Source organism: Lissotriton helveticus, chromosome 1_1 (genome assembly GCF_964261635.1).
Source record: "Lissotriton helveticus chromosome 1_1, aLisHel1.1, whole genome shotgun sequence".
NCBI lineage: Eukaryota > Metazoa > Chordata > Amphibia > Caudata > Salamandridae > Lissotriton > Lissotriton helveticus.
In genome coordinates this window covers 1,916,618,325-1,916,690,413 of record NC_136057.1, presented here as the reverse complement: position 1 = coordinate 1,916,690,413, position 72,089 = coordinate 1,916,618,325, and the positions used below count along the sequence as shown (strand labels likewise).

General features: G+C 46.6%; 1 long non-coding RNA gene and 1 pseudogene across 1 annotated transcript; one reads left to right on the top strand and one right to left on the bottom strand.

Moving 5' to 3' along the window:
• Positions 1-34,454: 34,454 nt before the first annotated feature.
• Positions 34,455-43,156, top strand: LOC144775688 (uncharacterized). Its single transcript, XR_013600560.1, has 5 exons — positions 34,455-34,569; positions 41,358-41,479; positions 41,611-41,695; positions 41,975-42,054; positions 42,816-43,156. It is a non-coding gene; the product is annotated as an uncharacterized LOC144775688 (long non-coding RNA).
• A 7,769-nt stretch (positions 43,157-50,925) lies between these two features.
• On the bottom strand, positions 50,926-70,019 carry LOC144765921 (uncharacterized; annotated as a pseudogene).
• Between the last annotated feature and the right edge of the window lie 2,070 nt (positions 70,020-72,089).

The window sequence follows — 72,089 nt, the reverse complement described above, 5'->3', positions numbered from 1 at the left end:
CTCTCAGCAAGGCCATGATTTCCACAGGAGAGATCGGTGGGAGGTGTGCTAATTGCTGAGAAACAGCGAAAAAGAACAAGTATTTCGCCTAGTGGGCCCAGTGCAACACTCACAGATGAATTGCAAGCATGTAGTAAAGACGTGCAGCGTCACCTGCTGAAGGTGAAGGAGCGCCGCGTTTATTTCGAATGTTCCATATTTGAAATACAGGCCAGTGAGCAAGTTGATATGCAGTCCAGCAATCAATGGTGACACGCAGTGGTGCAGGCGAAGTGGGAGAATGCACACTGTAATTATCTTAGCACCGCCTGTGGTGCTAATCTGACCCGGAAGCAACACAATGTATATCCTCTGGCCAGGCGTGTCCAGAGGCTATATAATAAAGGGGATAAGACCCCACTGGCTTTTCAGCGCATAACATATTCACCAGTGTGTATGTCCCTTTTGTTCCGAGCCCACTGCAACATGGCCCTGATGCACCAGTTCCCATGGCGATGAGGGTGAGGGCCTTTTTAACCCCACCTACCAAGCCTGGCTGCATTGGTTACTACCCTCAAGACTGGCCCAATGCAACACTGGCCTCACCTGCTTCCTACGTGCTGGGGTGTGTCTCCTGGCCGCTGGGCCATCATCATAGTGGCATCAGTGCAGACCTCTCTGCCAACGCTGCCCGGGGAGCCCGTAGGGGACCCTCCGAAAGGGCGGCCGCCTTAGTGCCACAGGAAGGCACAGAAGTTGGCTGCCCAGCTTTCGTATTCGCAGGCAGTCTGACATGAGGTAGAATAGCACAAATGAGGATATTAGGAACTATACAGGTCCTGAAAAGAAATCATACGATGCCTACATATCCCCAGCATAAACCGCTCCTTTGGGCAGCCAACGATGACAAATTCTGTATAATATGTTCACCACTGGGTTATTATGGGATAGACTGTTGGTCAACTTGTGGGGTTGTCCAAAATCCAGAGCTTAGCTCGCGTTGGATGTCCGTACATAGGTGGGTAGCGAAGAATATCCCGAATGAGAGTCCCAAAAAAGATTAGTAATCTCAGTAACCAGGGCCCCAAGTAATTCAAGGGGCCTGCATTGCCAGAGATGGTTCAGAAGCCAGGAGGGAGATGTCTCAGCTGGCGCTGCGTGTGAGCCTGAAGAGGTGGCTGCAGGCAGGTCTGCAGATGTTGTGCGGAATTTCCTTTGAGGGCCAATGACAGTCTTACTTTGTTGAGGCCTAAATCTCAGCACACACTCTTACATCTATCACACTGCAGTTCTGGTTGGTGTGGGACCAAAATCTGCAAACTAAATTTGAATGCAATCTCAACTGCAGCTCCTGCAGGTTGTGCTCGATTTGAGCCCGGCCCAGTGGTTGCTGCCACACTTACCCACATGCAGATTTTTACTCGGAGTTTATTAAGGCACACTGCAGTCACAATGTGAGCTGCTGGGTGGGGGAGGCTCTAAAAACTCAGATCCCGCTCTATAGTAGCTGGCAACATGCAACTGGTTCCCCATGCTTGTGCTAACGCGGGATTTCTGGATACTAGTTACCTTACCAGATCCCAAACTAAGTCGACTGAATCGTTGGTACCTGTCATTGAGTAAAAGGTAATCTAACAATAAGTCAATCAATTTAAGAACTTACACCACTCTAAATGACCACTGACCAAATTTAAGTTTCAAAGATTTAATATAAAGTCAAAGATAACTGAAGATACAAACTTCTCAAAATGAGATTCAGAAGATAAATTGGTATCACTATGAACATAAACCTTTTGAATAGTCTGAGTCTGAAAAACAGAATAATGAGTACAATTTCAAAAAGCATGAGCGTTGCCAAAATGGATACAAGTTGCAACCTCAAAGTCATTACAGAAAAGAAAAATTCAGGTTAGTCTGTCCCTACACTATACTAAGTGACATCCCTACTTAACAAGATCTTTACCCCTCTAGGTGTCAGCTGTGGTGACTTCCTAAGAAGATCACGCACTTTTCTTTGTCTCTTCTCTGATAATGGGTCTCTCCTGATCAGCCTATCTGCCTACCCATCCGCTTCCTTAGGCTCCCAAAATCATCTGCTCTACTCTCCTCCCGGGTCGCTTTCCCTAATACCAAATCACATTTCCAATAGAAACGCCCCTTGGGACGCCCCTCACGTGGTACATCTTTGCGCGGTAAACTCCATGATGGTACTCTTCAAGACCCTCGTTATAGTTGACGTTGGTTCCCGGGCTTCTTCTCCAGTGCGCTGATACCCCCTGAAATTCCTGGAAACTCCTACAGGCCTGCGCCAAGCGCCACTGAACAAAGCCCCTTTCATTCTAGCTGATTAGGACCCTCGCACCTGCATACAGTCCGTCCTGCAGTGGGCCTCAAATTCCAGACTCCACCATATCTATAGGTCATAAAGCACACTCGAAGCTCTGTGCTGGACACCTCTCGACTTCTCCTCTAACTAGCACATGGCACATCAAAGGAGATGACATTATCAGTACAGGCCTCCTTGATTTACATGAAGCGAGTCCCTGCACTCTAAACATTAACTTGATTTAAACAACATTCTTAACTAGCATACGTTTCTAAAACAACACATCTATAAAGCATATATTTCAAACTTAGTTCGATAATACATTTTTTGGAAGAACCATGTTAACCCCATCTCACATTATTTTAGCAGCACGTTTAGATTTGCTGTGAATTGCCCTAAGGCCTACACAATATACTGGATTTTCAGAGTTCTATTCAACTCTAACATGATTCCTTTAACATGAGAACATGAGGTTTTCATTTTCATTCCAACATTTCTACATTAATCTCACACAGTTATGATTATTGTTACTCTACTTAAACATTCTATGCATTTCACCACTGAATATAAGACACTCTGTGTATTTCACTTCTAAATATAAAACACTCGTGTTCAGTGCATGTATAAACTAACTACGTGCTTGTAAATATGGTGCACTCATACATTTTTCAGACTTGTGCTCTCTCAATCCCCCCTTTGATGACCTTCAGGGGTCATCACCATCAGGACACCATCACAAAATGTAGAACCCTTCAAAGTGAAGTCGTGGCAGTGCCACCTCTTTTCATTGTCTCTAATGCCTTTAGACTCCTGTATTGGGTGTCCTGCATCGCTGTCAACTTTTCCTCCTGTTTCCTCATAGTTCTCTGCAACCTATTTGCTCTATACCACTGATACAAACGCACCAATCCCCACAAAGTGACTACACAAATCACAATTATGATGATGGGTTTCAATATGTACCAAACGATACCCTTTCCTAAGTTGGCAAACCAACCTCCAACTTTACCCATTCCATGACCTACTTTTTCCCGCACGTTTATCTTTGTCAGATCCTCAATTTCGTAGTGTATGGCAGTGATGTTTCGTATATACTTCTCTAGAGGTTTTGAATTGTCTGGAATGTAAGTGCAACATTCCTGAACCTTCAAAGCCTTACAGACTCCTCCCTCTTTAGCTAACAGAACATCTAAAGCAAATCGGTTCTGAAGAACCATTGCCCTAATCGATTGCATCTCACCTTCCACCAGCATCAATGATCTAGCAGTACTGGCAGATAGCCTATCTACGACTGTAGCTAACCTCCTAATCTTAATGTCATTCAGTATCACTCCTAGGATAGGGAATGCAGCACCGAATACATCTCCAATTACTTCTGCTGCACCCAGCCCTCTCTTCCCTCTAGTTGGTATTTCTTTCTTCGTCGTTTCTAAATTCTCAACATGATATATTTTAGGGAAGACAATAGCCAGATAGCATGATCCGTACCAATTATCTGGTAGCTTTACATAGGCATTTCTTCCACATACAAAATATACATTTGGAATTGCTTGCATCTCTTTCAGAAAATCCTTAGAGTAATACTCCAGTTGAAAGGCATGTTCACAATTGACTTGACCTACATACAAATTCTCATAATAGGAGTAACTCCTGTGAATGCACAGTTTCCCCCATTTCTCGTTGTCTAAAGCAATTGGACCAAAGCTACCCTTTCTCTGATGTATCCTTTCCTCCTTGGTCCAATCTGTTTCCCATTGTCCTGAGGCCTTTAGAATCTTCTGCCTCCTGTATCTAGTATCTACTTGCCCTATAAACTTTTTCTCAATTTCTGACACTTGACAAGTCAGATTGTTTCTTCGAGCATGTGAAGTATCTAACGTTTTCCATGGAATAAACCATTTGTGTAATCTGTCTTCGCTTTTGTAATAATCCCACTTATTCAAATGCTTGTAATTTGGGACCTCTGGCAATGTCGAGTCGAAATTCGAGAAATAATACTCAAATCCTTCTCGTCCATAAAATATGCTCAACAACAAACTGCATGTGATTCCATATGTCAATGGAAGATGATGGTATCTGATACCCTCCTCTACCGAAGCTGGTAATTGCATACAAACGTAGCAATTCTTCGCCTCCATGACATCAATGTACTCATAAAGCAATTTAGCATAAGCATTTGACCTGAAATTTCCCTGTGACTCATCTGTGTGTAACCTTTTTATTTCAGCATCTAACAACGCTTTGTCTTTATCATTGATGTTTCCCTTATCATTAACAATAGTGGTTCTCGGTGTTGACACTCCCTTGACCTCCTTGACTGCAGCTGCATCTCTCTCATGTCCCACTATGTATGAAACAGTAACCACTAAAACTATCAGGGAAATCACCACTCCCAATAATGTGCCAACTATACATTTTGCCCTGCGGTTCGGGTTGCCAGCCTCCATGTTCTCAAACAGTGTACTTCTTGACTTTCTTCCAGCATTCGCTTCTTCTTCTTTCTGAGCAAAAAGTCTTTCTTTCTCGCAATGTCTCTCTTTTGAACACTTGGAAGCTTGACAATTTATTTCCGCAAAACAGTTCAAAGTTCGGTAGAAACAGACAACCCTAGCCCTTCTCCGTCCGCTAAAAGGAAACCCCTACCACTTTTCTTCTTCCACTCGGCGCTAGGTTATCTTGCAGTAATTTTACAAAGTCTTTTCAAGAGTCTTATATCCGTCTGAAGTTATGTATGGCTCAAGGAGTGACACTACGTCTTCATAAATGTCCATCCGAAGAAACATTCCCTCAAGTTCTGGGCAATTCTTGCAACAACATGGAAAGTCAACTGTTTCTAGGATTATTCTCCGTATTTCGCTCTGGACAAGTGGACGGACGAAATTGAGGGTTAACGTTTTTTCAATTTCTACTCCTGGTACTATCAGTTCTACATCCACGGTTACAAAGGGGTCCGTTCTAATCAGGATCACTTTCTTCACCTTTCCAGTTCTGCGCCCCTTTGAAGACATTCGCAATGTGGTGTTAGTCCAACACAATGAGCATATCAAGAGCTTCCACTACTCGCTCAAGCATTTCTAACCGAAGGAGAGTTCCCTCCAACACTGGATATCGTGAACAGCAAACTGGAAATTCAACTGTTTCTAAAATCAATTTTCTTATTCCGCTTAGGAGAGGAGGATAGACGATGTTGAGTGTCAGCAACCTTTCAGTCTCCGCCCCCGGTAGCAGGAACAGAATTTGTACAGTGATGATTGGGTCAGTTCTGATCAGGTTCACTTCCCTGACCCTCCCGGTTCTGTGCCCCACCGACATCTGCAACGAGGTAGGTCCAATCAGGAGTAGAGTATCTTCTACTAGGCACTCGTACCCTCCTTGATCTTCTAGGGCCCTCCTCAGTTCCCTCCTGGGTATCTTCCTCCTGATCCGAGTCTTCGGATATAGGAACAAGTGTTTCTTCCTGGGCCGACCTCAAACTTAGCCTCCTGTCTCTTCCCGGCCAAGTGGCAGCCTCACACCTTGTTCTCCTATATCTCGTCCTCACACTCGGTTCTTGATCACTCTGGTACTGATCTGTGTCTGTTTCGTATTCACTGCTGCTCTCTCCTTCAGTTGCGTCTTCAGTCTCACTGCCGTCCTGCCTTCGCTCTTCTTCTGAATCCGATGCGTTCCCAACTTCTTCCGACACCCCCTCAGCTGCTTCGGTCCCTTCTTGCGACTCTTCTTCCACTTCCGGGTTTTCGTCTGGGATAGGAGCTGTTTCTTCTAGAGGTGCTGGAACTCTTCGAGTATGGGATGCATGGATCCAATTTGGTAGCCCCCCGCACTTCACCGCGGTATTCGTGATCAGGATTACCTGAAAGGGCCCACGCCAGCGAACATCTAGGCAGTTCTTCCGGACGTGCTTTTTAACCAACACCCAGTCCCCTGGGTTCAGGTCATGACACAGGTTCCTCGATGCTGGAACTTCAGCCGCATGCACCTGAAGGGACACAGAATGGATGGCGTCAGACAGTCCTTTACAATAATCCAAGATCAGATCATCTGTAATATTCAATAAGGCAGCAGTTGGAACTGTGGGAAGTCTCATGGACCTCCCCATCAGAATCTCGTGTGGAGAGAGACCTGTCCTCCTGTCAGGGGTGCTGCGCATGCTCATGAGCACTAAAGGAAGAGCATCTGGCCAACTCAAAGATGTGGATGCCACTACTTTAGCCAATCTATTCTTCAGAGTGCCGTTCACTTGTTCCACAATTCCTGAAGCTTCTGGTCGATAACTACAATGCAGTTTTTGATCGATATTCAGTGTGGAGCACAACATCTTCACTATTTCGCTGTTAAAATGTTTTCCTCTGTCCGATTCCAGAGAGGCCGGCACCCCGAAGCGCGGTATCAACTCCCTGAGCAACAATTTTGCCACTGTGAGTGTATCGCACCTACGTGTAGGGTACGCTTCAACCCATCTGGAAAATACGCATACTATCACCAACACATACCGAAGGCGATTAACTCTTGGCATTTCGATGAAATCTAGTTGCATTCTATTGAAAGGCCCCCCCGACCTCCCAATGTGACTCAGTGTGACTGGTGTTCGTTTGCCTACGTTCGGTTGTTGGCAGGTAACACATCGCTTACATACTGATTCTGCTGCTATTCTAAATTTAGGGCAATACCAAGTTTGCCTAAACACTCTCATCATAGCATCCCTTCCTAGATGTACTGGACCATGTATTTCTCTCGCCATGGGATTTGCTAATTCTTCAGGTAACACAGCCCTCCCATCTGCTGAAACCCAAAAATCCATTTCGCTTCGCACGCAACCTGCTATTTCCCATGCCTTTTTCTCTGTTTCAGGTGCGTTCTCCTGCATCATTCTTAAATCCTCCCAAGTGTCTACAGTTTCTAACATCATACTTAATTCTGTCTTTTCTTCAGCACCATCTATTTCCACTTTTGAAAAAGAATAATCTTGTTCCGCACAATAACGTGCGACTTCATCAGCGTATCTGTTGCCTTGTGACACAAAATCTGTATTTTTAGTATGCGCTACACACTTTACTATTGCGATGTCAACTGGACCTTGTAATGCTTCTAACAACAATCTCACAAATTCCCCATTTCGAATGGGCGAACCAGAGGAGGTCATGTAACCTCTCTGAGACCACAACTGCCCGAAATCATGAACCACACCGAAACCATATTGGCTGTCAGTGTATATGGTGACTCTCTTTCCATTTCCTGCTATGCAGGCACGAGTTAGGGCAATGATTTCTGCTACCTGTGCGGAATGTACTCCTTCCAGGCAAGCGGCTTCCACAACTCCAGTAATGGTACAAACAGCATAAGCTGCTCTCAATCGACCAGTATTGTCTCTTAAACATGAGCCATCAACAAAATAAATTTCATCGGGGTCAGACAACGGCTCATCCACAATATCTGGTCTGGGTTTCGTGCATAATTCAGTCACATCAAGGCAATCGTGGTCTTCACATCCTTCGCCTTCTATTACAGTAGGTAATGGCATTAAAGTAGCAGGATTCAAGACAGAGCATCTCCTGAGAGTCACGTTCTCCGCGGCAAGAATAACTTGCTCGTAGCGCGTGAGCCTACTATTGGTCAGATGCTGCGTCTTCGTCCTGGTCATTAGCAATTCAACTGAATGTGGTACATACACCACCACTGGATGTCCCATCACAATACTCTCGCTCCTTTCAATGCTGACACCCGTTGCAGCAACGGATTTGAGACATCCGGGCAACGCTGCGGCTACTGGATCTAATGTAGCCGAAAAATATGCAACTGGTCTACGGGCATTTCCGTGGGTCTGTGCCAAGACTGACAAAGCACATCCCTCTCTCTCACAGCAATAGAGTGAAAATGATTTCTCGTAATCGGGCATTCCCAGAGCCGGAGCACGACATAAATCGTCCCTCAGCTGCAAGAACGCCACCAAGCATTCTTCGTCCCATGGTACCGGATCACTCACCTCCTTGTGCGTCAGTTTCTGTAAGGGCTTTGCTTTCAGTGAAAAGTTAACTATCCACTGTCGGCAGTAACCCACCATTCCTAGGAACATTCTAACTTCCCTCTGTGTTGTAGGCGCATTCATCTTCATTATCGCCTCAATCCTCTCTGGTGACACCTTACGTTTTCCTTTCTCTAACCGGTGCCCTAAATACTGTACTTCTGTCAGACAATACTGCAACTTGCTCGGAGATACCTTATGTCCATTTTCGGCTAAATGATTCAGTAAGGCAATTGAATCTGCTTTACAGGCTTCCTCTGTCTCTGACGCAACAAGTAGGTCATCTATGTACTGTACCAGAACCGAGTTCTGCGGCAGTACTAGATTTTCGAGATTCTTCTTCAACAACTGGTTGAAGATGGATGGACTGTCTGTGAATCCTTGTGGGATTCGACACCATGTTAAAACGCGATCTTCCATTTTAAAAGCAAAAAGATACCTGCTGTCTTCATCCAATGGGATTGAAAAGAAGGCCTGGCAAAGATCTATCACTGTGAACCATTCTGCTTGACATGGTATTTGAAACAGTATCACTGAAGGATTCGGTACCACGGGACAACATGAAACGACTATGTTGTTAATTTTTCGTAAATCCTGCACTATCCTGAATTTCCCGCTAGGTTTCTGCAAACCCATAATCGGGGAGTTACAAGGACTACCCACGATTTCTTTCAGTATTCCCTGTTGTATCATTGACTCGATCACAGGTTTTATCCCCGCAATCGTTTCCTGGGACAATTTGTATTGAGGCGTTCTTGGAAACTCGGCATTTGGTTTTACTAGTATTTTTACCGGTTCTACCCCTTTAATCAATCCTATTTCTTCTCCTGTGAAATCCCATACCTCTGACGCCACTGCATCTCGTAAGTCTTGGGGCAGATCTTCTACTGTCAGAGTAGGATATAGTTCTACACAGGATTTTGAATTGGCCACCTTAAAGGTAGCATCATCGTCAGTAGTCTGTACCTCCACTCCTTGCGGGGTGCAGTATATGGTGCAGTTCAATTTGCACAACAAATCCCTTCCTAACAGACATACCGGACTCGAGTCACAAACCACAAACTGATGCTCGTTCATATGGTTTCCTATCTTCACAGACACTGGTTCTGTCAAGGGACTAGTCAGCCTTTTGTTCGCGACTCCTACCACCTGAATTGTTTCCCCTGACATCGGCAAGCCTGGAACCACCGCCGATCTCAGTGTTGATCGGGTAGCCCCAGTATCCACTAAGAACGTAGTGGGACACCCTGCCACCTCTGCCTCAACAAATGGCCCTCTCTGATCCACCTCTAGGACTGCCCCGAGGGTACAGTCCTCTTCACTGCTCACACGTTGTCCTGTCAATGGATCAATGTAATAACACTTTTCTTCCTCGATGAAGAGAGGCATCTGTTTAAAGACCTTTCCCCCTGTCGCTACCTTCGGTGGCTGTGGGAACTGGGCCCGTGGGGCCGAAGTCCCCCCTTTGGCCACCTTGCCTCCTGGAACTGTCACCTTTGGAGTTGGGACTTCTTGAACCTGCTCTTCTACTTCTAGCTCTCCATTTTCAGGGTTAAAGGGACACTCGCGTCGCCAATGCCTCACCTGGTGACACTGATGGCACTTTGTCGTTTTCTTTAAAGTGGCAAAGTCTATCCTAGGTCTCTGCCCTTCTTCATTATCTTTGTTCTGACCGTTTGGTTTTCGTCCCATCCCCTGCTTCTGCTGGCCACCCTTCCCAGCGGACTGCATTTGCACCACCATCAATTTCTCCTTTAGATTCTTGGCTTTAGAATCTATCTCGTCACTACAGTATCTCGCATAACGTAAAATCTCATCTAGTGGTTTGTTCTGCCAACAGATTAAATGTTGCTGTATCATCAAACAAATATCAGGTCTCAACCCCAAGACAAACTTTGACACAAACTGCCCTATATCTTTGGGATCCATTACATCTAGTCCACTGTATTGCTTGAATGTTTTCAATAATCTTTCATAAAACTCGTGAACTGTCTCTTTGGGTTCCTGCCTCGTTCGGTCTATTTTCACCCAATCTATATCCTGTGGTGGTACCTTATCTTTCAACCAAGCTATTACCCTTTCATACTTTCGCATGACAATCTCGGACGGTCCATTAGTCCGAGCATCCCTCACTGGTTCAGTATTTGGCCATTCAACACTAGTCTTGCACGGGGTCCACAAATCAGATGGGACCACGATGTCAAACAACGTGTTCAAATCAATCCACAATACTTTCGAGATCTTGACAAACCTTTCTACCTGCTTATACCACTCAACTGGATTGTCCCTTAACTTCGGAAATGTGTTGGTAAATGCAGCTAAGTCTCCTCTACTCCAGGGCACATGTACATAATTTCCGTTTGATATTTCTCGCAAAGGGAATGCCTCCATATGCATTACCCTTCCCTCGGGGGTCATCACATGTGCACTTCGTCTAACTGTGCCCTTTTTCGACCACCTTTCTTCCCATTTGTCCAATTCTCTCCACACTCTTATCCCTGATACCAGCTCTCTTATGTGTGTTTTTAGTCCAGTAGTTCTCTTCTCATCTAGATCTTGGTCTGCGTACTATAATCTGTGGTTACTCTGCAATGCCCTTGTCCTAGACAAATCCACGGCATACCTATCTGCCAAATCAGTCAGTTTCTCATGACACGCTCTAGCTTTCCTAGTAATATCCTTTGCCATGAACAATAACTCATCCTGTTCATACAATTCTATCCTTTCCAGAGGCAATGTTCCATCTATTATCTCATCAACATCTGATTTTAAACTAGTAACATCGAGCCTCTTTGCCTTAATTTCAGCTTTCAAGACACTAAATTTAGCTCCTCCATCCGCATCTCTCCCATCCCAGCTCCGAGATCTACGTTTAGGTACTGGTGAGTTATAGGGAGTCCTCCCCTGTTCCCATCTCTCTAGGTCCCATGCCTTTCCATCTTCTCGGGGTGGGTGGTGAAACACTCCTTCACGCCTCATAGCCCCTCTCTCCCCATCCTGGCTAGTTTCACGGGATGCAGGGTAAGATGTTCCATTACTCCCTCTTTCTTCACTACTTCCCTGTGATTCCTGATTATTCGAGGCGTGGCGGGACCTATCGCTGTTCTCCTTTCTCCAATGTTGAACATCTTCTCCGAGTACATGATGAAGGCACCTAAATCTATTCTGAAAAGCCTGTACCATTTGGTCTCCTCCTTTCTCCCAGAGACGGGACATCTCCTCACACTCTACACTCCTACTATTTTGCTCCTGCTGTTCCCTCTCCTCCGTAGGACGTGTAACTCCTCTATTCTCCTGACTTTGGCCTTCCCGCCCCTGACTACTTTCGCTGGCCCCACAATGAGATACAGTCCCGTTACCTCTACTTTCCCATTCTGGTTCTGTTCTTGACCTATTACTCGGGGTTACTGCGGACCCATCCCATTCCCTCAAATCAGCTCTTAATTCTGTATAGGACTTTGGCCGCGGTCCCCGTAGGTCCATCGGTCCTCTCAGACCTCCCTGTCCTGTGTTGGGACCCACAGATGTATCTAATGGGGTGTTCCACGTTACCGAACCTGGCAATTGCTTCCATGCATTTGTCACGTTATTCCTCCTTTCCATCTCGATCCTTTCTCTATCCAATTGCCTCTGTTCTTCCTCTCTATCTCTCTCTGGGTTATAGATCGATACTATAGGTCCTATGGTAACAGGCACTTGAAGAGCATCTGGCAATCCTAAGGACTCAACCCTTTCGGTGGCTGGCGTTTTCTGCACCACAAACCTTCCCACTACACTCTGTACTGTGCTAGGTTGAGGTGTCTCCCCACCTTTGGTAGGTGTCCAGTCCGACATAGGGAGTGGTGTATACCCCTCAATGGCATTCCCATCTTCCCTTGCGAGCCCCCTATCTTCTATCACCCCCACTCTCGGAGGTGGTCTATCCATTAACAATCTGTTTATCAGATTGTCTTCCGACTCGCTTTCCTCGTCTTCTTCCATGAGGTTTCCTCCTCCTCCTGCCACCTCCCTCATCGGATACATTTTTTCCACCTCAATAACCTGTACCCTCCACCGCTTTGCTTCCTCATCCCATTTAGAATCTCGCACTGCTCTTACCGATCGCGTCAGTCTTTGTTGACGCCTGTTCAAATTTCTGTCGTGTGCAGCCCTAATCCATGCGTTAAGGGCCTCAAACTGTGTTGGTCTGGGCGAGGGTTTCAATGAGGACATGGTTGCTTTTAGCCGATGTAACACCTCTAACTTAAACGTCCCGTACCTCGGGAACTGCATTTCCTCATTCCCTTCCGTAAGCTTATTCCAAGCCCCAATCCATAATATGGTATGCAACCCCACATTCGTTGCCATATAATGAGCTGGTGTACCCTCCGGCGGAGCCTCTTCCCCATAATAATGTTCACTTCGTTTTCGTTTAAAAATCCCTTTTAAACACTTGAAAACCCTTCATGATTTCGCTCTTTCTCCGCGGTTGTTTACTTCCTGATGATATTCCACCAATCTCAGCCCCGTTCTCACTAACTGGCCTATCCGTACGCGGCTTTCCTCCGACGTCACTCTAGCCGCCCAACCAGAGCGCGGCTCTAGCTAACGTCACACCAACCGCTCAATCACAGCGCGGCTCTAGCCGACGTCACCCGTCCCCCTTCGCAGCAGTTCCCCTCCTTTCTCAGCTCGTCTCCTCGGTCATGCACGCGTCCCATTCATACTCTGAAAAAAATGATTACTTCCGTCCAAGCGATCACCTTTCTTGACTGTACGCCCACAGTCTTTCTGTAGTTGTCACCTTAACTTGGCGAAATGTCTTTCCGTTTACTTCCAGACAATCGCCTTCTCCGATAGGTTACTCACACGCAGTAACTTTCGACCAGCGTCCGTTACTCATACACTCACTCTTACACTCCCCCTATCTTGGATCCACGGCGGTCAATGGTACCTCGTGACCTCCGTACTATGGTCGACAACTACCCTGGATGTTCGATACACCCAAAACCACTTAAGCTCTGGCCTGAACTTAAGATTTCACCAGTTCACCCGTTTACCAGGTAACCAGCTTACCAGGTTGCGCGCGCTCACAACCTTCTCTCATTCACACTACAGGCATTCAACTCCGCAAGACATTACGATACAAATACAACACAAAACACCGCAATCTGTTCACGCATGACCCTTTTTATACTCACTCTCCTCCGATACTGCTGCTTTTCTCGCACCGTCTGCACCTTTCGGCACACGATTCTTCCGCTGCTCGTCTCTCGACGTCTAGGGGCCTTGGGGTAAACTAACCTCTCTAGATTACCTTCCTCAAGAAGATAACCATCCTCACTCTGCTACCAACTGCTAACGCGGGATTTCTGGATACTAGTTACCTTACCAGATCCCAAACTAAGTCGACTGAATCGTTGGTACCTGTCATTGAGTAAAAGGTAATCTAACAATAAGTCAATCAATTTAAGAACTTACACCACTCTAAATGACCACTGACCAAATTTAAGTTTCAAAGATTTAATATAAAGTCAAAGATAACTGAAGATACAAACTTCTCAAAATGAGATTCAGAAGATAAATTGGTATCACTATGAACATAAACCTTTTGAATAGTCTGAGTCTGAAAAACAGAATAATGAGTACAATTTCAAAAAGCATGAGCGTTGCCAAAATGGATACAAGTTGCAACCTCAAAGTCATTACAGAAAAGAAAAATTCAGGTTAGTCTGTCCCTACACTATACTAAGTGACATCCCTACTTAACAAGATCTTTACCCCTCTAGGTGTCAGCCGTGGTGACTTCCTAAGAAGATCACGCACTTTTCTTTGTCTCTTCTCTGATAATGGGTCTCTCCTGATCAGCCTATCTGTCTACCCATCCGCTTCCTTAGGCTCCCAAAATCATCTGCTCTACTCTCCTCCCGGGTCGCTTTCCCTAATACCAAATCACATTTCCAATAGAAACGCCCCTTGGGACGCCCCTCACGTGGTACATCTTTGCGCGGTAAACTCCATGATGGTACTCTTCAAGACCCTCGTTATAGTTGACGTTGGTTCCCGGGCTTCTTCTCCAGTGCGCTGATACCCCCTGAAATTCCTGGAAACTCCTACAGGCCTGCGCCAAGCGCCACTGAACAAAGCCCCTTTCATTCTAGCTGATTAGGACCCTCGCACCTGCATACAGTCCGTCCTGCAGTGGGCCTCAAATTCCAGACTCCACCATATCTATAGGTCATAAAGCACACTCGTAGCTCTGTGCTGGACACCTCTCGACTTCTCCTCTAACGAGCACATGGCACATCAAAGGAGATGACATTATCAGTACAGGCCTCCTTGATTTACATGAAGCGAGTCCCTGCACTCTAAACATTAACTTGATTTAAACAACATTCTTAACTAGCATACGTTTCTAAAACAACACATCTATAAAGCATATATTTCAAACTTAGTTCGATAATACATTTTTTGGAAGAACCATGTTAACCCCATCTCACATTATTTTAGCAGCACGTTTAGATTTGCTGTGAATTGCCCTAAGGCCTACACAATATACTGGATTTTCAGAGTTCTATTCAACTCTAACATGATTCCTTTAACATGAGAACATGAGGTTTTCATTTTCATTCCAACATTTCTACATTAATCTTACACAGTTATGATTATTGTTACTCTACTTAAACATTCTATGCATTTCACCACTGAATATAAGATACTCTGTGTATTTCACTTCTAAATATAAAACACTCGTGTTCAGTGCATGTATAAACTAACTACGTGCTTGTAAATATGGTGCACTCATACATTTTTCAGACTTGTGCTCTCTCACTTGGTTTGCGAGCATTGCACTTTCCGGGAACTTCCATGGATCATGGCCACCTATCATACTTTATGAAATTGAACCTTCTGCCATTTTTTGGGCACAATTAGATTAATTCATTGAGGCACAGTGAGTAACCCAGGAGCACATTGTCTTAAGGTCTGTCTCCTAAGAGTTCTTTAGTAACGAATAGGACAGTCAATTCTAGGTCCGTAATGACATTAATGGAATGTTGGAATTCTGCCCACTGCCAACCCAGCGGTCTGGCACATGCACACATGAGGGACTTTACTTTGTGCCAATTAATTATAATGGGGGAGGCGGCCGTACCTCGCACTATCAGGTGCCAACAGCAGTGGTAAGGCAGCTCCTCACAGCCAAGTCACTGGTACCATGCAATGCCACACCTCATGGCCTATTCCCATGGACCTGCTGTTAATACGTCATCTCCAAGGCAAGTTACGTGAATTGCAATAAAGTCATAGATGTTGTTGCTCAATCAGGCAACAGCCTATAAATAACGACAGGATGGAAGGCCTACGGCGAGGTGCACTGGTAATATTTTGTTCCCTTATACAGTATTTATTTGATGGTTGAACAGGTACTAAGGTGGAGATACCTTTTGCTGTATTTCCAGGTCTGAACGTGCATAGAGGTGAGGTATTAGTGTCCCAAGTTGCGCAACATGAGATACTTTTGTATAGGAAGTTTGTTAAAAGCTTCAGTTGATATAACAGTAACATTCTAACAGGGACCACTTGGACAAGAAACAAACATGAGGGGTTATGCAATAATGTTGGTTAGAAGGGATGTTGACAAGAGCAGAACGCAAACTAATTAGCCTTGAACACATTATATCAATGATTTAAGCGACATGCACATAAGCTGTAAATATGGTGCTATAAGGATGGCATGCCAAGGGAGATATATTCCATAATTCACTGGGTCCCCGCAATACAACAGGCCTAAAGTAAACGGAGGATGCCTGATGGATCTGTTAGACCTGTTATTAGTTCTATTGAACCTACCAGGTATTATGAAGTAATGAAACTTGTACTCAAATCATAGGTACTGCTAGGACACATGTTTTCCAATACATACACCTCTAGACAGGAATGCCGCCCCCCTTGAGCAAAAGAAAGTAAACCACGTTATGGGTTGGCATGCTTTGCAGACGCTGGTGGCTAGCTCGCACAGGTGGGTGTTCCACTGAGTTTGGGGGCAGGTTAGCATGCTTCATCTTATCATCATGTAAGGAGACCTAGGCACACACATCAGGCAGTGGTGCCCAGTGGAAGCATGAGGGGGATTGCACAGAACAGGACACGGCACAGGTTAGATGCCGGCGAACTGTGGCTGCGCCACTGCACATGACAAAGTAAACCCGGTCTGAGGCACAGGTGGGTGTAGTAATGGTGGTCCCTACCTCATTTCACAGGTTCACTCCCTGCTGGGTCTACCTAACGATCATCTCAATTGGGCTACACACGAATAGGCACTTTCTGTCAGCTGGGGTGTAAGTGTGTCAGTCCCAAGAGGGTGCAGGTTGCCTGGTTAGGGCTGATATGGATGGGAGGGAGCACTAATACAGACAACCACAAGAGCACATTCTGCAGTTATTGTTAAGGTTAAATTGATTAATTGATGGCATGTTGCCAGTTGCTTCAGTTAAGCGAATTTTCCTTGGGAGTGGTCAGCGAACATCACACTGCATTGTTGGCAGTTAAGCAGTTGTCAGGCCTTTTAGATAAGGGTTTTTAGCTCAGGCATGTCCAATTATGGGTTAAAGTGCCTGAAGCCTGCCTTAAGAATAGCGTCTCATATCTTTTTACAACGCCACGGACTCAGAACTACGGACCTTTGCTGTTTCTTCCCTGTTGGCCGCTGCTGCTCGCCGGACCCGCTGCGCGGGTCCCGCTTCGCGGTCTGCAGCGTGTGGAACATTGCTTGGGGCTGTTGTGACACCGGCAGGGCTGCGAGGGTAGAGCGGGTGGACTCTGTGTTCCAGGAGTCCCCGCGCGCCCCTGTCAGCTGGGCTCCTCTCCCTGCCGGCCGCGCCCTCAACCACACCGGTATTTAATTACCATCAGCGTTCACACCAGCGGGAGCGTCTCATATCTTTTTACAACGCCACGGACTCAGAACTACGGACCTTTGCTGTTTCTTCCCTGTTGGCCGCTGCTGCTCGCCGGACCCGCTGCGCGGGTCCCGCTTCGCGGTCTGCAGCGTGTGGAACATTGCTTGGGGCTGTTGTGACACCGGTAGGGCTGCGAGGGTAGAGCGGGTGGACTCTGTGTTCCAGGAGTCCCCGCGCGCCCCTGTCAGCTGGGCTCCTCTCCCTGCCGGCCGCGCCCTCAACCACACCGGTATTTAATTACCATCAGCGTTCACACCAGCGGGAGCGTCTCATATCTTTTTACAACGCCACGGACTCAGAACTACGGACCTTTGCTGTTTCTTCCCTGTTGGCCGCTGCTGCTCGCCGGACCCGCTGCGCGGGTCCCGCTTCGCGGTCTGCAGCGTGTGGAACATTGCTTGGGGCTGTTGTGACACCGGCAGGGCTGCGAGGGTAGAGCGGGTGGACTCTGTGTTCCAGGAGTCCCCGCGCGCCCCTGTCAGCTGGGCTCCTCTCCCTGCCGGCCGCGCCCTCAACCACACCGGTATTTAATTACCATCAGCGTTCACACCAGCGGGAGCGTCTCATATCTTTTTACAACGCCACGGACTCAGAACTACGGACCTTTGCTGTTTCTTCCCTGTTGGCCGCTGCTGCTCGCCGGACCCGCTGCGCGGGTCCCGCTTCGCGGTCTGCAGCGTGTGGAACATTGCTTGGGGCTGTTGTGACACCGGCAGGGCTGCGAGGGTAGAGCGGGTGGACTCTGTGTTCCAGGAGTCCCCGCGCGCCCCTGTCAGCTGGGCTCCTCTCCCTGCCGGCCGCGCCCTCAACCACACCGGTATTTAATTACCATCAGCGTTCACACCAGCGGGAGCGTCTCATATCTTTTTACAACGCCACGGACTCAGAACTACGGACCTTTGCTGTTTCTTCCCTGTTGGCCGCTGCTGCTCGCCGGACCCGCTGCGCGGGTCCCGCTTCGCGGTCTGCAGCGTGTGGAACATTGCTTGGGGCTGTTGTGACACCGGCAGGGCTGCGAGGGTAGAGCGGGTGGACTCTGTGTTCCAGGAGTCCCCGCGCGCCCCTGTCAGCTGGGCTCCTCTCCCTGCCGGCCGCGCCCTCAACCACACCGGTATTTAATTACCATCAGCGTTCACACCAGCGGGAGCGTCTCATATCTTTTTACAACGCCACGGACTCAGAACTACGGACCTTTGCTGTTTCTTCCCTGTTGGCCGCTGCTGCTCGCCGGACCCGCTGCGCGGGTCCCGCTTCGCGGTCTGCAGCGTGTGGAACATTGCTTGGGGCTGTTGTGACACCGGCAGGGCTGCGAGGGTAGAGCGGGTGGACTCTGTGTTCCAGGAGTCCCCGCGCGCCCCTGTCAGCTGGGCTCCTCTCCCTGCCGGCCGCGCCCTCAACCACACCGGTATTTAATTACCATCAGCGTTCACACCAGCGGGAGCGTCTCATATCTTTTTACAACGCCACGGACTCAGAACTACGGACCTTTGCTGTTTCTTCCCTGTTGGCCGCTGCTGCTCGCCGGACCCGCTGCGCGGGTCCCGCTTCGCGGTCTGCAGCGTGTGGAACATTGCTTGGGGCTGTTGTGACACCGGCAGGGCTGCGAGGGTAGAGCGGGTGGACTCTGTGTTCCAGGAGTCCCCGCGCGCCCCTGTCAGCTGGGCTCCTCTCCCTGCCGGCCGCGCCCTCAACCACACCGGTATTTAATTACCATCAGCGTTCACACCAGCGGGAGCGTCTCATATCTTTTTACAACGCCACGGACTCAGAACTACGGACCTTTGCTGTTTCTTCCCTGTTGGCCGCTGCTGCTCGCCGGACCCGCTGCGCGGGTCCCGCTTCGCGGTCTGCAGCGTGTGGAACATTGCTTGGGGCTGTTGTGACACCGGCAGGGCTGCGAGGGTAGAGCGGGTGGACTCTGTGTTCCAGGAGTCCCCGCGCGCCCCTGTCAGCTGGGCTCCTCTCCCTGCCGGCCGCGCCCTCAACCACACCGGTATTTAATTACCATCAGCGTTCACACCAGCGGGAGCGTCTCATATCTTTTTACAACGCCACGGACTCAGAACTACGGACCTTTGCTGTTTCTTCCCTGTTGGCCGCTGCTGCTCGCCGGACCCGCTGCGCGGGTCCCGCTTCGCGGTCTGCAGCGTGTGGAACATTGCTTGGGGCTGTTGTGACACCGGCAGGGCTGCGAGGGTAGAGCGGGTGGACTCTGTGTTCCAGGAGTCCCCGCGCGCCCCTGTCAGCTGGGCTCCTCTCCCTGCCGGCCGCGCCCTCAACCACACCGGTATTTAATTACCATCAGCGTTCACACCAGCGGGAGCGTCTCATATCTTTTTACAACGCCACGGACTCAGAACTACGGACCTTTGCTGTTTCTTCCCTGTTGGCCGCTGCTGCTCGCCGGACCCGCTGCGCGGGTCCTGCTTCGCGGTCTGCAGCGTGTGGAACATTGCTTGGGGCTGTTGTGACACCGGCAGGGCTGCGAGGGTAGAGCGGGTGGACTCTGTGTTCCAGGAGTCCCCGCGCGCCCCTGTCAGCTGGGCTCCTCTCCCTGCCGGCCGCGCCCTCAACCACACCGGTATTTAATTACCATCAGCGTTCACACCAGCGGGAGCGTCTCATATCTTTTTACAACGCCACGGACTCAGAACTACGGACCTTTGCTGTTTCTTCCCTGTTGGCCGCTGCTGCTCGCCGGACCCGCTGCGCGGGTCCCGCTTCGCGGTCTGCAGCGTGTGGAACATTGCTTGGGGCTGTTGTGACACCGGCAGGGCTGCGAGGGTAGAGCGGGTGGACTCTGTGTTCCAGGAGTCCCCGCGCGCCCCTGTCAGCTGGGCTCCTCTCCCTGCCGGCCGCGCCCTCAACCACACCGGTATTTAATTACCATCAGCGTTCACACCAGCGGGAGCGTCTCATATCTTTTTACAACGCCACGGACTCAGAACTACGGACCTTTGCTGTTTCTTCCCTGTTGGCCGCTGCTGCTCGCCGGACCCGCTGCGCGGGTCCCGCTTCGCGGTCTGCAGCGTGTGGAACATTGCTTGGGGCTGTTGTGACACCGGCAGGGCTGCGAGGGTAGAGCGGGTGGACTCTGTGTTCCAGGAGTCCCCGCGCGCCCCTGTCAGCTGGGCTCCTCTCCCTGCCAGCCACACCCCCTAGTCTACCTTAAAAGAAGTAGCCGTTCCCGCTGCGCGGGAGCGCGCGGGAGGGCGCCGGGAGAAGCCCGGGACAAGGGCGGGACCGTCTGTGGCCGTCCGGGGCCGGAAGAGGCCGGGCAGGGCCTGACCCCTTTCTTCTTGCAGTTCGGAGGATAGCATTTCGACACAAGAAGGACATGGCAACAGATGAGGCTACTCCGGGTAAAAATTTGAAATTACGAAATGGCTCACTGGAGAATTATTTTCCTAAGAAAAGCGAAGGGGAAAAGGACGCTATCTTAGCAGAGCGTAGGGCAGAGCGGCGCCGCTCTGTTGAGATTATGAAATGCAGACCCCTCCCCGATAGTCTTCATACATTGAACCGGGAGGGAGATTCGACAGATCTGATTGATTTGAGTGAGGTTAACTCTAGCCAAGACGGAGTTCCTTTATTGTTTCGTGACTTTGTAGCCTCCCCCGGAATGCCCGTGGAGGACATCGTAAACGACTCACCCACCCCCAGCTGTAGAGGTGTAAATGAGACTTCTAAACATAAGCAGCATAAAGCAAAGTCCTTCTCTGTAGTTCAGATCCACCGCCCTCCCCCTAGCAAAAGAAGGAAGAAACATAGGGTGGTACCAGGCACAGCCAAAACATCGCACACCGTTTTTGGTAAAGGGTCCAAAATTCCTTTTGCATGCGAGGTGCAATCAGCTGTAGAGCAGGATCATACTCCCCAGGGTGCGGCTATAACGACCTATTGCCCGGTTGTTGTGGATGCACAAGATGCGGCTCCAATTAACAACGATGGAGCGATCCCATCTGCTACTTCACCTCAACTTCTCTCCTCAGCGACAGGGAATTTGGAATTCTTGTTGAGATCTCTTCTCCGCCCTATTAATGAGTCTATTAAGAGGGTTGAAATTAGATTAACTATACTGGAAGCCGCCATAACTAGTTTGTCCACTGCAAGCATTAATAAAGGGAATGGGGCGGTCCACTTTATAACCCCGACAGGGCCCCTTCCCACCATACCCCCAAAGGAACTTGGAATTCCATCTGCCCCCGCAAAGATTAAGCAAAATAGTCAGCCTCAGGGCAGAGTTGATCCTCCTCCATTAAATTCATCGCCGTCTAAACATCTAAAGGCAGCAGTTACTGTATCGAGTGCTGTCCCCACTAACTCAACCTTAAAGGCTTCGACCAGTAACACTCAAAACGTACATCGGGATGGTGAAAATAGTAGAAAAGCTCATAAAAGGGTCCCACAAGTCGAGATCCCCCCTGAAGCTGTGCCTTACGTTGTGATTTTAACGGGGGTGCCACAGTTAATAGGTAATAAGAAGGAGGGTTATGTCGACCTTAAGAACAAAATCATCCACTGGCTGAGGTTGCACAGGCCGATAGCACCGAATATAGATGGGGACATAGTTCATGTCAGAAGGATTAACTGGCTGGGGAGTACCAAGAAAAATATAGAGGGAGATTTAGTGGTGGTTAACTTTAGAGACCCCAGGGCAGTTGATTACATCTTAAACTGGCCACCCGGGAACGGGGAAACCGGCATTACCCCACGGGCCTTAACATTTTTTTATCCCAGGTTTGAAACCACTAGTTTTAAATACGCTAATAGACCTCAGTCTTTCAGGCCGCCCCCTTTAATCCCCTATAGTAATAACCATCACCAGTATGGGCACCAGTCCACCAGGGTGCCTGATCTTCACCCTGCTTGGTCTACGGTTCCTTATAGACATTCGTTGAACACGGGCCCCAGGATGAATCACCTGATACCGTTTACCCCGTTGGATACTTACAATCGGTTTTCTCAGCTTTCAGGGCTGGAAGACTGCGATTGAAGTTTGGGATTTGGGGGGGGGGGAAACGATTTTCAGGAAGCAGAGGTAACTGGATTAGACGGTGGGATTATAGAAGCAGGAGTAGTTAGTTTTCCTTCAGCCCGTACGGCCATCATTAACGAGCTCAATGAAGATTCTAGGCTAGCCGGGTCTCTATCTATAATGGCTGGTCACTCTAAAATCACCACTTCATTGGTCAGGGAGGGGGGGAGTCTGGCAGGCAGGGCGGTTGATGAGAGTCTGACGGTGGTGGGTAATACTTCTATCCCTGGAGGAAAACGGGTAATAAACCTCCTTTCCTGGAATATTGCCGGGTTAAAGAGGAAACTGGATATCCCGGAGTGGCATACATTCATTGAGCAGTTTGATGTTTGCCTCTTCCAGGAAACATGGAGCTTAGTCCCGCTACACAAATCGGGGTACAGCACCCACTTCGTACCAGCTGTAAGCAAAGGTAAGGGCAGACCAGCGGGTGGGCTCACCGTTTGGTTAAAAATAGATCTGAATTGGGGGGTCACATGCCACAATGTGGAGTGTAATGATTTACTCCACCTCTCGGCAAGAGGACGGGAGGATGCAGCCAGGCTCGATCTTCTTAATGTTTACGCTAGAGGGACACCGGGCGACTCTAACTCCTCGACTCTATCAGCTCTTGAATTGGCCTTAGCCAACTGTCCTTGTTCGGCTAAAATCCTGGTGGGGGGTGATTTCAATTGTACTTTCGAACCTCTCCTTGGAGATGATCCCCTGGGAATTGAAGAGGAGGATTCGAAATGGTCCATTCCAACGCTCTCCCTCCCCCCTATTAAGAAGTGGTCACCTAGGGCCATTCAATTGAACGCACTGACTAGGGATTATAAATTAAGAGCCCTTAATGGCAGGACCCTATCCGATCAGGCAGGGGCAGTGACCTTTAATAGACTCTCAGGCCCGTCCCGAATAGATTACATCTTAATGGATGTTGGATTCTGGGCGGACCTAATTGATATGAAGGTCTCTCCTAGCCAGGATAGTGATCACAACCCCTTGTGCTGTAAGTTTAATTGGGGGGCTTCTAACGCCAGGGGGGTTAGCGTCACCTTAATAACAACTAAAGAGGTGGTCCCATGTAATAATAACCGTAGATTAAAATGGGACAAGGCTAACCTTAAAGAGGACGATATGGGTACCATTAAAACCCTGATTGAGGGCTTGTCCACTAAATTAGAGATCTGGGAGGGAGATAATTGGACCAGTGATCCCCATCACCCCTCACTTGACTTTGTCTATAAATCGACAATAGATCAAGTTGGCCAATTTTTTATTTCTAAGGGGAAAGGCAATAGGGCTCCCGCTAAGCCTTCTACTCTTTCTAAACCATGGTATACTGAATATTGCAAGTGCACCAGGAAAAACCTGACTAGAGCTCTGCTTTCGGGTGACCCCGTACTGGTTAGAGCGGCCAGGGGGGATTATCTGAAGGCTTTGTTTCTGGCCAAACGTGAGTGGGAGGAACGACATTGGCAGGAACTCTCCTCGGCTGCGAGCAGTAGGAACTCGAACCTCTTTTGGGATTTGATTAATAAAACAAGGCAGGGTAAATCGCAACCTCTGGCTGTTCATATAACTAGTCAGCAATGGTTTACTCACTTTTCAGCCCTATATGGCGACTTAGAGGATACATCGAGTTCTGGGGCGAATGGGTTGGGCGTTGGGGTACAACCGGATGAGATAGCCTTGTCATTTTCGTCCTCAGAAGTAATGATGGCAATCAGACACCTTACCCCTAAGAAAGCTGCTGGGCAGGATGGGATCCCCGGAGATTTGCTGATGGCTGAGCCAGAAACCTGGGCTAAACTAATTGCCAGAATAATAAATCTAATCACGAGGGGTCACCAAGTACCAGACTCCTGGAAAGGAGCCGAGGTAGTTACTGTGCATAAGAAGGGGGCAAGAGATGACCCTGCGAACTACAGACCCATTAGTCTGATTGACATCATTCAGAAAGTGGTTGGCAGGGTCATCATCTCGCGAGTAGATGACTGGATAGAGGAGGCTAGTGTTCTCTCCCACTTACAAGCGGGGTTCAGAAGGAAGGTTGGCACGATGGACCAGGTCTTTCGTTTTTTTGCAATCTATTGGAAGGCGGTTACCATCAAGAAAGGCAGTTTGTATATGGCCTTCATAGATCTCAAGACTGCATTCGACCTGGTCCCTCGTGCAAAACTTTGGCAAATACTTAGTGAAATGGGGTTTCCCAGTAGTCTTCTGTATCTCTTAATGAAGCTGCATGAGGGGAATTATGCGCGGGTTAGATGGGGATCGCAGGGACAATTAACAGATAGGATCCCTGTGCGGAGAGGAGTACGCCAGGGTTGTGTTATGGCTCCGACCCTCTTCTCCCTATTCGTAAATGGAGTGGTGGACCATCTGAAGGGGGAAGAGACGGATGCCCCATCCCTGGCGGGGGAGAGAATCCCCACACTTCTCTTCGCGGACGATACCCTATTAATCTCCAAATCCCCGGTGGGCTTACAAAAACTTTTGAACCTGTTTAGCTCCTTTTGCACTACTCGAGGCTTAACCATCAATACATCGAAAACTAAATTGATGGCTTTTGCCCCCTCAAAAAGATTTAAAAATCATTTCGTGCTTAATAGTGCCCCCCTTGAGCTGGTCACATCCTTTGATTATTTAGGAGTACGGATAAATAATCGTATGACCTGGAAAGATCATCTTTCCAAAATGCTACTTAGTCATCGCCGAGTTTCCGGGGTGACGTTGAAGGAACTCCGGGAATCAAGTAGCAAACCGGTCTCTCCAGTTATGACCATCTACGAGGGACAGATTCTTCCGGCAGCACTATATGGTTCTGAACTCTGGGGGTTCGAAGGGGTTTCAGACCTGATGGTGGCGGAAAACAATTTCTTCAGGAAAGCGGTTGCTCTTCCCGCTTCAACCCCAATGATCCCCCTAAGACTAGATCTGGGCAGAAGATCTTTAAAAGACTTGGTGAGGCTACGCCCGTTGCTCTTTTGGTCCCGACTTAGAAGAACTGAGGAGCTTGCTAAGTATGCAGATGGGCTGGACGATCTACTCTTGCTGGACACATGTAACAAAATAGGATGGTTGAAAAAACTGAAAGATCTGGCCTTTAATCTGGGTCTAAGAGAGGCATGGGAGTCACAATCCCCGCCACCTAAAGCTGTTATAAAAAAACTTTACTGGGACTGGGTACAGAGCAAGGCCACGAGGGCTATGAATGTGGGTTCTCTTACTGACCAATTCTTATCAATTAAGTGTGTGAGGAAACTGGAACCCTTTTTAGACTTGATATCTAAACCGTTGGACCGAGCGCTGTATCTGAAATTGCGGTATGGGACTCTCCCGGTGTACGAGTTCACGGCAAGATGGTCGAACCCTGACGCCCTCCCGCAGACTTGCCCCGGCTGTGCGGCCCCAAAGGAATCGGTGGCCCATCTGTTTTTCGCATGCCCAGCCTATAAAGGGGCGCGGAAATTCTGGTTGAAACCCGTCTGCAGAGAATTAGGGTTGAGGTGCCATAGCCAGGCACTTCGTGTCCTTTCTACAGACTCTTCATCTGCCTTTATGATCTGTGGGGTGGCTAAATTTCTGGGAAAAGCATGGTTGATACGCTCCCGTTTATTAAAATTGTTCCCGGGGGGCTCTATAGGCCGTTCCTAACCCTGATGTGCTGTAAATTTATCAAAAGGAGTTCTCCTTGTTTTTATTGTGTTTTATAATTTTTTATTGGTAAAATTGGGTTTGTATATGTATATGTACTCTTTTATGGTGATAAAAATTGCCGAATAAAGATATTACAACAAGAATACATGTTCACAGGCATGTGAAGCGGGAGAACTGTAAGGGGCCTGGGTTCGACCTCTGGTTACAGGCTCAGATCCTGGTAGGTCCACTTAGTATCTCGTCCTTCTGAGGTCGATGAAACAAATACCATTGAGTTGATTAACAATAACAAGGGCAAACGTTCCCGCCCTTTAGCTTTGTCTGGCAACAACGCAGGCTGTGGAAGTTGTTATCCAACGAGTTTGCTATGGGCCAAATCTTGGGGAACCCCCTGGGTTAAGCACAAATTCGCTACTAAGTAGTGAAGGAAACTTGTCATTCCCAGGACTCAAGAAAGGGCAGGTATCTATACATTTAGTTCCCCTGCGGTCCACACGGTCCTGGCTGCTCCCTGGTATACTAACAGAATTCGGGGAGGGCAAGGCGTTGCCTGGGGAGGTGAATGGCGGAATGTGATGGACATACTCCGACAAGTGCTATACTCATATAACTGGGTGAGAGGAATGAAGGCGGGCTTGTTAACCTTTTACCTCCACTCGCTTTGGCATATCTGGTCAGGAGTGGCTTGTCAAAGCTATTGCTCTTCAGCCAGGCAATGTTAACAAGGAACCAACACCTTACAAAATGTTTTAGGTCATCCTGGGCACATATATATGAAGGTCTGGGCAAGGCGGGCCGGCCGTAAGCTATCATGGGAGGGGTGGTGTAATTGTGCAGGCCCTGGAACAGCTCCTGTAGAAGCAGCAGCCCAGGCTGGGTGCGCGGTCGCCCCTCTCACCACTGGGTCATGACAGGTGGGAGGCAATGATTTGACTTTCCAGGGTTGGAGGGTCCTGCGGCCAGAATTGAATTCCCCTGGGTGTAAGTTATGCGTCCATCCCTGAACAGAAGGCCTTTGGGTTTTATCAGGCTAAAGTCCACAGGGAGTTGAAAAAGGATGGGGCACCTGTCTATGCGGGGCAGGCCGGCCTCCGGTCCAGTATGGGCTTGGACTTGTTTTTGCTGGTCCTGGGAGAGGTCCGGGAATAAGCAGGATGTAGGGAAAGATGTCTATCTTGGTGGGGGGCCCTGGTTGTGACGGTGGCCACCCCAGAGCTGTGGAGAAGTTACAGGGCAATCCAGAGTCTGCAAGGTACAGAATGGTACTATACTGCAGCAGCACAACAAGGGTGCTAAGCCAAGGCGACCCAGGGATGTCTTAGCGTGTCCCCTGGAAGAATTACGGCGCCCCGTTAGTCCTACAGGCGGTTGTGGCTCTGAGCAACCGGGGGCTGCCTGGAACGCTCCGCCCTCCTTTTGGGGAGCGTGAACAAGGGAGTGGACTGGCGGTCCACTGATGGGAGGGGTAGCCCCTCCCAATGATTGGTGATCACCGATTGGCGATGGCCACGGTGCAATTTGGCTCATCAGGCGGGTAGGCAGCATAGGGGCTGGCCTGCCCTGGGATCGCCCGTAAGATAACCCACCATGTTGGCATATTGGTTATGCAAATAAACCTGCAGCAAATTTCTCCACTAAGAAGGTGTTGTGTGGTTTATTTATGTATGCTGCTGCATGAGAACGGATGAATGTTGCCGATATTGGCACAATGCGCAAGACACTGCAGTCCTCCGACACTGTGCCAATCCCGCCTGCCTTGGGTGAGTCATGGCCGTGTAGCTGGATCAGCCCCCGGGGCCGACAGAGGCCCTGCACGTGACCTGTCGGCAGCGGATGAGGCGATCAAGTGTGGCCCCTCCTTCCGCTTCGACTCCTTGCGCTCGGCTGAGCGTCTCCTCCGCTTCATCCGCCCCCCGGGGGCTCTGACTGCCCACCATCTGACCTGCTGCTACTAGCCCACTGCTCCCTAGGCTGAGGAGCCTATATATAGAATACCTACCAACAAGCATTGGCTGCCGCAAGACTTCTCACTGGCTCAGCTCCACTCTGAGTTTGCCAACAAGAATTGGCTTTTGCAAGACCTTCCTCTTCTCCTGGTGAACTGCCTCATTCTTCCTAGAGTATCCTCATCTGCTCAAGCCTCACCTACGCCCACAGGGCTCTACAGCCATGGCTGACGATGCCATCAATGCAGCAGCCCTACATGGCCCGCCTCCCGCCCAGGCCACACCTCAACACATGCTAGTTAGCACGCTACCTCCCTTCAGCGAGCTTGCAGATCTTGCCACCACCTCGCTGGAAGACCTGGCTCAGAAGCCTGAACAACTACTTTTTCTCGACTCACAAGACCGACGGCGCTGTCAAGAGGTCCCTCCTACTCCACTACGCAGGGGAGGAAAATCTACAAACTTTTTGCTCACCTACCCAACACGAGTGCGGCAACTAACTATGAAGCAGAAATTACAGCGCTCAATGCGCACTTCGACCCATAACTCAACCGGGACTACAAATGCTTCAAGCTCTGCCAAGCCCGCCAACGTGAAGGGGAGTCCATGGACACCTTCTACTCATGCCTGCAGGGAGTGGCCAGTACATGCACAGCGGACAACCAATTGAAAGACGTGAGAGCACAAGTCATACAGGGATGCAGAAACAAAGCATTGATGAGCCTCATCCTACGACAGCTCAACATGACCCTAGATGATACCCTCCACCTGGCTCGGTCCCACGACCTATCCACCGCAAGGGCCACAGACTTAGCCATTAAGCAGCAGCCATAAAGGAGCTCACCGGTGAAGATAGAACAGTTTGCTCATGAATAAGGGGGAACAAGCCAAAACAGTCAGCCCCTTCACCATCTGGATCCTGCTGTGGGTAAAAAGAACACCTCCTCGAAGAATGCCTGGTGCAAGAATGGACATGCTCGAAGTATGGCACCCTAAACCACTTTGTTACCGCTAATAGAGGTGAGCCAAGAGGGAGAGGCACATGTGGGAGGCAAATGCTATTGAAATCAGTAAGGCAACTGTCCCTGGAAGACCAGGAGTTCCAGGGCACCTCCAAGTTACCGCCTCATCATCAACACCAAATTAGAAGACTCCTCCCCAGATGATGAAGAGGAAGTATTGCTCATCTCGTTTACAATCGATCTCAAACTAAGAATACAACCGCAACCAACATGCATAGTTGAGATTACAGGCTCCAGCATCAAGGCCCTTATCCATACTGGCAAAAAGAACAATTGATGGACAGAATGCAGAACAATGTCATACATTCACGCCAGTACAGAGATCTGGGCCTAAATCCATCGTTTTTTTCCTCACCATGCCATTCCGTTTGGACAAAGCCATATGCAAATCAGTCTTGAACTGCGCCCATTGGGAACAGTCCAGCCCGAACTGCCAGGCCAGGTGCTCCCTGGACTGGAAACAAGCATCCTAAGACCGGTTTCGGGCTTTCAGCTCTCATCAGCCAGGATAGCTGGACTCCAGTGGCATGGAGAGCACGGGACCCACGTCTGGGCATACCCGTCCCACTCTGGGTGACAAATGCACAAAGAGCAACTGATGGACAGAATGCAGAACAATGTCATACATTCATCCGAATACAGATATCTGGGCCTAAATCCATAGTTTTTTTGCTCACCATGTGATTCCAGTTTGGACCCAACAATATGCAAATCAGTCTTGACCCTGTGCTCATTGGGAACAGTCGAACCCGAACTGGGGCTCATGTAAACCTAATAGGGATCCAGTAGTACATAAGCCTCCAGCCTCAATGACCTCTGTCTCAGACTAATATCAAGATTCTTACATATGGAAGCCAGCCACTGTTACCCTTGAAAGGGTGGATGACCAACCAAATAATAGCAAAGGGCCAGGATATCACAACCACTTTCCACATCATCGACAAGGAAGCAGATACCCTTGTTGGAAGCCACACCGTGGAGGACCTGAGTCCAGTAGTTTTTGCACACACAGTAAAGGCCTTCTAGACAGAAGAGATCCTTAGCTAGTTCCTAGAGCTCTACGCAGGACTTGGGTGTCTGAAAGTTCCTCCCATCAAACTACACATCGACAAGCCCATCAAGCCGTATCCCTTCTGCACCGGCCGGAACGGTTCCACCTGAGACCACTGGTACAGCAAGAACTCAGCAAACTCGAAAAACAAGGAGCGATTCTCTGGTCTGATGCCATGGGTGTTCCCCATGGTGATCGCCGACAAGTGAAGCAACCAGGAAAGATACGACTATGTGTAGATATGCGCCCCCCAATCAAGCCATCAAACACAAGAGGCACATAACTCCCATGACGGATGACATCATCACAGACCTTAATGGCTCATGGTGTTTCTTCAAGTTGGACCTTAATGCCAAGTACCACCATCTGGTGCTAGCGGAGGAGAGCCACTATATAACTACATTTTCCATGCACCTAGGGCTACGCCGGTACAAGCGGCAGAACTTTGGAATCTCCGCAGCGGCGTTTCAAAATGCAATCTGGGAAACACTGTCCAGCTTACATGGTATTATGAATGTAAGAGGTGACATCTTGTTTCCAATGACCGCTGAAGAACATCACCGGCACCTCCGAGTATTGTTGAAACTGCTATCTGATCATGGAGTCACCCTCCATAAAGACCGGTACTCCTTCTTCCAGAACTCAATCGAGTTTTTTGTCTACGTGTTCAACCAGGAAGGAGTTCAAATAGACCCTTGTAAGTCCCACACCATCAAGCAAGCACCGGCTCCAACCACCATGCCAGAAGTGCACAGCTTCATGGGAATGACCACATACTGTGGCATTTTCATTCCAAACCTAGCGACTGTGACCGAGCCTCTACGATCTCTTACCAAGAAGGACACTCCCTGGAAGTGGAGATGCAGTGAAGAGGAGGCTTTCCAGAATATCAAGGAGGCTCTACTCAATAAGACAACCAAGGCTCGACGCCAAGAGACACACTGAGCTGTTGGTAGACACCAGCCCCATAGGCCTGGGAGCTGTGCTCACCCAAGAAGTGGAATCGGGCAAGTGGGTGTGACTCTCGTTCGCCAGCAAAGCCCTCACACCAACAGAAGCTTGATATTTCCAGATAGAACGAGAAGCACTAGCTATCAAGTGGGTGTGCAGTCACTTCCACCTCTACCTCAGTGGATGGTTGTTCCATGTGTTTACCGACCTACTACTCATCCCTTTATTCTGACTAGTCTGACTGGGATCCTGCTAATCAGGACCCCAGTATCTGTGCTTCCTCCCTAAATTGGACCTTGGTGAGTACTTAGGGACACCCCAGATTGGCTACTGGTGTACCCTTGTAAGTCCCAGTATATGGTACTAAGGTCTCCTCCAGGACATAGGTACACCAGGGGTCCCCATGGGCTGAAGTATGTTTTATTCCACCCATGAGAGGCAACTCAAATTGTGGCTACAGGCACCCTGTGTAAGCTGGTGCTAGCACCACTTACGACATATCTGAGGTCACTACACTTAAAACCTGTAAGTCACCCCTAAGGCAGGGCTTTAATCCTGAAGGCAGAGTGTTTGGTTGTAAATGTGAGGGTGCCACTTCATGAGCAGGGCACCCCTACAATCCTCGGAGTCCATTTTCACAGGTTGTAAGTGCATCAGCCATGGCGATCATAGAGTGGTCATGTGTCCTTACGTGCTGGCTAACTCTAAACTGGCTTTAAAGAACACTGGTGTGTTTGGTATCAAACATGTTGGAATTCTACCCCAACAACGGTGTTGAAGGTATGATTCCATGCACTGTGGGACCCCTCTGGGACCAGTCTTCCAGAGCCTGACAGCAAGCTTTGGCTGCTGCCGACCACAGACACAATTCTGCCCTCCTGCTGCTGAGCCAAGTTCAAGCAGGAGAAGGCAGGCCAATAGGTTTCCAGTCACAGGGAGTTGTGATCACCTCCCAGACAGGACTTCATGTACTGAGCCAGGGTTGGAGGCACTTCCCAGTGCCACTAGAATGCTTTGAAGGGCACATTTGGTGCCCTCCTTGCATACTCCAGTTGGTACCAGTTCAGGGAGCAGTTGGCTCCTGCTCTGGTGTAAAACTGGCAAAGGACATGGGAGTATCCTCCCCACTGTCCAGCCCCTCCTCTGGGAAGGACCCCTGAATCACACCAACCCTTTATTTAGGGTACCTAAGGGCTTACCTGTGGGTGGTCCTTTAGATTCCTTGTGGGACAAGATTCAGATCCCAAACCACTTCATCTTCAACCATCTGGGCACTTTGGACTTCGTTGGACTTCGCTTTGGGAACCAAGACTGCACCAGGAAGACTCCTGCTACTCCCGGTCTCGCTGTTCAGTAAGTCTTCTTTGTTGTCTGTGTTTCTTCCAGGATCTTCAATAGACCTGTTGGCATCATGGTTACCCAAAGTAATCTCCCTTGGAGTGAAGGAGTCACTCCCCTGCACGTGCAGGCATCATGAGGAAGCCGACCGGTCCGCTGTTCCTGAGCTCCCATGGACTCGATGAGGTTCAGCAACACAGGTGGTGGATCTGCAACTCCCTTGAGGTCTGCAGCATCTTCTTAGCAAGTATGAAACTAGTATCCCTCATCTGAACAGGCGGAGTAGGACCCCTGTGCAACGTGCCGACTTGCCATTGCCAAAGCTTGTTGACTCTCTTCTCCAGAGATCTTCAAGCTCCAAGAAGCTCCAGTCTCCAGCATCTCTTGCTACCAAGATCTTCATCCTCATCACATTCTCTGCACCCTGGGACTGTATTCTTGGTGATCTGCACAAGGTCCTCTTGCGACTCCTGTGCCTTCGGCCGGTGGGTCCCCTTGAGGGTCTTCTTTTGTTCATGTGGGCTCCTCTGTTTGCTGAGGCCTACCTTGACTCACCTACACTTGGTGAGTCTCTTGTTGGTCCCGACACTGCACCTTTTTCTTCTGTCACATTTGTTGCCGCTACCAAGGCTTGTTGGTGCTCCCGCCGGACACCGACCCCCTGCCTCTAGACATCCAACGTGGGACAGTTCGTAAATGGCAACTGGTCTTTCACAGCACCGCATGGTCCGCTCAGCTACAGCGCCAAGATCACCATCAACTCTCCTGCATCTTCCGACATCGGTGGGCATTCATCTTCCGTGTGTCCGGGTCACTCCTGAGTGGCATGAACTCTGTCCCCTCTGCTTGCAGGTACCTCTCATCCTGGATCCATCATTGGGTACCACCGGGCTCTTTCAGCTTCTCATCAGCTTCTCATCATCGGGTACCACTGCGTTCTTTCAGCTTCTCTACACCGTCTCATTCGAGACTCTTTCAAACGTGCGAGGTACTATGACACGGACAGCATGTTTCATAATCAAAGAGACAAAAAACAAGAGCGCTTGGTATGTGTCACCAAACATTCAATGATTGATCATAAACTTCGGCAAGTGGTTAACTCCCAATGGCATATTCTGAACACTAACGACTCTGAAAACCAAATAACGAAACCCATTTTTGCGTTTTGTCGTAATAAAAATCTCCGTAATTATTTGGTGCAGGGGCGAGTCCTGACCCCAAAAGAACCTAAACAGGTTGGAATGTTTGGTCTACCAGTGATTGAAGGGAACCATCGCTGTGGAACATGCCAGGCATGCCCACATGCCATCACTGGCAATGCCTTGATGATCGGTAAACGCAATGTTTTGCTCAGGAATATGAGCAACTGTCAAACAACGAATATTGTCTATGTAATCATATGCCCATGTGGACTTCCTTATGTCGGTGAAACCGGGCGCGAGTGTCGAACTCGAATTGGCGAACATAAATCGAATATCCGCAACCAGAGGAGTGGGGCTCCACTTGTGGCTCATTGGACAATGGCCAAACACTCTGAGGCAGATCTCAAGTGGTCTATTCTGGAAAGGGTTCGCCATGTTCCAGGGAAGGATGCCACCTCATTGAGAAAAAAACGTGAGGTTTATTGGATTTTTCTCCTTGACGCGGCCTAAATGACTGGTGCCCTTGGGAGAATGCTATCCTATAGAAAATCTGAGAACATCTGCAGGATGATTGTCCTGAATGCTTTTGGCCTCGGGTCACTGTGGTATAAACCATCTGGAGGGCCATCTAGCATTCGGAAGCCTATTGGCCCCTGATTTCTTGTTTGCTCCTGCAACATTTCTTACCTCTGTTTGTTACTTTTTTACTATTTTAGTTTTATCGATATATTGTTTCAAAAAATGTTTTGTTGTTTTCTTTAATCTCTCTCTTGGACTTATAAAGGGTTGACTATTCTGAGCGATGGGCTCTGAGACTCCCGACTGTATCCGAGTTGTCTCTGCAATTCTCGGATCAGAACGGGATAGGAAGCATTTCACCGCGTCTTGGCGCTTGTGTCTGTCCAACTAGACCCCTTTCGTACAGATAGGCTATTTTAGCAATTTCAAATCTTTATGTATCGATGCGGATATGTGGCCCTGCATCCACTTCGGGTTTTTGCTTTTGCTTGACTCTGCCCCGGACTGCACTGCTGCTAAGAGGAGGGGTGTGGCCTCCGATGCTCTCCCTTCAAAACGCGGGGTTGTGACTCGAACTTGGCAAACAGCTGAATCCGTGTCCACGCCCGGATGGACTATCGTTACAGCGAGAATCGAATCGGCTTTCTTCAGGTATGTCCTTGGTTGCCTTAGGCCCCCGTTTATATCGGGAGGAACCCCTCCGTAATCCGACAGTTTTCCTCCCTGCTTTTAAAAACAGAGAACTTAATTATGCAGGGTTTGGGGTTATCGATTATATCCGAGTCCCAGAGCCTTCCGCTCTCTATGTACTCCATCGGGGAAGTTTACTGCTAACCAGCGTTAGAAGTGGGCGGGGACGGAAGGGCACGGCGTGCCCCTACTTCTTAAAATTATGTTAGTCCGTTCCCCTACTTCTTACTTTTGAAAGAGCGTACCGGGGACTGTAAAATTGCCATACTTTAAAAGTACACCTTTTTTTTTTTCTCCCCCTGCATGAGTGGTGCAACGTGAATATTCAGAAGGGCTCTGCAGTGCGCCCGACCTCCTCCCCTTCCCCGCTGTGTCTAATGGGCCTGCAAAGTGAGACTGAAAGGGCCATCAGTGTAGCATGGTGCGAAAACGGCTACTCTGATAGCCCTGCGGCTGCTGTAAGCCCGTGATTCACACCTCACAATTCTTCACTATCCTCGGTTGTCCACCAGTCCTTACCTCTCTCCTTCCCTCCATGTTACTGCTCTTCCTCCGTGTTGCCTCTCAGCATCCCTCTGTATTGGTTCGTTGGTGCAAACAAAAAAGCGTTATGATACACAGCCAGTGCTGGGAGCGTCATAGCCCTTTTTAAAAAAATTCCTCCCCCGCCTGTGTCTTTGTCCAAACACACTGCTTTACAACATAGGTGTGAAACATTGACAAAGCTGCTAGATGTCATAGGTGATGCCTATCGGCTTTGCCAATCATTGAATGCTTGCATTAATTTTGCATTTTTCTTTTTTGAAGGGCCTGCGTGCATCTGTGGTAATTTTTTTTTTTTATGGCGCTCGCAGCATTGGCAAATAATATTTTTTCCATTTGCCAATGCTGAACAGCATCAGCAAAAAGCGTGTCAAAAAGCATAAACATAGTTCAATTACTCCCTTTAAAAGTATAGTAAAAAAAAATATTGTGTACATTTAGCAAGGTAGAGGTTTCTTCAATATAGCGCACTAGAATTATGCACTAATCCAGTTCCAAATTATGTGGCAGCATTGAGTAAGCTATCCACGAAGAAAAGGCATATTACGCAGCATTCTTTGGCGCCATCTGTTGCAGTATTTTTTACAGTGTCTTGTCTTTTCAGCACTCACATATGCCATTTTTCAGTAGTATTGGTGTAGCTACTGAACACTGTTGCAAAGGGTCTGCCTTTGAACCGCACGATGCCTGGTGCTATTCGGTTTTTAAGTAACCTTTGATCATTTGAGCAAGATGCATCTCTCTGGCTGTTGGAATCAGCACATTATGCAGCAGATGATGGATTATGCGGCACATGTTTTGTTTATACCTGCTTATGTAGAGAATTACGTGGCTTCAGAACCCCATTTATTCCAGAGTCTCTTGCTATTCCCAATCAGCAGGTGTGCATTGATTGTTGTTTCTCTCCTGAACCAAAAATAGCTTGCATCATGTACACAAGGAAAAGCTTACAAGGGGATTCCCCACAGTGAAAGGGAAAATGGATTGTATGTTGAATAAAACAAAGAAAGGCCTTTGAAATTCCACAAGTACCTCGCTGAGGTAAATTGTGGCATAAGATTTGCTTACGATTGTAGTAAGTCTTTGAATATTTTGTTATTTCTTCCAGATGGTGAAAGTTTGTCAAAAGACGAGAGAGTGATGCTTGTTATATATGTTAGCTTCTTTATGTTATTCTATATTAGCTGAGTTGTCTACAGCAGCCCACCGTTGAATGTAGAAAGGATGTTATGTTGTGTGCAGGGCCACTGGAATTATGCAGCAAGGGAGGAACAACTGATGCAGCAGAGTTGACTAAATTATGCGAAAAGTAAAGCCAAATTAAGCACCATAATGTGCCACTTTTTTCGTGATAGTATTACTTCAATGTTTTGTCATTTTCACATGTTAACACTGGGCAAAGTTTTCACCTCACTAGTACCAGTTTAACATCCAAATTCAGCAATTGACCACAGAGCGGTGACCAGTGAACCTTTGCACAGGGTCTTGCACTGTACAGCAACATCTTTTGCAGCATTTTTAGTATCTTTTCTTCCGTTTGAGTTGGAATTTTTTGTTGTTGTTAGAATCAGCATATGATGGATTATGTAGCAAATGCAGTAATACATAGTTATGCAGAAAATGCAGCAGCCAAAAAATCTCATAATTCCAGTAGTCCTGGTTTTCTGGCTTTTATAAATGCCACACTGGCCGTTAACCAAGCCTCTACCTTGACCTTGACCAAACAGCTGTCTCATATCAGGTACATAAACATAAGTGATGAGGGACTGACTAGCCCCTAAGTCAAATGCACAGCTTTGTGCCGCTATTTGAGCGTGCACTTTTAATTAACACATCTTAATAACCTTAATCCTTTTTAATCCAATTTTAGCCATCTTTTATCTCCATGTATATTCATTCATATTAATACTTCAGTAGTACCACGATCCAACATTCAGAGTTTTCTGCCAATTTCCGGTTTTTTAATATTCAAACAGGGCCCATTTGGTGCCTTTCAGAAAGAATATGAATGATGCAAAAGTCCATCGCAAGCAGTGTTTATTTTATATCATAAAAAGAACCCAATGCATTTCGGGCCATCGTGAGCCCTTCGTCGGGGGTCACTACAAATGAATCAAAAAATACATGCATTAATACCACTATTATGGCAATGTGAGTTACATTACAGTTCCAATATACAAAGTTTTTGACCCATCTAATCACTTTTTAAAAAAAATTACAAACATGATTCCAAAGTACATAATCCAACCGGGTTTCCCTCCGAGTTAATTCCGTCATTACCCTCCGTTCCTTCACCTTCAAAAAGTAAACCCAGCTTTCCCTGCCATTAGTTAATGTGCATGCTCTTCGTTGTTCTCCGCTCTTTCACCCGTTTTGTTTGTTAACATAATTGCTTATTTGGAAGGGGATCCCTATATTTGTCAAGTTTGTAAGTTATATTTATTACTCAACTTGTGTTGCGCTGCGTTTATTTTTTTTTTAAAAAGATTGTACACGAACATTCTTGGCTACAAATCACTCGTGTGCACATTCTCCCAGTACGTTTATCTAGACTCTCCCACCCCTGCACGTACCTGCTGCGCAGCTAAAATAACGTCTCCCTCTCTCCTCGTTATGTCTCCAACTGCTTCTAGAGTATCCCTATCCGCCCGTGCACTTTATAGCGTCTCCCTGGTAATCTCCCTTCTTATTGGCCCCGAGTATACAACTTCCTGTTTCTTATCGCCCGACCCTGTAAGGAAACTACTATACCCAGAATACATGTCTAATCTTGTGATATGGTCCATAAACATTATACACACGTGAATGTTGCAATTTTATGTCCTTGCATGTTCTATCTGTCCATATGATTTAAAATATTAAAACAAATGCGATGAACTTTAGTTGTTCCAAATGTTGTTTATACATGTTGCTCTTTATCTACTTTCGTGATGTCCGTCTTTATCGTGGGTGCACACCCTGGGTAGGGCTTTAGTTACGAAAGTTTATAATAATGAGGGAATGCACACCTTTCTTTTTTGAAACTCCTTCGTTCGTGTCCATTTTTTTCATCCCTTGAACTGATTGCGTGCAGGTCGACTGTTAGGCATGCCCTGCTGCCACGTAGTTACATAAACATAAGTGATGAGGGACTGACTAGCCCCTAAGTCAAATGCACAGCTTTGTGCCGCATATCAGGTACAGCCTTCTGATGCATTGGCAGTTTCCAATATGGTCGGAACTTCTTGGAGTTTGGATTGCTTCAAACGCATGTTATATGGAATCCCCTCTCCTCTGCACTCTTATACGTGAATTGAGATTATTTGGTGTACACAATTTGTAAGCAGTTCCTGTCCAATCTCAAGTGGGTGTGGCTATGACAGCCACCAAGCAATGGCTGACCGGCCTAATTTCTTTAAGGCGGCGCAATAAGCAGTGCCACTGGAATTATGCAGCAAGGGAGCGTCAAATTATGCAGCAGGTTTGAGTAAATTATGCGACAAGAAAAGGAAAATTACGCAGCTTTACGTGGCCCGTTTTGTGATGATATTACTTCATTGTTTTGTCCTGTTTAAGCTTTTCAACACTGTCTGGGCATTAGTTGTTCCCCATTAGTAACAGTTTGAAACCCAAATGTAGCATTATACGTTCTTTTATTTAGTAACGTCACTTCCATCCCATGAGACCTAGAGAGCTCACTCCAACTCTCCTGATGCATGCACATTCATATTTCTCATTCTTATTTTACTTCACTACAGGGATCTTGACTCCATAATAGTGCCGCTAACAGCCATAACCAAAAACATCACTTAGTCATGGTTTAATTAGCACTATCTCCAAGTAATGTTCAGCTTAGCTCTAGTCACAAATTATCAATAAGTGGATGCTTTCCTTGCATAATTGCTGATTGTAGTTATATGGAGGGCTGCTTACTTTTGAAAATAAAACAAAGCAGGAGGCAAAGTCAAGCCCCACACTGTCATCAGGCCTCCCATTTCCGGTGCTTAATTTGACAAGGTGGTTGCAGGTGGTGGCCTCCAGCACTCGTTTTTGGGGACTAAAACAGTACAACAGAGAAAGGCAGAATATGTGTAAAGAAAGAGGACTGGAAAATAGAGACAAGAGCAGAAAGCAGGGATGAAAAAGAACCTGCAAAAGTAAAATAAAGGCACAGGGAGTGTTTGGTGGTAGCGGACACAACTGTCAACCCTGCATTCGGCAGCACTGTTAACGAGCTTTTGAGAAAAACTTTGAGCCCCGGCACATATTATTTGACAAATTAAGCACTGATTTCAGCTGCCTGCGGCCTCTGCTTTCAACAGAAGTCAATGGAGGAAATTCATTCTTCCGGTTATTTTAAACAAATCTCCCTCTTTACTCTTCTAAAATGTTGGCATTTTGCTCCACCGAAGGGCATCTATCCCAATCTGCCACTGCTCTCTGTGCTGCTGGTAGGGGCCCGGCAATGCTGTCCCTGCCTATCTCAATCCAGCCGTGCAGCTTAACCTGCAATTACAGTGCAGAGGCTCTGCTGATGCCCCTCAAGCCTTTTTTATGCCCGCTCGCCCTATGTGCCCCCTGGGCAGTTTGCAGTCTGCTCTGCCTGCCCGTGTGATCTGCGGCAAGTCTCCAGAAGTGTAGAGATGGCGGGGCCGGGTGTACCAGAAGAAGCAAGGTGGGCGAGGGGAGGGCTGGATGCAGGAGTAATGCTTGATAGGAGTAAGTAAAGGTGGCAAGGGAGGGATGGGTCCGTGTTTACTAGAAGCAGGGTAATGAATGATATGCCAGGAAGTGAGGGTGGAGAGGGAGGGCTGGATCTGGGTATACTAGAAGCAGGGAAATGAGAAATACCAGGAAGTGAGGGGGAGCTAGGGGAGACCAGGATGTGGGTATGCTAGAAGCAGGGTAATGAGTGTTGCCAGGAAGTGAGGGGGAGCCAGGGGAGGCCAGGATGTGTTTGTTGAAAATATGAGCATATTATATGATGCTCTCACAGAATTGGGTGACCTATCCAGAAGGCTGCAGCGGCGTGATATGACCATATATGTGGCCGATCGCTCAATACAGATGCAGATTTTAGTGTTTGAATCAATGGCTGATGCACCTGGGCCCTTTGCTACAACTGCATTAAATGCTGCTGAACGAATGCAGTTTGATGGTGTAGGACTGCAACAGAACAAAGGCTGTGTTAGCATCAATAGGGCACAGTTCATTCGGAGCTTAGCAAATAACCTGCGAAAAGGGATGACAATGTCTAATGCATCAAATGTTTCGAGATGCACAACCACAAACAATGACCAAATCGAATACAAAGAGTTAGTACACAGAATGAAACTCCTACAACCAGTTTATTGGCCAGATCCAGTAAACATCTTATACGGTGAGGGAGAATTACAAAACCTTTGTAGCAGGTTGCATGTATTTGATACTAGGCAGTACATCCTTGGTTTCAGAGAGTACAAACAAAATAAAAATTGCATCCCTGAAAGCCTGAAACCATTAGTGAACATTATAAACACCTTTTGTACCTCAACTGTTGAATGTGAACGGAGCTGTAGTGTAATGAATGATGTGCTCACACCACTGCGGAACAGAATATCAATAAATCGTCTGTCTTCTATAATGTTCATAAACATCGTGGGGCCTCCTGTCATAGAATTTAAACCTGAATTTTATGTTCAGAAATGGTTAGAAAAAGGGAGGAGAAGTGCCAATGAAAGAAACTGCATGGCTCGGAGACAAATGGCTTATGATTCCACTTATAAGCGTATTTGGAATATTCTGTGATTGGAAACATGTCCCACATTGTAAATGAATTAAATATAAACAACTTATATATTAAACCTCAAATAAACATGTGTATTGATTGTTTGAATTAAATAACGTTATAAGCTGTAACTGGTCAGTGAAATGTCAAATGCACTAAAAATTGGTATGTTTTGCTAATTTTAGCCACACCTCCGACTCCGCCCACTAATCCAATCCTCTGCTTATTCCCGCCCCCTGAGTCTCCGCCCACATTTCCCCTACTTTTTTGTCCCCACTTCGACCACTGCTGCTAACTAAGAACTAGGTTTGAAAAAAGCCTGAGTTACAGCCGCGAACTGCCCAAACTTAGATCGAGTTGGGAAAGCTTAGAGCCTACCGCGAATGTTGCTGTCATGCTGGATTGTTTAAATATAAAAACGTTTTCCTGAACTAGCCCCTCTGTCTCTTTTTACCCTCAGAGCCTGTCTATATTGCATCATTGGACGTTTGTCCTACCAGCCACTGTTTTTTCGACAATTTGAATAATCGTGAATACCCATTTCTAGAGCAAAATCCGCGACCTGCATACGCTTATTAGAGGGTGAGTTTATGTTGTAACAAGAGCCGGCTCTCGAGCCCCTACGTTCATGCAGGTCACAGTGAAATCCTATCACGACCTCAGCTCAGGATATGTGCATATTTAAAAAAAAAAACATCTTCTTGTCTCTTTAGGCGACTGTGCTGAAAGCTCTATACACCATACCAGTGAAAAAAACTTCCACGAAGCTGTTTCTTCCAAATTAGCCTTGTCTTTCAAGTAAATTCGACGTCAAGAACCCACGGATTATTTTTGAACTGTACCGTTCCTAGTGTGATGTGTATTTATAAACGCCCGAGCAAGAACAGACCTTTGAATATGATTATTCTCTTTTGAAGGTCCGCGCAAAACACACTAGTTTCTATATAAATGAATGGGACTTGCTGCTAAACCAGCTGCACTAAGCGAGTTTAGTCTCTGTACCTGCCCGATTGGAATTATAAAAAAACCTGTAACGCCACGGGAGACTTGCTTATTCTGTATACATCTTGTTTTCAGGCTACTCCGTTACACTGCATTTTAGCCCGGAGCGTTCATCCTTCCGACAGTACCTTGCTCACATCGTCCTGTGCTTAAAAGTAAGTCTCATCCTTGAACATGCTCCACCTTTCATTGTAATGTTCTTTACATGGGGAACATTAACACAGGCACGCTTGCTATCTTTTCAGCTGAGTTTCACCGCTGTGGGTTGTATTGAGAATTTTATCTGTCTGGAGAGGCTCTCCTTACTATGAAGAAGTGCCTCTGTCTACCTCCTCGCACATCGGAGCGTGCCTGAATATTCTATGCAATTCACTAATATATAAGGTAAATGCCCAGAGTAATTTCCTTGAAAAGCAGAGACAACTAGTCAGCCTAATACCCTCCCCTGGAAACGTAATAGTGGCCTGACCGATGGAATAGAATAGATTCCTGGATTATGCCCTAGGGTGTATAACCTTTAAAAAGCAACATGATGAAAGCACTATTCCTTTTTTTATTCTCTTTCTTCTGTTTTTCTAAATTGCTTGTTTGACTTTATGAATCTGCTGAATGAACGGATGAGGCCTTGTACTTCTTGGGATTCCTGTGCCTTTGAGCCCCTTTGGGCCGTTGCATTAGATTATTCTATCATGAAATTAGGTTGTCTACAACGTTTTGAGCTCACTGTGTTAGAATTTAAAAAAGTTGGAAATTAAGAACCATCGAATATTGAAACTAAGGAAATGAATTTCATTTTTGGGTATAGAATGTAATTGAATGAAAAAATATGTGTCTTTGATAAAAGAATTGTTATTAGAAATCATGAGCTATGTGTGACATTTAAAACTATATATATATTCTTTTTTATCTACTACAGAGTGACTACGTGTTTGATGATTCGTTGCCCAGTTTTGTTTCTCAACGTATACTTGCCCTGACGAAGGTGCGGCCATAGATCGGGCCCTGCACTGAAACGCGACTGGTTACGTTTTTTGTCCTGGCAGTACCATCTCTGTTCCCCAGCAAGTTGCTGCGAGGACACCACAGGACAACTTCAGTGTATTTGTGTACGATGGGTACTGAAGTGTATGGGAATGTATGAAATGAATATGAATGTAGGAATGTTTGATGAGAGAACAGTAGAATGCCTGTGCTGATGAATGAAAAATGAATGGGAAACCTGGGCGCTTTAGTTATTCTAAGTTTATGTGATTGAACTATTGCAAGTCCTCCATTGTCTACAACGGTTTCCAACGTCATTTCGCACCCGGCTTCCCTGGTGTAGGTATCCTGGTTCATGGGGTATCCAGGGGTGGGGTGACTCTCCAACCTTCCATCTTCCACAGGGTTTCTTCAGGGTCCTCTGGGAAGGGTCCTTGTTCTTAAAAACTGCAACCGCGACCTCCCCATTGGCTAGTGCTGATCAGGCAGTCATGTTCCCACTCTGCACACAGCCTCTGAGGGATTCCTGGGGAATTACCTTGGTTGGTTCCTTGTGTCCTGAAAACTTCTACTTCTCCTGGGTCCAGCCCCTCAACTTAGGTTGTGGGTCGCATTCCACTTTCTTGGTATATGGTTTGGTCTCCCCCTAGAGACCACTGTGTGTTTGTTCTACTTACGTGTTCTATTACTAAAGTATTTATTTATTTTATTTATTTTTTCATTTTGGCAGTTTTGTATAGCGCGAACAAGACCCTTGCGGGTATCAGAGCGCTTTACAGATTAAGTATAGGTAATGGTATATAAACACATTTAAATATAGATACATTGGCATATATGAATACAGTAAGCAATCGGAACAATTAAAGATTAATACATAGCTACAGTAATGTATAGGACAAGTTCAAGTGAAGATATAATTTGTGATTATATCTCCGGGGAGAAGATAATGCAATGTGTTAGTGAGTTTTTATAATTAATACATATTTATGACTACACTGGGTGGTACTTTTTCACTGGACCTACACTATATGATTAGTACTGGTGCTTCACAGTCCTTCTGGACAAAGCCTGGAAGAAGTACCGACAACGAAGAAGACTTGCAAAACAGAAGGAGCAGCAGGAGTCTTCCTTGATGCAGTTCGGTTCCAGGCGCAGTCCAAGCATCCAGACGCTCGAAGAGTGACATGGTTTCAGACTTGAGTCTTGTCCTATGATGAATCTGAGGACCCATCTACAGGCACGCCCTTTATACCCTAAGAAAGGGGTTAGAACAACTATGGGGACCCGGAAACCAGAGGCCAGAGGCTTCCTGAACTGGTTCCAACTTGATTGTGCAAGAAGGGCACCAAATGTGCCCTTCAAAGCTGTCCGGAGGAACCTGCAAGCGCTACCTCCACAGCCCAATACACTAAGCCCAGTCTGGGGATGAGGTCACACCTCCCTGCGACAGGAAACCTATTCTTCTACCTTTCCCTGCTCGAGCTTGGCTCAGCAGCAGGAGGGCAGAATTGTGTATGTGGTCAGCATCAGCTCTAACTTGCTTACAGACCCTGAAAGGCTGTAACTGGGAGTACAGGGGGATACCTCAAGGGAGCCCCCCCAGTACTTGGGATAATACTTCCAACACTGGAATCGGTGTTGGGGTATGATTTTAACATGTTTGATACCAAACATGACCGGGTTCAGTGCAGTCACTGCATAGTTAGACATCTCGTAATGACTAATTTCCACTACATGTTTTAAAATGGCTGACCGCTCTTACAAAGCCTGGAGACTCGACTCCTGTGTTTGTAGGGGTGTCCTGCTCATGCTGGAGCACCTTCACACCTATAACCAAGCACCCTGCCTTCAGGATTGAAAGGTCTACTTTAGGGGTGACTTATAGGTTTTAAATGTAGTGACCTCAGCTATAAGGAAACATATATATATGTAGTAAGTGATGCTAGCACCAGCGTACACAGGCTGTAATGGCAGACCTGTAGTCACAGTTTGAGTGGTGTAATAATACATGCTGCAGCCCATGGGAGACCACTGATGTACCTATGCCCTAGGTACCTTAGTACCATATACTAGGTACTTACAGGGGTACACCAGTAGCCAATTGTTGGAGTACAAAAGTACTTATCATTTCAAATTTTTGGAGGAATAACAGTGGCTGGGGTCTTGATTGGCAGGATCCCAGCCAGACTAGTCAAATAAAAACATACTGATACCAGCAAAAAGTGGGGGTTACCATGAAAGCAGATCCTACACAACCCCCCCCCCCCAACAAAAGGAGATGAGACTAACCTTGCCCAGTTAAGTCTTCATTTTCTAGGTGGAAATGTCTGCAGAGCCCATTTGCGTTGGCATAGTTACTCTTAGGTCTATGTTCCACAGAAAAGTCCATCCCCTGTAGGGAAATGGGCCACCTCAAAAGTTTGGGATTTTCACCCTTCATTTTTTTCACCCTAAGAGGGGCTTCTGGTCTGTCTCAACAATAAAGAGAGTGCCAAACATGTATGGCCTCAACTTCTTCAAGGCCCAGGCCACAGCAAAGGCCTCCCTCTCAATAGCTGACTAACGCGTCTCCCTGGGGGTCAACTTTATTCTTATAAAGGCTACTGTTTGGTCCTGGCCATCTGCATTACTTTGCAATAAAACTGTACCTACCCCTATCTCAGAAGCATCTGTCTAGACAATGAAAGTTTTGGAGTAATCAGGACCTTGCAGAATGAATGGGAGCGGTGCACATTGCCTGCTTCAGGTCATCAAATGCCTTCTGACAGCTAACTGTCCACTGAACTTTCTTAGGCATTCTTTTGGAGGTGAGTTCATTAAGGGGAGTCACTATAGACCCACATCCCTTAACAAACCTTCTGTAGTACCCAGTCAGGCCCAAGAAAGCTCTGACCCAAATCTGGGTAGTGGGAGCAACCCAGTCCATTATGGTCTGGATTTTGCTCTCCAATGGTTGAACCTGGCCTCCAACTATAAGGCGGCCCAAGTACACAACCTTGCTCTGCCCTATTTAGCACTGTGTGGCCTTGATGGTGTGGTCTCCAGAACATTTCTGAGGTAGACCAGGTGATCCTATAGATGGATCTAAAGATAGCAATATCATCTAGATATACTGCATTATAGGCTTCCAGACCGGTGGGAACTTTGTTCACCAACCTCTGTAATGTGGCAGGTCCATTTTTCAAGCCTCAAGGCATTACAATAAATGGATAATGCCCACTAGGGGTTGAAATGCTGTTTTTGGATAGGCATCCACATAGAGTCTGATATGCCAGTAGCCAGCGGTCGGGTCAAATTTACTGAGATACTTGGCTGAGGCCAAAGTATCAATCAGCTCATCTGCCCAGGAAATTGAATGGGCATCAGTCCTAGTGACTACACTGAGACCTCTATAGTCTACACAAAAGCTCATCTCTCTTACCAATTTGGGTGTGAGGTTTTGGCACAAGGAACACAGGACTAGCCCATTGGCTATCTGAAGTTTCAAGGATCCCCAACTCCAGCATCTTTTGGACCCAAGTCTTGATGCAGACTCTGACATGGTCAGGCTGTTTGTAGATTTTACTCTTGACAGGCAGTCTGTCACCTGTGTTCATGTCATGGGTGCACTAGGTGGCTTGACTTGGAGTCAGAGAGAACAAGTGGGAAAACTAATTAAGTACTTGCCTACAATCAGCTTGCTGCTGCTTAGTGAGGCTGCCTGCTAAGGCTCCTCCATCAACTGACCCATCAACTGGGTCCTGAGAGAGGATCACTCTCTTCCCCCGTCCCTTATCAGTTGCCATGTCAATAAAAGGCTTTAGGCGGTTCACAGGAAGAACTCTGTGAGGACCTCTGCGAGTGTCTAGGCCCACCAAGTAGGTGACCTCACCTTTTATTTTTTCCCAATGATGGAATGAGGGTCATTCCACTTGTCTTGGGGAGCTGCTGGGGCCACAGGCTTCAACACCCACACTTTCTGTACTGGCTGCTAAATAATCAGCATTGCCTTTTGATCATGCTAAGCTTTCTGAAGCTTCTGGCTCTACTCAAGGTTTTTACTGGACTTCAGGTACTCAGCCATACATGAACACAGGCCAAGGACATAGTCCACAATGTCCTGTTAGGAGGTTTGAGAGGCTGCTCCCATCCCTCCAAAACCAGACACAACGGACCCCTAAATGGATGTCCAAACAGAAGTTCAAATGGGCTGCAGCCACCCCCTTCTGGGGAATCTCTCTCTAGGCAAAGAGAAGGCAGGATAGAAAGACATCCACATTTTTGCCTGAGCTTTGCTGGGAGTCCCATGATCATATCATTGAGGGTCTTGTTGAAACTTTCAACAAGCCCACTGCAACGTGGACTTGCACCACACTCTTTCTACATGGCAGTTATGTAGCTACACATGAAGTTTGTACCTGTGTCTGACAAGACGTCCTTAGGAAACCCCACTCTGGAAAAGACTCCAAGAAGGACCCTAGCCACCACAGTAGCTGTAGTCCTAAGGGGAATAGCTTCTGGATACCTATTTGCATGGTCCACCACTACTAGAATGTAATTGTGTCCATATGTTGTTGAAGTGTTTAAGGGACCAACAATGTCTATCAATACCCTCTCAAAGGGAACCCTAACCACTGGAAGTGGAATTAACGGGGCATTTGTAGTGCCACCTGACTTACCACTAGCTTGGCAAGTGACACAGGAGCGACAAAATTCCATGGTGTCTTCAGACATATGAGGCCAGTGAACATGAGGGACAAGCCTGTCCCAAGTCTTGCTTTGCCCAAGATATCCTGCAAGGGGAATGTCACGAATAAGGGATAGAAGAAAACCCCTGTACTTCTGAGGTATAACCAACCTCCTGGTGGCACCAAGCTTGGGGTCTCTACTCTCAGAAAACAGAAGCCCATCTTCCCGATATATCCTATTGAACCCACTGACATTCCCTGCCTCCTCAGCAGCCGCTTGCTGTCTGAGCTGTTCAGGAGAGGGGCAGGGTTTCTGCTCCAGACTCAAGTCTGCACTGGAAGGGCCACCTGCCCTCAAGAGCTCTGCCGTGTCAGGCCCAAGTTCCTCTGGGACTATTCCTTCACAGGGACTAGGATCATCTACCTCAGGAGACTGATCCTCGCTAGGAGTATGGGAGGAGAATAATTGCTTACCCTTCCTGCTCCTTCTCTTAAGAGCTAGTGGTCCATTTTTCTATGATCCATAGCTCCCTCAGTGCCCAACTGTTTGGCCTCAGCCCTAGTAACAGCAAATGCACTGGCAGAGATTCCCATTATCTCTGCATGTGTCCTGAACTCCACGTCAGGCTGAAGTTATTGCCCAAAAGACAGTCCACAGGTAGGTCTGGGAAAAACACAACCTTTTTTGAGCCAGTTACTCCCTCCCCAGCTGAGATGTGCAACAGCTAAGGAATGATCAGTCCTGACATTGCTTGCCTTGGTCACTTGGTAAATTTGACCAAGTATGATTTGGTCAGGAGACACAAGTTTCACTGTCACAATAGTGACCCCTGTGCCCCTGTATGCCACCGCTTCCTGACCATTGATCAAAGGCTGTTGTCTGTACTTGTCCAAGTTAGTGGGACTTACTAGTACAGTGGCAAGTTCCATGCCACTGTTACAGACAAGGAGAGCCTGAGTGGGAGTTATAACTAGGCCAGAACCACTTCAGGACCCAAGGTTAACCCTACGAATCCCTTGGGGGCTATACTGCTACTTGTACTGGTGCTAGTTGCCTTACGGGCAGTAGTAGTAGCATCTTTGGTGTTGCCTTTAGAGCAATTGGCATCCCTTGTTTCGTGGCTTTTTTCTTTACATAGGCAACACCAAGGCTTCTTGCCAGGGGAAGAGGAGTTTTGGGACCCACCCCTAGAGGAAGAATTTTGAGGACCTTGTGAAGACTCATTTTTAGTCTTTACCTTTCTCCTCACCCTTCTCTTGGGCCTTCGAAGAATCTTGCTTCTTCTAGTCACCTCCACCACCATTGTTTTTTTGCTTCACCATTTACCTGCCTTCTCTCCCAATTCTTGGGTCGAGGTCATATCAGACTCCACCAGGTACTGGTACAGCTGCTGATTTGGAAAGTTAAGGATGCGCTCCCTCATCAAAAAATTGTACAATCCCTCATAGTCATGCACATTATTCCCATTGAGTCATCCTTCCAGAGCCTTAATAGCACTGACTACAACGTCAACCCAGTCTTGGATGAGTGTCTTCTATGTGTCCCTGAATTTGACCCTGTACTGCTCAGTGGTCAAACCAAACCCATCTATGAGGGCACTCTTCAAGACTGTAGTTGTCAGCATCTTCCTCCTTGACAGTGAGGAGTTTGTCTCTGTCTATGCTAGCGAAGAAGAGCCACAGGATAGCTGCCAACTGCCCACGAGGGATCTTCTGTACTTTACAGACCCTCTCGCAGACAGTGATCCATTTATTGATATCATCCCCCTCCTGGTAAGGAGGGACAATCCTGCTCAGTTCTTAGAATCAAAAGATTGCTCCCTGACCCTAGGGATACTAGTGCTGCCTCCATAGGATTCTAGTCCCAAATTTCTCCTAGTCCTCTGCACTTTCAAAGTTGCCTTTTGACCAACCGTCGTGGGTGTAAATTCAGGACGGTGAGTGTAAAAATGAAGGACAAAGGGTAAAAATTCAGGACACTAATTCAGGTAGGAAGGTCTAAATTCAGTACAAAGGGTAAGTTTTACAGGCACTACAAATGAGGTTGTGCAATATTATGTAAGTAAATAGACAAACATATGCACAAGTCAAAATGAGTTTATATTAGGTTAAAAAGTAGTACAGCACACCACGCAAAAGTTGCCCCCTGATGTAAGTAACAGCATTTTTGCCCCTTAATATGATTGATACTACATGGAGTCAGACAGTAGCAATATTAGTTTTTGTGCTAGTGTTTGAAATTGTACCTTTTCACAGAACTAACACAATTCAGAAGTTCTTTGTTCCTAAGAGCAAATTGGTAGAAGTAGGCACACAAATGTGTTATGTTCACCTGGATCTGCAATTCTGCTTTAACAAGCTCAACATCACACCTATTTCATGTGTCAGTCCAGGTGAACATCAACTGAGAAAAAATCCTCTCTGCCTGGCAAGCTAAGTATAATTGACATTATTTTTTTAGGTTAGGAACATTCCAAAGCAACTTTGAGAAAACATTCAGCCATTTTTGTGCACGTGGCAAGTTGGTGGCTGTCACAGCTCGCAAGGCAGGAACAATTATACTGTACTCATTAAATAAGTACTGCAGTTCCAGATGACAGTTTAAGTTAGCTACATCAGCAGCTTTGCAGAGCTGTTGAAAAGTGAGAGGTGCTCTTAAGCAGAATGGTTCTAATGCTGACAAATATTGGAGCTCCGAAAAATAAAACCATTTCTCGAAGTACTTTAGGGAGTGCTCCAAAAATTCCAAATAAATATATAAATCACACAGCATGGTTGTGCACAACTCAGAATCATGGGACATTAAATAACTGTGCACTTGAAAAAGAAATGATTGTCCACTCTGTCGTTTATGTTGTTTCACAATATCCTTAAAATGTTTGATACCTCTAGGGCGCTCAGCTCATCCTTCTGAAACTGCAGAATAGATGTGTTGAAAACTACTAAAATGTCATGAACAAAGAAAAGGTAAACTTCGCCTTGTGACATGGTGGCCTCCCCACTTTCAAATCCTAGAATATCCCATATTGCTTTTGGTGTTTTTTTCCTGCCCAATGGAAAGGAAATAGGATTTCAGTGCTGCCCAACACTTCAACATTCGCTCGATGGCTAGGAAAAAAGCGAGCCACCGTGTTGGGACATGCCGAAACAAAGGCTGCCACTCTAGGTCCACAAAAGAAAAACCATTTCTCAACTCAGCTGTTCGCTTAGCTGAAGAAGAGATATAGGCTGTAGACTTTTAGAATAAAGGATTCTACATCAATTGAAAGTCCATTAATGGCTAGTTTAGCACAGTTGTATAGGAGATGGGCAGGGTAATTTGCAGGCAGAATGTCTTAATTTGCTCTCTTCAAAAGCTGAAATACAGAATGAGGTCATTCATAGTCTACACTTGCATTGTCCCCACAGTATGCAGTGACGTGCGCCAATTTCAACCCATGATTTTTTCTCAGCTGCATCCTCATAGAAATCCAGCAGAGTGTAGGTCACACTGAAAATGAAATTAAAGTGCTGCAACAAAAGTGGATAGAGTTTAATGTTACCTTTGTTTGAGGCATCAATGCAAACTGAAAAATATCCATCTTTTAAGTTTTCATGTGCTTGCTGTAACAATAGAGGTTCAAGCAAATTTGTTGTGATACTTGATGCCTTTGTGCGGCCACAGGATGCTTTCATCGCAATGGATGGGTTAGTATAAATTACTTTGGTTAGCTTGTTGCCACAATCCAAGGAGTGGTAGATGTGATGCTTCACATCATGGAGTCACCTCTGCAGTTGTGACCTACAATTTAAAAAAGAATATACAAAGGTATAAGCACACAAAGAAAGTCTCTACTGGTGAAGAAAATAGTGGCCACAATTGGGTCTTAGGACTGCACATTTAAACTAAAGTGTCAGCTGCTAACCCAACACCAATTAGGATGTGCTCTTGATATAAATAGAGTGAGAAAAGCATGGTAAAGGCAACCTGACTTGGTAAACACTGCTGTGCATTTAAAGCAGTGGTCTTCAAACTGTGGGGCGCGACCCCCGGGGGGGCCGTAGAGCGATGCAAAGGGGATCGCGCCTTCCCAGTCACACTTCTGCCCACCCAAGGGCTTCAGCCCTCCCTCTTCCCCCGTCCTGTGTCTCAGCCCGGGCTGCTGAGGGCTCAGCCAATGGCGTAACACAGGCCCCTGCATCCCAGCGTTGGAAGGTGGGGGGGCAAGTTCCAGAGGGCCCCCTCAGTACAGTCCTGTGCATGCCCGGCCACCAGAAACCCAAAACGACTGTATTCTCATGCTAATGCCGGGCGCCTCGGGTGGGGGCTAATGGCTGAGTACCGGGCGAGGTGCAAGTTCACATGTGCTGCTTCTCCATCCTGACAAACAATGGTGACACTTGACCCCCGACCTCCTCAGGCAGAACAGGACACCCCACCACCCCTAAAGCCGTTGTAAATATCTAACAATATTTAAGAGATTCGGACCGATATTAGGCATGTTAAATATGATATCTGTACACATTTTAACAGTGCAAAAAAGTTTGGGGAAGGGGGGAGTTGATTAAAAAGCCTGGGGTTTTTACATAGTGGCCCAATTGCGATCCAAAACAGGCCAAGGGGCGCGGGAGGCATTAGAAATTCCAAGGACAGTGACATGGATATGAGAAATAAAAGGGTTTGCATTGTTGCTTTGTTTGGTGAGGGGTTATTTATCCAGCAGCATGATAAACAGAAGTACGGATAGCTTCCGTCTCACTTGACTTGTGGCATATTGCATCATGTTCGGTTGGAGAACAGGTTGGTAAAATAGCTATAAATATAATCTCGCAGAAACGCCCCTGTGTGATGAAGGGCATGGACTGGAGAATACTAAGAAGTGCAGGTAAGCCTTATTAACCTTCACTTCCGGGTGAGTGGAGGGAGAGCAGGAAACTACAGCTCTAAAAAAAGTGTAGATGAGTTTCTTACACATACGACGGAGCAGGTGAGCCAAGGCCAGGGAAGTGAGCCAAGAGTGTTAGCGCTGGAAATAAAACAACAGCCCACGGAGGGCACAGACCAGCCTTGGCTGGTAATCCGAACCTGCTGTGATACACCAGTGCAGAGGACTCACTACGTGCTAGGGTCATGCACCCGGTCATTGGTGGAGTTGGACTTGCTTATCCCTCTTTATCAAAACTTAATTGGCAATTCATTGTGCCATAATGTAGCCCTTTTCGCACTCTTGAAGAGGTGGTGGCATGCACAAGCCTCTGTTGCCAGGTTTTGGGCGCTCTCCTGAGGTTCTGTAATTCACGAGCCTGATTCTATTTTATTTTGTGTTGCCTTCACGTAGGCCTGAAAATGCAGCCTACGCATAAAGTGACTTGGTTTCTTTCGACTCTGAAAGAACTGCAGAGAAACTGACCTCTTCACCTGAAACTGGCTTCGCAAAGCCAATTTCTCTTGGTTTGATCCTTGTCTAAGATTGCCACTTAATGTTCAGGACCTCGTTAACCTTTAGTTTCCTTACATGCATTATCTTTTTAAATATGGGTTTGTCCAGCTAGCTGAAATTTAATTTGGGACACTCCTAATAATTAACTCCTGGGTTGGGCGATTGCAAAAAGAGTTTACGTCATATGGAATTTGGTCTAATAATGTCCTGCATTGGTTAGATTTTGGTGCAGTGGGTGTACATTTATAATGGGAATTTTTAGGATAAAAAGAGATACTTTATTTTAACAATTTGAACAGTCTCCTAGGAATATACATTGTGATGTATTGTTGGGATTTCTGTTACTAGCTGCAGCTAATAAAATTGGTCTCTGACGCCACCCAGAAGTATCCCGTGTCTTTGTATATTGAGACAGGGGTACCCCGAAGATTTTAGGCGTGTCCCTGGTGCCGCTGGGTTCTGACCCGGTTCTTCAAATGGCACCCAAGCGTGGGGCGACTTCAGCGGTACCAGTCCAAGCCCGAGGATTGTGAGGAGCCCCGTGAGGAAATTCTGGAGGACGCCCGCCACTTCATTGACCCCTGTATGTCAACGTGGACCGAAGGTTTTTCTGCGAGGCTCCCCCTTTCCAACGACTGCGAAGGACTGCTGCCCTGACTGTCGCCCTGTCTTGGACCCTCTTTGGATACTTCGTAAAGCAAGACGTTAGACTGTCTTCTGGTGGCGTGACAGACATTTTGGTTAAGTATACGTGGGTCGCTCCCACGACTTTGTTTGTTCCTTGGTTTTGATTCGAATATTGCAGTAGTCGAAGCCGAGGGGTTCGTATATTTACGAGTGTATCATTTTTTTTGATAGCCTCTTAAAGTTTGAAACCAGACTAGTGAGCTTAAGTTGCCTGGTCTTGGTAATTTTGGATCTTGGTTTAGTTTTGGTTATAGCGCTATTTAAGAAGAAAGCCCGGCCGGCTATGTTTGACCCCTTTTCGCCTTTGGCGCAAGGAAGCCAAACAGAAAGAAATTAAGCAAACAGAAAATTCAATGCTGCATTAGTTTTAAACAGAAAATACAATAAAAGCCTTTCTCAGAATTTTGGGGGCTACATGCCTAGGTAAAAACGAATTAGCAAATCCAGATTTATTCTTCACAGAAAAATTGTGGCACAATGGATACAGAAAGTGTCTGTGAACAGTTTTACTTTTAGGCAGTTAAAATTAAGGTGGCTTAAACATGCTTATATGTTTTAGTCATTTTAAATTGACAAAATGGTTACAGTTAAGTATTCATTTATTATTCTGTGTTCAGTTAATGTGTAATATGTCTTGTCTCCTGATTCAAAGTTACAGTTGATATTTTCATGTGTTATGCGCAGTTATGTTATGTTATGTTATGTTATGCACTTTTATTAGGCGCACAGATGCTCCAGTGAAGGAGCGTCCTGGCGCCGCGACAAGGTAGCAGCACAACACAACGTGACAACAGACAATAAAAGAAACTAGGGGAACAGAAAAGTTTTCACCGCATGACGAAAGGAAAGCAGGTCCCTGAGAGCGCGGATCGCCGGGGGAAGGGAGTTCCAAAGCGCCGCCGCACGGACTTGGAAGGAACGTCCGCCAGCTCTACTGCGCTTAAAGCGAGGAACAGCAGCCTGTTGAAACTGTTTAAGGATTAAAAAGTATAGTACGCAGAGATACTGCAAAAATGAATGGTACAGGTTTTTGTTGTATGTACTTTGCACATCTTTGTACGGCCTAAAGCAACCACTAAAAGACCCTGGAATTCAGTCTATACTTTATATGCTACCTGTATCAGAAAAATTGTGCTAAAATGCCCCTAAGTCGCTCCAAAGGAGTGGCATCTGGCCTCCCTACATACGATCCGTAATACCACACTTGGGTGACCTATGCTATCCACCGGCTTCCGATAATCATCTCTCGAACACTAAAAGGTTCATCTGGGCTTAAATGCCGAATTGGCAAGAACTGCGTTCCGGGGAGATAGACCGCGTATGTAGTAAGTAAAAGCCTTTTCGGGTTTATGCGCGCTGATGTATTCTTAAAAGCTGCCCCCGCCCCCTTCTTTTTCCCTCTTTTCTGCAGGTCACTTTGGAACATCGGTTAAAAATACGAAAAAAGAAAATGGTGATCTAACGGACGAAGAGACAGGAAAAAGGCGTTCGATTATGGTGCCCACGCACTCCGAATAATACAACCTAAACTAATGTGCACACAAGTACCCTCCGACGGGAGGACTAGGGATATTGCCGACACTTAAAGACCTACTACCTCCTTTTCGCATCCTCATAGACAAGTAACTAAAAGCTGCCCCATTGTTCTCCAATTGACACCAACTGTTGTCTCAGCCTGGAAACACATTTGCTAAAATGACTCGAAACTACCGCCGTGAGCATTAGCCCGACCAGGTCAGTTCATGACCAATTGCCAACGGCGTAAGTGTGTACAATCAAAGCCACCAGTAAGGGCAGCCGACAAATAAAAGAGAAGAAAAAGGTAAACAAAAGAGCTTAGGATGACAAGGATGCACAGCATACAGAAAAGGATAATTTTGGCCAATAACTGTTTTATGTTTTGTCTTGTATTTTTGTGTATAATACATGTACTGTCTTCCCCGTCCGAGTTTGTGTGTACGTGATGTATGGATCTACGTCATCCCTCCGTTTGTGTTTCCGTATTACTTAACCCCTGTTGTTCTATGTTGTGCGCGCACTGAATGGTCCATTATTGTACACGTCTCACTCTCCCTCTCTCTCTCTCCCCCTCTCTTTCTCTCTCCATGTCACACGTGTACTGAATGGACCACTTAGAGTGCGATCTCTCTCTCTCTCTCTCTCTCTCTCTCTCGCTCTCTCGCTCTCTCACTCTCTCTCACTCTCTGAAGCCCCCCTGTTCCCTCCTTCCTTGTATGGTAACGTTGTGCCCCTCCCGGCACAACACCTAATTGGGTCTTCTCGAACACAAAGGTGTTTGGAAAAATTGACCGGAACTAAACGATTGTGACTCACCATATTACTACCTCCCCTTTCCTGTAAAGCGATAGAACCCGAGTTGGTAATGAAGGAAAGGATAGGTAAAACGACGGATGTCCCCTAATCTGGCCTTTTATGGGGGGACTATAACATCAAATGGCCTTCTGTTTCTCAGTTCGCTAAAAATGCAATTCCCAATGCACAAATTACTTCGCTCCTCTGCCCTTGAGTACGAATGTCCAGAGTACCCCACTTCTCCCGATCGACCCCAGTTCCCTGTCCAAAGCGTCCCCGTTTCCCCCTATTAACCCCAGCTTCATGTCATCTACCCTCGAAAGCGAAATTGATGACCTTGATTAACGTTCACTCCCCAAGAAGAGCATGTTTTACGTCCACCCCCTCCCCCTTCTTCATGACGATAACGCCCCACTTACAAGAGTTAGCCGACCCCGAAGGGAGATGTAAGATTGTCGATGCTTGGGTTAAAGGGAAGGGCGAGTCTCTACATAAGGACTCGATTTTGAGTTTGATATAATACACTGTGTATAAAGGTCCAATTTCTCTCCACGTACGTCACGAATGAGCGCCGAACAGGGTTATGAATTCCATAGCAATGCACTCCTACAGACTCCATAAATGACGACTTCTGACTGTGACCGATGAACTTATCCCCCACCTACATAGGATTGGGGACGGAATTGAGATGTATAAATGTCTTCTCCTGCCAGTTTTTCTAAAAACTTGTTTTCTACTCATTTAAAGATATAATAACCGGAGGAGAGGAGCTGGACGTGACGCACAGCCTGGCCACAGATCATGGAGCACGTGTGACGATCAAAGGTGGAGCCGCAGAGCAACGAGACGCGGGACGAGGCACAACTCTCAAACTCGGCAGATGAAAGAATGAAGGGCTACCTTGAAGCCCTCGACTTGCTGACCCACTCGTGCCTGAAGTCCCCGTCCCCTTTTTGAGTCCGACCGATGGGCCTGCCTGCTCGTTGACCTTTGCTCCCTTGGTCCCTTGGTGTGTTCCAAGATCTGGCCCCACTCCGCCCTCTCTTCCCTCGATTATTCAACAAACTCTTTCATATAAACTTTGACTATGGACTGGGATTTTGCCACAGAAAAAGAAAGACACGCAGGTGCCCAGCATAAGGCACCCCTAAGAAGATCAGTTAGGAAACAGGACTGTGATCTAACAGCAGAGGACTGATCGCACCCTGCAAAGCGTAAGGATGATTCCGAGCTGGACTTATAGCTCCACCGCCGGTGCTCAAAAGCGCCAACAAAAAGAAAACGGACTACCAGAGTCTACCAGTGGTGGCTCGTCGTTGAAAAAGACATTTTCACTAAGACCCCCCCTTCCTGAACTTTCTACCCACCCCTTGACTAGTTGTTTACATCGAACTGAATTCCTCCCTCAATTCTTATTGCTTTCAAAAATGTTTTCGGTCACTCAAGTCCAAAAGTCTCATATAGCACTTTTTACTATATGTTGATGTCATTGAAAAGAAAGTCAGAACCTGAGTCTATAAATGTCGGAACGTTTTTCCTGATTGCCCTCGACTAAGTGTTATGCCGATCTCTAGATTTGTATAAATAACGAAACGAATGTAAATTTATATGTACCGCATTCCGCCAATTGTATCGACTGCATATGGTTACACGCAATTTGCTAGCATTTGACGAACGTTATTTCATTGGCCACACATGACTATATGTACACTCCATCAGTTGGGGTAAACACAAATGTACTAGCTATGTTTAAAAGCGGCGACTGTTGAAATTGGCAATGTATATACACATAAGCGGCGTTCATTTGTGTTCACTGTACCCCTTGTTGTAAGCAGAACGGATATCGCTAAAACACTGACTGTGTTATCCCGCTAGCATAGACCCATGCACACACGTACACGACAGCCATTTTAGGTATCATGGTCTCCCTGTTCACGATCGCCCGTCAGCACACTTCCCTGACCCTGCAAGCTCCCCCCCCCATGCACCCTGACTGCCCCCGCTCTCACATGCACAAGTCATGAGCCCTCCCCTCCCGCATGACTCTGTCTCTGAGAATCGCACCCCGCGCCTGACCAAACCCCTCCTGTCCCTCCATGAATACCTCTCCTTTGATGACCTCTTCCTCTGAACCTAATTGTCTACATGGACCGCTGGTCATCCCTTAGCCTGAGGATACAGTTCATTGCCCACTACTGTATGCACTCGCCTCTCTTGAAAGGAGCCACTATTGATCATGACCACCCCACCCCCTGAGATTCGATCAGGAGCACACATTCCAACAGAATCAACAGCACACTCAGCTGCATGACAGCCCCCTCCTATTGTATGGAGGATAAGGGCCCCTACTGTAGCCACGTGTTGGAATATCTTCGTACTTTACAATGTCTTGATTGTAATGAAGGATGTGTGTGTGCCATAAACCTGTGTATAAAAGATGAAGCCTCAGAGAAACTTGTTAGAGCACCTCCCGAAGACACTATGCGAGTGTCCCAAATGACATGCTCTCCTCATGAGAAATAAACCTTTTCCTTGTCTTCCTGCTTCCAGTGCCCGTCTCTTTATTTGGTAATCATTCAAGATGGAAACGAAGAGTCGCCCTGCACCAGCAGCCTGGGCATTGGGTGCGATCGGGGCAGACTTTTCTACAAGCCAGTTCTAAGTCAGCAGATCTTAAAGCTCGGGCTGGAGTGTAATGAACCAGAAGTTTGGACAGAATCATGGCAGAAGACCCCTTGAGTATTTTATAGGCGACACAGAGGACCTTGAACTGAATCCGCTGAGCCACCGGGAGCCAATGTAGCGAGCGCAGGGTACTGGAAGTAGGACATGATCTAGGTAGTCCTACCACCGATCTCGCAGCGGCATTCTGGATCCGCTGCAGGCGTCCAATTTCTGCCTGGTTCAGGCCGACCAATAGGGAACTCGCATAGTCCAGCCTAGAGATGACAGTGGCTTGGATCACAAGTTGTCTGGTGGCGGCATCAAAAAACTTAAGCACAGGACGGAGCCCCCGTAGAATGCCAAAACAGCAGGCCGCCGTACGTTTGGTATGGCAGGCAAACGTAAGGGAAGGGTCCAACCATACCCCGAGGTTTTTAAGCTCAGAGACTGGGGTGGGTGTGGGACCCAAATCCCCTGGCCACCATCTCCCTCCCCAAAGTTCCGGTTGTTTGCCAAAAATCATGACCTCGGTCTTACTGGCGTTCAACTGGAGACAGTTGGACGTCATCCAGGCAGCGACCGCCCGCAGTCCTTGTTGGAATCTGGGTGCATCCACATCGGCATCCCCGCTGATCGTGACCGCTAGCTGGGTATCATCGGCGTATGACACCATTGTCATACCCCATTGCCGGACAACCTCAGCTAACGGCCTTACGTAAAGATTAAACAACGTAGGACTCAGCGAGGAGCCTTGGGGGACCCCCAAATCCAACAGATGGTGTTTGGACTGGTACGGAGGGACGGTCACGCTAAAGGTCCGATTGGCTAAAAAAGACCGGAACCATTGGAGAGCGATGCCGGTGACACCAGCCTCCTCTAAACGACGCAGAAGGATGGGGTGTGATACGGTGTCAAAGGCGGCGCTCAGATCTAATAGCACCAGCGCCGCCGTTTGACCCGCATCAAGCACGGAGCGCAAATGCTCCACCATATACAGCAGAGCCGTCTCCGTGCTATGACCTGCCCGAAACCCATTCTGCGTCATATCGGCTTGGTATAGATGTTCCGAGAGGACCGCGTTAACATGCGCCTCAGTCACCTTGGCAGGCCACGGCAGAAGTGAAATTGGCCGATAACTTTCGGGCTTGCTACCATCCAGGCTAGGTTTCTTGAGGATAGGCCGGACCATGGCCTGTTTCCACTTATGTGGAACTACGCCGGATGTAAGCGACGTATTGATCAGAGAACATAGCGGTGAGATGTCATGCACAGCTAGGTCTTTGAACACGGCCGGACAAAGTGGATCCGCTGGGGACCCCGACCTCACGTGGCAAGCCAATTTGCCAAGGCTTTCAGATGTTAAATTCGGAAAAGAGTGCAGTTCCTCAGATGTCAAACGTTTAACAGGTGTTTCTGCGGGTGGAATAGCCGACGGAAAAGCCCGATAAGTAGCATTGACCTTTTCCAAAAAGAAATCCGCCAATATTTCACAGTGCTCAACGGAGCTCTGGTGGATCGCATTCACCTTTTTGGCGGTAAGGTCTTTCAACACCTTGAAAATGGTCTTAGAGGGGTTGGCACTAGTCCGAAATTGTAAGGCATAAAAGGCAGCGCGGGTTCTGCACACTGCTCGATGGTAGAGTTTAACAGTGGCCAGGTACAGGACCTTTTTCTCGTTGTTATAGGTTTTGCGCCATGCCCGCTCTGCACGCCTACAAGTGGTCTTAAGTGCCCGTAACGCGTCGTCGTACCATGGGCTGGAATTCTTGGCCCCCGATTTGCACCAGACTATGGGGATAAGGGAATCTAATGCCCTAGTCACCCAGTTGCAGAAGCCATCGTAGCCTTGATCTACAGCCCCAGTTATATCTAATGGGTCGGACGACAAAAGATGGTAAAACTCATCCAACTTCAGTTTGTTCCAGCACCGTCTAGGAGTTGGATACACCACTGATTTGGGCCGCATAACAGGTACAGGGCACCGGATCTGTATCAAATAATGATCAGTCCATGCCAACGGTGTAAGGCTAGAAATGCTGGCATCCGCCAAGTTGGTACAGAACGGGTCAAGGATATGGCCCCCTATATGGGTAGGTTGTAAGACCATCTGAGCCAACTGGAGCGCTTCAAGATCTGCCATGAAGCTAGACACCGACGGGCTAGATAGGTTGTCAAAATGCAGATTTAAATCCCCAATAATGGAGAAGTTGGAACACCCTACAGCCAGCTTACTAATGGCATCTGGTAGAGCAGCTCTAAAGGTCACTTCACTCCCTGGGGGTCGATAGATCAGTAGCCCTGACAGAGTAAAATTAGGCGTAATAGCCACCTTAAACATAGCGCTTTCACAGCCAGAGATACTCTGTCCCTGCCACGTACACGTGTAACAGGACTTGACCGCAAGGGCTATCCCTCCACCTCTAGAGACTCGGTTAAGAGTAAATACCGAGTATTCAGGCGGGAAGGCCAGGTTGACAACGGCCGTATCAGCATCCTGCAGCCAAGTCTCTGTCAGACAGAATAGATCTGGCGGATCGTGGCATAACAGGTCGGAAATATCCAGCTGGTGCTTTATCAGCGACCTGACGTTCAAATTCCAGATGCTGATAGAAGGAGATGAACTGACAGCCACCGTGGCGCGCTCCTTGGAACCCCTTCCAAGGGGAGCGGGAAGAGTAAACCGCCCACAACCACAAGAGAGGGGGCCACATAAGGGGTCCACCCGAGATGTCCCACAGGTCCCAAGTGACTGACCAATAGCAACGAGTCTGTCCCTAGCATAGCACAGCATTATAGACAAGGGAAAAGTCACGGAATGGGTCAAAGTCCTGCCCCGTCCTGCACGTCCTGTCGCGGACGGGCGCAGACGGGCAGGACTCTGGCACGACTCCGGCCACGCGAGGGCGTGCCCGCTGTGCGTTACCGCTGCGCTGGGCGGGGAGCTTTAAGTACCTGTCCCTCCGTAGCTCCTGCGCACTAGAGCGCTCGCCGGAAATAGTCCCTGCCCACTCCACCACCACACCACTCCAAGATGGCGGCCAATACAAAAACGGACCCCACCCCAGAACCGGACCCGCACAAGCGGCGGTGCTATTACAATAATAGTGCAGGTAAGGGGGCACAAAACAGGGGATAATAACCCAGATAAAACAAAATAATAAGCAGGAAGTTTTAAAATGCTTTCTAATCAGCAGTAAAAAGCGCCAAACGCACAGCAGCGTAGCGTAGCGCTACCTTGTCAGGGCGAGCTCCAGGGCGACTCGCCTTAAGTACCTGTCCCTCCGTAGCTCCTGCGCACTAGAGCGCTCGCCGGAAATAGTCCCTGCCCACTCCACCACCACACCACTCCAAGATGGCGGCCAATACAAAAACGGACCCCACCCCAGAACCGGACCCGCACAAGCGGCGGTGCTATTACAATAATAGTGCAGGTAAGGGGGCACAAAACAGGGGATAATAACCCAGATAAAACAAAATAATAAGCAGGAAGTTTTAAAATGCTTTCTAATCAGCAGTAAAAAGCGCCAAGCGCACAGCAGCGTAGCGTAGCGCTACCTTGTCAGGGCGAGCTCCAGGGCGACTCGCCTTAAGTACCTGTCCCTCCGTAGCTCCTGCGCACTAGAGCGCTCGCCGGAAATAGTCCCTGCCCACTCCACCACCACACCACTCCAAGATGGCGGCCAATACAAAAGCGGACCCCACCCCAGAACCGGACCAGCACAAGCGGCGGTGCTATTACAATAATAGTGCAGGTAAGGGGGCACAAAACAGGGGATAATAACCCAGATAAAACAAAATAATAAGCCGGAAGTTTTAAAATGCTTTCTAATCAGCAGTAAAAAGCGCCAAGCGCACAGCAGCATAGTGTCCCTTTTCTTTTGTATGTTGTGTGTTTTTGCTTTTTGCCCACAGGTTATTATGGGTTGTTCTTGTTGGTTCTGTGTGTCAGAAGCGACACAGTGAGTTGTATTGACAGCCGGTCACCACTAGGGTGATTTGCTGCCAAGATGGGATGAGGAAGGTAAAGGATTGATTTTAAGCCTGACAAATTAAGCAGGCCAGAATATGGGGTTTTTGGACTATGGGTTCACTGTGCATGAAGTGCATGACATAGTGTGGTGCGTCATCGTTCATTTACATCTGCTATTGTAATTTGTCTATGTTTTTGTTGTGCTTGGTATACAGCAAGTATGCCTAATTGCTTGGCATGTGTGTTTGTCTGTTATGTATGTTTTGACTTCATGTTTTTTTTGATTGGTACTATTACAAGCCCCTCTGTGTTGTGAAGGGATGGTGATGACATGTCCATCGCTACGCAACACTTGCTTACTAAATTTCACAGACATGATACTTCATGCTGAAAATAAGACAGACAACACCTCATCAGTGTATGTCTATAGGCTATAGTGGAATTGAAGAAAAGCAAAAGAAATGTGCAGAATTAAAAGTGTGTCACCTGCAATTAGTCATGTAACTGCCCCTCCCCTGATTAAAATATTCTTTGATTGGACTCAAAGGAGAAATTATAAGTTTGCAGTTTTTGCTAAAGATGACCTAAACATTTTCTCATGACTTTGCATTAGCTAAAATGCTGTTCTGCTTCCTAAATAGTGAATGGCCTTGTCCCATAAATGAAACCAAGTTCCATTTCCTTTTCTGTATTCCTTAAATAGGAATGAAAGGCCTCAAAAACGAAATTGTGTGTTTGTAATAAACAAACAATTAGGATGGAATTTCCGTTAGATTCAATGTATTAGGTGTTGATAGGCAAACACATCGTCTGAATAATTTGGATTTCGCTGCACTGCACACGTATTTCAAAAACAAATTAGAAATGTCCTAGTTTTAAATTAGACTGCCACAGTGCTAAGTAAATTGCTGTTGTTGTGTAGGACGCGAATAAACAGGAATATTCCCTCAGTTAGGACTTCACGGTTGAAACTTTGCATTATAGAATGCTGTTGTTTTTGAATAAGGAAAGAGGTTACACAAATCAGGTTCATTATTTTAGATATGAGGAAAACGCTTGAGGTGGAGATTTCCCTTCTTAGAAGTATTTATAAGCAAATTCTTGGTTCTGTTGCCAAATAATGGTTGTCCTTATAAAAGAAAAGTGGTGCAAAAATTTGTCATGTTTTAAGTTAGGCTTCTGTGCTTAGGTTTATGAAACAGCACATTTAAATATGATAAGCAAGGGACATAACTTGCTCTTATATATGGAATAATAAAAAACGATTGGTTTTATTTAAGGACAAATTATTAATCATGAAGAATTATTTTAAAAAATTAAGTACTTTTAAAAATCGTTTTTTAGTATTTATGTAGCTTAATGCTTATACTATGATCTCCTAGCATTAAAATTTAGTTTCAGTTGTGTTGTGTCATGTGATGAGGACATTTGCATATGGGATTTCACTTGGCACAGGCTTAAAAAATTCATTTGTCTAGGGATTTACATGGGTTATGTCTCATGTCCAATCTCTGCAGTTTTGAGGAGAACATTCTGATGTTTAAATATGTGTACGATGTATAGGATATTCCTTTTTACGTGTCCCAAATAGCAAAGTCAAAATTGGGCGAAATTCATTTATTTAAAACTACAACTTGTGCATTTAGAGCAGTTTCAAACTGCCTTAGGTTTCAGTACATACATACATTTAGGTATAAAACAAATAGTTGGCTTCTATATTATCAAACAAGTATAACTTTGTTTCTGCTCAATTTCTACACACAGTGATTGATAGTTCTGACAGAAGTGACATTTGTTTCAGATTTCCTCCTGTCAAACCAGAGGGTGTAGGCAGCTCCCCCTCAAATTGAGGCTAGGTAATATGTATGATGCTCTATTCTTTTCTCATGTTTTATCTTGATCTTTAAAGGGAATTAGATTTGGGTAGGTATGTTTTACAAATATTAGGTGATAACACCATTATTATAGGCCTACAAGTGCATTTCTAGTACTTTATTAGCTAGTCCATGTAGATAAACTGACCGTCTATATTAGAAATTGATGTGGCAAGGTTTGGATCATGGGGGGTAGAGCGTGGGAGGATGCCCATGTGTCCCTTAGCGAGGATGTTTTGGAGAAACATGTTGTTTTATAGATAAAAGCTCCGTGAAATTAACAATACAGGCAGCACTGTTCGTTTACAGACAGTAAAGCAAATGGTAGGACCTTTTTGATAACACTCAAACTCACACTTTTTGAAGCAACTGTGCTTGTTCATGGTATAATGGTGCTATTGCCATAATATCACATCTTTGACTATTTTGGGCATACAAGTCTAGTAATAACATACTTGCTGCCATTGCTGGTATATTACAAGCATGACTAGTTTGTTTTTAGACATTTCTGACAAAGTGGCAACTGATTTTCAATAATGTCCATAACTGATATATGTTTGGCATCCAGCTGTAGCACAGTAGAAGCCCCGGTTTAAGGGTGGGCATTATTAGCATAACCAATGCATTAATAAGTGATGTGATAAGCAAACATGGTCTATGATTGTAATCCCTGGGTATTTGAAGCAGAATTTGTTCAACCTTAGCACTTTTACTTGGCGATACTTAATGAAAACAGAAAGCTGATGAAAACTGATTTGATTTTGAAAAAATAATTTCCTTTTGGAAAATTGAGTTTGATTATTGGAAAAGTGTTTTTTAATAGACAAAATATGTGTGTTTTTGTAAAAACAAATATGCTAATGGAGACAAAAATGTTACAATTCTAAAACACATTTACTGCTGTTAGCTGAAGGATATTTCAATTTGAGATGGGGAGATTTACTGCTATGGTAGTACCCTTTGAGGCACACAGCCCGTGATGATTTGAATTTAATTTTGATTAAAAGCATTCATGTTTAAGTGATAAAATATGCTAGTAGCTTGCCAGGATTTTCCTTGAGCAGAATTAGCTCACACTACAGAGAAAGTTTAGACCCCTGGTCCAGAAGTATTGTTTTACCTTTGTATTCTATGAGAATGACAGTGCATTTTAGACCAGAGTAGTCCCATGGCGCCTGACCACTTCCTTGAAGATTGCAGGCCACTGGCTTGCTGTTACCCTGTTAAATAATGAATTTATTGTTGCGCTAATTAAAAAAAAAACACTAACAACTGTGTCACATTACCTATATCATCAGGTTCTGCAGGATCTTCCAGAGTAACACCTGCAGAACAACAAAAAAGGCGAATCCTAACTCTCATCAGTGACAGCTACAGATGAGGGGAAAAATGTCTTGGACCTACAGTTCTAGCACCCAGAACCTAGCAAGGCTGGATAGCAATCACCAGCACGTCATCAATGACATCTTCAGAGCATTGTGCTTGCTCCACCAGACGGCGTTAAACATCAGAAGAAGAAGAAGGAGTTGTTTTTTTATGGCAGGGCTGGTTTGGGGTTTCATCCCACTATCTGTCAAGTGCTGGTAACCTCTGACAGCGCGCGGGATCTTGACCCCTTGGCCTAAGTTTTGGCCACCCCCCTTCCTTTCCTTTGCTCCAACAGAAGGGCAGTGCACCGAAGGATCCAAGATTGGCAAGAGGCACTATATTTGTGGTACCCATGTTGAAAGGAAAATGAAATTAAAAGAGCAGCCTAGCGTCCTCTGACACTGAATAATAAGTGTTGGAGCTTGAGCATGTTGCTGAGTGTAAAAGTCCTTGCTCTTTCCAGATGAATAGTAGTTGGGTATGCACCTGTGACCACCGGAGAGTATGATATCTGTAGTGCCTGCCGCAGAGGAGAGACACTGGTGCACTGCATTGAGACATTGAGACTTTCAAGTGAGCTGTGAGTATTTGCCAGGAGGGCACTCCAACGGATACTGAGAAGCACTATTTTTATGGAATGCCTGAATTGAGAGGCCCAATGTGAAAACAATGGGAGCAGATTTGATGGACAATAGAAGCCTGCCAGAGAGGCTTGGAACGGACTCTGGGCATAGTTGTGGTTGCACAAGCAGTTACCGTGCGATTGCATAAAATGGGTGTTAGGAGACTGATTCTTATTGTTTTGCTGGCATTGTTTTAGAGTATTATTCTGTTTAGTAAAAGCAGAATAAAGTCCATTCTCTGTGGAAGAGTATCCCCTTTTCACCTCAGAGCGTTATTAGATAATTTTAGGATTTGCTTTTGCCTAGGGTTGTGAAAAAAAGAAAAATGATAATCCTGTTTGTAATAATGGTCATTACTTTCTTAATGTTGATTATGACCCGATGCTTTGTTCTTTTTGTATTCCTGCTGATAGCTTACCTACTTAAATGAAATGAGTAAAATGTTCGCCTAGCGATTAATTAGGATTTGCCTACGTAATGGCAAAAGGAGGGTCTGAGGTTCTGTAATTCACGAGCCTGATTCTATTTTATTTTGTGTTGCCTTCACGTAGGCCTGAAAATGCAGCCTACGAATAAAGTGACTTGGTTTCATTCGACTCTGAAAGAACTGCAGAGAAACTGACCTCTTCACCTGAAACTGGCTTCGCAAAGCCAATTTCTCTTGGTTTGATCCTTGTCTAAGATTGCCACTTAATATTCAGGACCTCGTTAACCTTTAGTTTCCTTACATGCATTATCTTGTTCAGCATCGATTACATTACATGGGTTGTGCTTTTTAATTATGGGTTTGTCCAGCTAGCTGAAATTGAATTTGGGACATTCCTAATAATTAACTCCTGGGTTGGGCCATTGCAAAAAGAGTTTACGTCATGTGGAATTTGGTCTAATAATGTCCTGCATTGGTTAGATTTTGGTGCAGTGGGTGTACATTTATAATGGGAATTTTTAGGATAAAAAGAGATACTTTATTTTAACAATTTGAACAGTCTCCTAGGAATATACATTGTGATGTATTGTTGGGATTTCTGTTACTAGCTGCAGCTAATAAAATTGGTCTCTGACGCCACCCAGAAGTATCCCGTGTCTTTGTATATTGAGACTGGGGACCCCGAAGATTTTAGGCGTGTCCCTGGTGCCGCTGGGTTCTGACCCGGTTCTTCACTCCTTCGCAGCAATGGCAGCCCAAGCTGTGCCCTAGCACAACAATCTGTCCTACTACCAGGGGATAGAACTGAGTCCATCTGGAAAGAAGCAGAGAGGGTGATGTAGAGAGAGACATTGGCGCCGACTGGCACATGTGCTTTGGACTTCAGTGAGACTCCGTGGAGGTGAGTGCATCTTCTGAGGGCATCTGTGTGACACAGCAGCACTGCCTGGAGTCAGCTAGGAACAGTCTCAGTGGAAACAAACGCTGGCTGGAAGGAGGTCCAGATACCCTGAAGGTCCCACCCAGCTGAAGCCCCACTGGAGGTAGAGATCTGCAAGAGTGAGGCAGAGATGCCCTGGAGGTCCCACCCAGCTGAAGCCCCATTGGAGGTAGAGATCTGTAAGAGGGAGGCAGAGATGCACTGGAAGTCCCACCCCGCTGGAGGCACAGGCCTGCAGGATGGTGGTGCTGTGGCGTAACACAGGCCCCCGCAGCCCCCGGCTGTGTGGGGGGACTGAGTTGTAGGGGGGGGGTACTCTCGTTCGAGAGCTCCTGGTAGAATCCGGAGCGGGCCCCTCCATGCACCTTGCAGGGGGGCCCCTCAAATTTTGTTACGCCATTGTGCTCAGCTGGGCAGTGTCTGGAGTCTTATCTCCAGCAGGCCACCGTTTTTCACAGGTCTTTAAAGACCATTTGCATATTTACATGCCTTTGTAAACTGGTTGCAGAGGCTTAGTTTTTTTCCTGGTTCAAGTACCCCCTAGGTCCCCATTCTGCCTATTCCTTACATTTGTATTTTACATTTACTGCTGTAGTGTGAGAATGCATTTCATGAAAAGGAATATAAAGTAGGGTTGCCAAAATAAAAATGCCTGCTGTGTTTTGTGTAAAGGGCCTGCAAATACCTTCTCTTGACACTAAATAGACTTATAAATAAAAATGTATGTATGCATTCGTTGTGTGGCATTTCTGTCTTTGTTCTCTTTAATTATCAGTCATGGATCATTGAGGCAATCCTAGAACACAATTAAAAGTGCTTTCTATTTATATTTGCTGTTCGAAGTACGCACAGATAGTTGCTGAAAATATGGCTGTAGTTGACAGCTTAGTTTTGTACCTTCTGGGCCATCAAAATAATGAACTGGCAACCCAACCATAGGACTGGAAGTTTGTTGGAGGATCAGCACATTATTTATTATATTCACCTACGCCGCCGTCAATAACATGCTGAGTTACTTCAAGTGTCTGGGAATGCACTCTGCATTCAGACAAATCACTCCTCATTCTCGCCCTTCACGTTCACGCTAACCCTGCACTCACACTGATCACAATGCACTCACTGATCACCATGCACTCACACCATTCACCCTGCACTTACAGCAATCACAATGCACTCATACTGATCACCATGCACTCACACCATTCACCCTGCACTCACAGCGATCTAAATGCACTCACAATGAATGTGTGCTACCTCACCCTGCAGTCACACACGCACACTACTCATCCTGCACTCATGTGACACTTCACTCACCTGTCCGACTCACTGCCCAATATGCAACTCACTCAAACAAGCCCATCAGTAATCATATATTAATTTGTCCAATTCTGAACTTGCATCCGCACCCAACTTTATACTCCACCTCACTCACCCTGCAGTCACTCTTCTTAATGAAGCAATGCTATCCTAAAATACGCGGCATCACATATTATCTTTTCCATTTTCTTCCCACACAATTTAGTCAAGCCTGTCGCGTAATTTGGTCCTCAACTGCCTCATAATTTCAGTAGTCCTGCCTACAGGTTTAGAAATGTTTGTCAGGAGGGGGTCCTTGCGCCTCAAAATGTTGACAGGGGGCTCTCGGCATCCAAAAGTTTGAAGACCTCTGATTCAAAGAGTGTCCCAGAAAATTGCAAGATGGCTCACCTAATCAGTGTGGGAGTCTTAAAAAGAGTGTGACAAAGCAAAAAGAGTGTACAAGAATTACATACAACCTATGTCACATTATGACAAAGCAAGCAATGACTTACTTTGGCTACTTCTGGCTGGAAGCTTAGTTGCAGGTAAGATGGCATATTTGCCATCTTCGCCCTGCATGAGGCATTGGTCTTCTATTGTGCTCCTGCCTCATTGATTTTGATATCCCACTCTCATCCATGGGAAATGGAAAAGTCACTATTACACATGTTGCACCTGGCCTTGTACATAACTTCTGACAACTTCCAGATGTTGTAATGTGAAAGTTCCCATTCTGGTCTGTACTTCACAAGGCGCTTTTTTGCTTTTTTCTTGGGTGGCTCTTGCAAGGAGTTTGCCTGTGAGGTAGATGTTGCATCCGAATATGCCTCACAATCCGATGTGAAGGTTGCCTCTACAGCACCTTTGCCTGACTTGTAATCAGACATTGCTTTTTTCCATTAAAGTACTCCATAAAACACCCAACAAACTTGAGATGTAGATGAATACTATATTCAATGAAGAAAATAAAACATATCAGGTTCTTACTTTTCTCTCGCTCACTGGACTAGCCCACCTACTACTGCCCCCTCACGTATCCTGCCCACTGAGGATTAGAAGAATTTCTATACAGCCCTATAAGTCTTAAAAGCCTAGCAGCAATTGGACGAGTGTGTCATATGGCACATTTCACACCTGACTGAATCTTTTTCAATCATGTTGCTACGGTCAGCTGTGAACACTTCTAATTGCAGCACCAAAGCAGAGGGACAAAGAAAACAATAGTCCACCTTCATGTGTTCATCATCGTGGGGGCGGTGAGGGGATGGCGTAGGCCTGGGATGGGGTGCCAGTGGGGAAAGAGGTGATGGCAGCTAACAATAGGTTGTCTTTTTTTATCCTAATGTGAGAAGTGTTACCATGTTATGTGTGATGACCACTGAGGTGTGGATATTATGTTAGGAGGAATTACGACTTCCTATGTGGTGAAGGTGTGAGAGATAAAGATACACTTAGTGGTTTTTCGGTATGCTGGCAGCGTTGAGCAACTGTGCAGGTCTTTTTGTGGTATTTCATATGATCATATTCATAGTCTATGTACATGGTTCTTGCGCTGGGTTGCCCAATCTGATATTTTGTTTATAGTTCATGGTTCTGAGCAGGCATGTTTGGTAAGAGAAGTGGTTTGGGAGATCTGCTGGGAAGGACTGTGTTACTAGTATTCCATATCTGAGTGCTGTAGTGAGGTGTAGAGAAGCACTCATAGAATGTAGCATTTTGGGACAAGCAGGGCTGGACCAGAGTGCAGTCCTCTGATTGGGCAGCTTTATGTGTCAAATCTCTTCAGGTATTCCGTATCTGTTCAGCTGGTGATGACTGGCTTGGCGGTTGGTACAAAACTGTGTGATGGAAAAAAAAACATAGCGGATTAGTCTTGTGTGAGGATACGAGCGTTAAGCAGGAAAAATGTGTTATTAACTAGCCTGCATGAGTTATAATTAGCTGCAGACTGCTGAGTGTCATGGTATTATGGTGGGCCAGAAGGGTTAGATAGGAGTTGACATGACATTACTATATAATGCACTCGCTAACCACATATCAACCCTCCTTATTTTACCTGCATATTGGGAATAGTATACTGCTTTTGCGGTTTCATTTCTGTGAGCTGTAAACTGCCTATTCTCAACAGACTAGAAATGTAATACATTTTTGAGGCATTATTCTAGGTCCAAAGGAGGCACTGCCTTTTACATACAGAACATTTGACATTGAAATCGCAACAAAATGCATTTTTACTGATAAACTATATAGCACACAAACTGCGTGGAAATCAGGTATCATTAAATAAGCATCGTTTGAACATCTCCAAGGAAAGCGTCTTGAATGTTTTGATCCTATTAAAAAAGCCTCTTATTTCCATCTGTTGCAAAGGCATCATGTGTGCTCTATGCACCCCCATTTCTTGCTGATTGGTACTGGTGGTAACTGACTGTCCATGGGCTATGTCTAACCTGGCCCAGTGTTAAGTTGAAAACTCAAGTGAAAACACATGCATTAGGGTACACTATATAATAGGCAGACCCTCCAGCTTATCGCGATTTCGCGATTTGCAAAAAAATCGCGAAATCGCGCGATCTCTGGAAATGCCGTGATATTTGGCATAACGCCCGCGAAATTTGCCGTTTCCGCCGGAGGCACCCATTTTCCATTTGATTTGCGGCGAGAAGAGAAGGAGCCAGGAGGTCGAGGACGCGCGGCCGAGAGAGGGAGAAGACCACGGCGGCCGAGAGAGGGAGAAGACCAGCACCACACAAGCAAGAGGGGGAGAGAGCACGAAGCGGCAGCGACACACACGAAGACTCTTCCTCATTTCCTCATTCCTCAGTCCTCAGAGACTCGGACTCGTCGGAGCAGGAGGAAAGCCGGCCGGCGGCGAATAGAACACTGACAGGTACCGTCCGTAGGCAAGTTTAAAACCAGCTTCGTTAAGAAGCGCTGCCCGGGTGGGAGGGGGGCAG